This window comes from Leptidea sinapis, chromosome 7, assembly GCF_905404315.1.
Source record: "Leptidea sinapis chromosome 7, ilLepSina1.1, whole genome shotgun sequence".
NCBI lineage: Eukaryota > Metazoa > Arthropoda > Insecta > Lepidoptera > Pieridae > Leptidea > Leptidea sinapis.
In genome coordinates, this window is record NC_066271.1 from 15,379,755 (window position 1) to 15,451,843 (window position 72,089).

At 34.8% G+C, this 72,089-nt stretch overlaps 1 protein-coding gene across 1 annotated transcript; it reads right to left on the reverse strand.

Annotated features, from left to right (window-relative positions):
- Positions 1-2,501: 2,501 nt before the first annotated feature.
- On the reverse strand, positions 2,502-42,020 carry LOC126965501 (adipokinetic hormone/corazonin-related peptide receptor variant I-like). Its single transcript, XM_050809134.1, has 6 exons — positions 41,751-42,020; positions 28,604-28,725; positions 15,722-15,827; positions 6,888-7,092; positions 5,897-6,056; positions 2,502-2,700 (listed from the first exon to the last, which is right to left on the reverse strand). Exons 1-6 carry the CDS (start codon positions 42,018-42,020, stop codon positions 2,502-2,504), a joined length of 1,062 nt encoding a protein of 353 aa, XP_050665091.1.
- Between the last annotated feature and the right edge of the window lie 30,069 nt (positions 42,021-72,089).

The following is a 72,089-nucleotide window of genomic DNA, read 5'->3' on the forward strand; positions in this document are numbered from 1 at the left end:
AGGTCGGGAAGTGGATTTGCTTTTTTCTATAGCACTTATAGTTTTGCCGGAAATCAAGATAAAACGTTTTTACCCTTAAACACCCCCCTTTTCCACTTCTCGACCTCAGATCGCCCGTAATTTATTTTTCATTTCTCATACTCGGAAAGTAATGTTGTTTATTTTGTTTTTTATTGGGTGGAAAATGCTGCTTCCCTCCATAGAGAGGGAATAACTCATACAAATTACTTCCCACCTAAGGGCCGGAATGAACTTTAAAAATAGAACTGCTGTCAGCTGTGAAGAGTTTTATGTAAAAAAAACTAATTAAAAAAATGCTGCGGCCATGTGACTATCAAAATAGCCAGTGTGAACTGAGCGCAAACTTCTTTGAGCGGAATAAGCGGAGCGCAACGTTTACGCGGTGAGTTCCATATTTAAAATTTAAAAAGCCGACATAAATAGTCCTAATTTGACAAATAATTTAAAATAGGTAGTACTTATATTATTATATATTATCAATAAATAGTTAAGACAAACAACTAGTTTTATTTTCTTGATATTCGAAATGAAAAGTAGACTGTATAACACGGATAAAAGACCCAATTCCTACTCGGACTATAGACATTGAGCTTAAAAGAAATTGCATAAGCTGAAAACAAATTGTACCAACATAATTAAATATTATAAATATGTAATTTTTAAAGTTATCTGGTTTTTAATAATGATAAAAACAGTTGGATAGGAAAACTGAGTGGCGAGAAAGCAATTAAGTCATTATGAGTAATGAAGAGGTTTAAAACAAGTTTATTATGATTCGAAGTTAATCAAATATACTTTCAGTACCTTATTCTGTGCTGCGGGTGAAGTGTCTGCTTGAAGATTTTTATTTTTTGACGAACTCGACGCAGAAGCTCCTTTAAAAACAAATTAATCATTACACTATACTATCTTTACTGTGTTTTTGTTACGTGGAATGTCCAGTTAATAGTTCATTACGCCAATAGATACCGGCAGGCTACAATTAACTTCTACAAAAAACGATACTATGCAATAGTAGTAATAATAAGCTTAAATAAAATATATACAATACTTGCTATTAATGCGCATAATCAAAACAATGTGCGGTCGTTATCCGCAATAGATAATGTTCTCTGCAAAACCCACACTTCGTTCATTGCTAGCATTGCGGTGATTCGACTGTATGTCAAGCGCTCTAGTGACAATCAATAGCAAATTTGCGATTGAAATTTGTGTGATCTGTGTGCGTGATGAGCGTCCTTATTAGTCCCTGGCTTGTAGTTGAATTGAAGAATCAAGAAATATTTCCTTTCCAACCTGTTTTAACATCCTTTTTAACCTTTTCTGTGAGTGAATCAGCGAAGCTACGCGACGCACACTCAGTACTGTGTGAGTGTGTCGTGTGCCAACACATATCAAGAATGTGTGCCAACTCATACGGCGCAGTCAAAAGAGTTGGCACAATTGAGCGCATCACTGTGTTGCACATGTCCTAGTGTTCAGTTTTAGAGTTTGGACTCCGATAGTGATCTGAACACAGAACAGTTTTAACCACCTTCCAAAGAATATTAGAGAGATGCCTAAAACATTAATGCATAAAAAATTAAAATTATGGCTAATAGATAAATGCTTTTATAGTTTAAAAGAATTCTTTAGCCAAAAATAATAGTATTCAAATGTAATTTTTGAGAGGTACCTACAAACTAATGTTTATTTTATATTATATCTTTGAATTAAAGCTATGTAATGTGTATTAAGAACGTATAAGTATAAATTAAATATGATATTCCAATATTGACAATCAAATATTTGTATGCCGATATATTGGCGAATTGTGCTGTACACCAATTAATTGTTAACAACTATGTTACCACGATTCATACAAATAAATCATTTCATTTCATTTCATTACAGAGAGGATGGATCAAGGTAACGGAGAAAGCTTCTAGCAAAAAAAGCGAGGGAAATAACCCAAATAGGTTTGGAAACAAAAACCCCCATCTGGCAGTGTAGTTCACAGTTTGTTAATACATCATTCCTTGGTCTGTAGATACAAGTATTACTTAGTAAGTGCTTTCCCTTGGTAATCTTATATTATTGTATCCCTAAAAAAGCACAGAAATAATACATTATATAAATTCCTCGTATTGAGGATCTCTTTCCAATAGAGTACAATAATTATATTTTGATTTGGCTATTTCACGAGTATGGGTTGACATAAGGTATTATTAACATTATTTTTCTTAAATAATGTAACGCAGAAAAATTTCCTTAAAAACATGTGATTCCCACCATGAGAGCGCAATAATTAACAGACCTCAATGAACGTAAAATTGTAATACACACACATATATGTAGTTATATATTTTACAGGCAAAAAGAAAATGGAGATATTTGCGAGACAAGTGACTCAATATCTGTACTCTCTCTAAAGCTAGTAGTTAATTATAGTAAGATTATTTGAGTCACGGTTAAAATAATAACAGTAAATAATTTCGATGTTATGTACCATATGTTAGTGTCTCGGTGTCTGATAAACAGCACAAATTGGCCAATATCCTCTGCAGTGAACGGTTCAGGCGTAGAGTGTAGGTTCCGTAGACCAGCGGGTTCATGCAGGAGTTGGAGACTGCCATCGCGAACAGCAGCTCCTGCAGCTGAGATGGTACTCGAGATGCCGAGCTTCGGTCGAACATGTACCTGTTCATAAAGGTGAGTGAGTCTTACATCTTTCTGCCGTTTGGTGTCGAGACACTTGGGCCGTGGAGCCAAGAGGCGCGGAGAATGTTCAAAGTACTATCTTCTCGCCTCAATAGGGATATTGGCAACTAGCCTAGATATCTAACATGGAAATTAATTGCAATAATTACAATTTAATGTAATCATCGTAGTGTAAATATAACTATGGGATATTGTTTTGTTTGAATAAATAAAAAGTAAGCAAAGGTTGCTATTAAAAAAAATAACAGATACATATACAAATATATCCTTGGGATGCTAAGTACTTAGGAAAACAAATAGTGGCCAAAACACAATAACATAATCAACTAGACGTCCACAGCCAGAACGTGTCGATCTCATTTCGAGATTAAAAGGTCTAGGAACCTCTATTAATGTGATAATATGTTTATATAGAAAATATTGACACATCTGAAGAAATCTAGTGATATTTGGGTGTCAGACAAGGTCACTGAAAGGAACCCAATCAACCGTCAACTTATTTATTTAGACGTAATTAAGCCGAACCATTTCTGAAGAGAAGAACTTCAGAACCTTCAACTCGGATTTCTACTGTCAACAACTAATGAGTTTAAAGAGAGAATGCTGAGAGAAAGCAGGCGAATCACTCATAACTTTAGCCACTAAGCAAAAATCAAGATAGGTTGACTAGAAGGTGATATTGTATCCTTCGGATTTACACCTGTTTTCGTCTCTTCACAATTATTTAGGCAAAGTCAGGTTAACATCAAGAGACGACTGGCTACTTGTCGGGAATTTTTAATCACAAAACCTAAAATTTCTACGGGATCACGTCACCAACTGCAAGATGGTAAAAAGTCATGGATCAAAATGGCAGTAAGATAGGTACTGAAATTAAATGTAATTAAACTTCGAAGAGAATATCTTGACGTTTCATATAAAATGCGCAGTAACTTTTCCCCCAAATCTATCTGTCTTAATGGCCTCATTAAAATGATTTTTCTATGACAGGGCTGGCAACGTTCCTGGTGCTGCGTCAGAGCAATTGCGGTAGTTATGACTAGAAAATGAAAATGGAAGAAATTGTCATTTACGTAAACTTATAAAATCATTTGTAAATAGTCATAAAATATTACCAAAAACAAGTACGTAAAAGCGTCAATAGCTAAATTAGTGACCATTAAGTGACCCTATAGAGGTTAACATTCAACAGCGTAAGCAAGCTAAAGATCAAAATAGAAAAGTGTGTATGACGAGGCAAGAGAAAAAGAAGGGACACCTTTACCTGGCTTTGTCTTGCCGTTGCTTTTTGTATATGAATAAAGCTTTAGGCTTTTATGCTATTGCAGCTTAAAATACTTTCTTAATATTCTAAACACAGAATCTTTTTACGTATAATCTAAGAATCTCTTGATTATTCAAGAGATTCTTGATGAAGTTTTGTATAAAGTTAGTATGGAATTGAAGTTCTTTATGAAAGAAATTATAATACTGGTGTAGAGCTACGCTTAATTATAAGCGATGTATGCAGGCTGTTGATAAACAGATTTAAACTTCGCTTCGGGTCAAGAGGAACGTGCAACCTCGAACATTTCCGTAATCAGTTGAGTCTACAATTCACTCGAGATAAACAGTGCATAAGAGCGTCCATCAACAATGTATGAGATTGGAAATGTATGAGAACCTGTTGCATCTGTTATATTTTGTGATATTTTTATGACAATAAGGGATGAGACGAGTAGGATGTTCAGCTGATAGTAATTGATACGCCCTGCCCATTACAATTTATTCACAATACAGTACTACTCAGGATTTTTAAACTGCGCTCGTCACCTTGAGACATAAGACGTTAAGTCTAATTTGCCCAGTAATTTCACTAGCTACGACGCCCTTCAGACCGAAACACAGCAATGCTTACATTACTGCTTCACGGCAGAAATAGGCGCCGAATTTGTGAACGATGCGGGACTCAAAGCCGCGACCTTTCGGTTTCCATCCGAGCGCTCTTCCACTTAGCCAATCGCTTGAGTTACGTATCGTTCATAAATGTTGGTATGTCTTGTTTAACTCTCAGGTTGTGGCTTCATCAACAGCATCTACTTTATAGTTTTTTAGATTACCTGCTCAACCCCAATATTTTCATATTAGGAAATTGACTTGAGATGTCGCTCTTTCAAATATAAACAATTTGTTATTTTTACAATGATAACCCTCACTTCTTCAGATTTATTACACAAATTAAATTTGGAAACAAAATTGAAAAACTATTACTATTATCTAAATATATAAAAATGAATTGCTGTTCGTTAGTCTCGTTAGAACGGCTGGACCAATTTGTCTAATTTTGGTCTTGAATTATTTGTGGAAGTCCAGGGAAGGTTTAAAAGGTGAATAAATATGAAATTATTCGGAATTAAATAAAAACAACAATTTTTTTCTTTCTTTGATGTGTCCCCCGTCGTCCGATATTTGTTTTGTATGGACGTACTCGTATTTTCTATGAGATAAGTTATTGACGCACGGTTCTACAGTTCTGCTGTGAAAAAATTTCATTACAACAATAGGGAGCATATTTTACGAAATAATTCTTGATGTTATGATATATTATTGACAAATTAATAAAAATCATTATTTTATTTTTTATATACAGAACGTCTGTCGGGTGAACTAGTTATGAAATATTAATTGTAGCCTATAACGGATTGGTTTCGTTTTCCCAGGATACTCAGGTGTCAAACTAACATCTCCCTTGACGTAAACGCATACACCAGCCTGTGATAAAGGAGTGCCCCAATTTATACCCTGGGTAAATGTAAGATGAACCAGAAAATATCTGTGTAATATTACTGAAGTCCGAGTCAAAAGTGGGGCCACCCTCGGTTTGAGCCACTTGCCTTGTTTTATCCTGAAGTGGGCGCTAGGAGAGTAGTTAGTATTTAATAAGTGTAAGTGTTTACATTTGTGCGTGGCTATAAAATTATTGGTCGTCCGGAAATGATACAATGAAAAAAATATTAAGTGAACCATGTATATTTTTTACTTAATATTTTTTTTGATGACTTACGTCACTTCTTAGTATTGTCGATGTTCGATGGTTTCATAATTTCCCGACACGGGAGCATATTGCCCGTTTCCTCCTCTGATATAACAAAATCAAGATCACAAAGTAAAAAAAAACACATTAAATATCGCTCACCAAAGAGTCATGATGGCGTACGGCAACCAGCAGAAAGCGAACACAAAAACAATGGTGACAGTCATCCGCAGCGTGCGCTGACGAGCTCGTTCCAATACGCGTCGGTCCGAGCGACGAAGCCTCACCCCTCCGCCCGCTGACTGGCTGTGGTCGCATTTCTCTAAGAATATATTAAAATACTTCTTCTTACAATGATTTTAACCATTCATAAGAAGTCAATCGCGTAAAACAGCTACTTGTTTTTGAATTGAAATAAACATACGCTACTAGCAAGCATATACTAAGCCCACTGTTCGGTCGATGCATGATTTATACATCATAGTATGTATGTTCAGTTCTCCAGCTATGGATCTATCTACAGGATATACTTCACTTATAGTTAATACATTACTCAACCCCAATAATTGCATATTATTAGGAAATTGACTTGAGATGTCGCTCTTTCAAATCTAAACAACTTTTTATTTTTAGATGATTTCCCTAACTATTGGAATGTATTAACATCCAATACAACCATCCAATTAAAAAATCTGCGCAGGCTTAGCCATGGCTATAGCGGATAATAATAATAATAATAAACTTTATTGGCAACATAATTGCACTGCTAAACATAGCTCATAATATTAGATGTTTAGCTTATGGTAATTTATACGCCCTGCCCATTACAATTCAGTGCCAGAATCCTGAGGATTCTTGAAAAACCCAAAAATTCAGAGCGGCACTACAATTGGGCTTGATTACCTTGAGACGTACGATGTTAAGTCTTATTTGCTCAGTAATTTCACTAGCCGACCGAATCACAGTAATGTTTACACATTACTGATTCACGGCATAAAATAGGCGCCGTTGAGGTACTCATAATCTAGAGGCATCCTGTGCAAAGAAGCTGGTAAAGTTGTCACTATAATGATTACAATAGCTTCATATTCTCATAACAGATATTTTGATACATGCTCTTTCATATGGATTTACCTAGTGAGTAGATACTTGCCTGTAAGTTCATGACTGCTGCGTCGTATCTCCCAGAAGATGGAGACGTAACACACGCTGATCACCAGCAGTGGCAGAAAGTACATCGCGCAGACACAGAACACGTTGTACGCGACCTCCAGCGTCGGGCTCGCGAAGGCTTCAAACGAGACGCACTGCTCGAACCCCGCGATATATGGGTGGCGCATCAGGCGAAATACGGCACTCTGACAACAATATAAAATTTGTTGAAAAAAAAAACTGTGTGTATACGCAAGAAGTTATACTTTTTTGGCTTAACGAAGCAAAAATCATTAAAATGATTTATTCCACGAGGAATAAATTCTATTCTATTCTACGTTTTTTAAAAAAGAACGATATTGTAAATATCTTGCAAAGAGGGCTTTGACAATTAATTATTAATTTATACATAAGGCTGTATGGGCTTGAACCCTTTGCCTGTCCTAATAATGGACAATGAAAACAAAAAAATTAATAGCGAATGACTCAAACGTCAGAAAATTTTAAGAACCACTTCAACCTGTTACTTTTGTATTAAAATTTCACTCGCATAATTTTTTCATAACGCGCCTAAAGAAGTATATCTTCAAAATAACAAGAACGACCGAGAACTATTAGAATGAATGATAATGAGGGTAGTTCATGCTTAGAGTTTCTAAAAAAATTGCAAAAAAGTCCTCACTGCAAAATCGTTCTTCATCGCGACAACACACCCCACATTTGGCTTTGATAACGAATATTAAAACCTCAAATAAAGAACAGATCACGCATTCACTTTGCACATCATAAAATATTTTTATTTTCAAAAATTTACGATAGTTCTTAAGGATTTGTTATGTTTTAAAGTGATAACCCTTACTTCTGGGATTAACTACACAAATAAAACTGAGAGTAAAACAAAGCATACAAGATTGCTCAGTTGGAAACAGCGCTCGCAAGGAAAACGAAAGGTCGCGGGGTTCGAGTCCCACATCGTTCATAAAATTTTATTTTTCAGTTTTATTTGGATACCTCTTAAGGTATACGACTTAGCCCTGGAGAAGCAAGGAATGCGATTCATGAGGAAATTAAAAACGTCTGGAATTAAAAATTTAAAACTGTTTATTGCATCAAAGGTGTAAAATGGTTTAATTATAGAGTCCGTACGTTCGGCTGTTCTGCAGCATGCAACATAAAAAATATTAGTAACTAAAGAAGAAAAACCTTATATATTATAAAACAAGTACCTTATCTTAACAATTAACTTACTTTTATTTAAAATATTCATCTAAGCAGGACAATGTGTCTTGGAAAAGCCATCTCCATAATTTTACTTTAAATTGATTAATTTTGAATGTTTTATTGATTCCGGTAAATGGTTAAAAATTTTGACATAGCATAACAATTTCAATTACATATATCTTTTTTAAACATCGGTAAATTTAATTGATTCGGTTATCTTATAACACTGTTTCAAATAATTTTGGGAAGCTTTTTACAAACATTGCTATTTCATAAAATACATAAAAGGCATTTATTTTCCCAAAATTGATTCCCTTAGAATTCTTCTTGATGTCATTTCTAATAACTAGATACTACTACCGCTTCGGAAACAAATGGCGCTCTGAGAGAGAAGAAGCGGCGAAAAAAACTCTCCCAGCAACCTTTTTTGCGCTCTTTTCAATAAAAATATACAATATTGTACAGTCATTTCTATCGCTATAAAATAATCACAATCTAGTCCCCATAAATGCTACAGTTAAAGGTGCAGACAGGTACAACTGACTTATACAATAGTTTTAAATAATGCAAAAGTGAAAATTAATATTATACTATATTTTTAATAATGAAAGAACACATTTTAACCGACTTCAAAAAGGAGGCGGTTATCAATTCGATCGTTTTTTTTATGTGTGTCTCTGAGATTTATGATCCGATTTACATAATTCTTCTTGTTCGATGCGAAATAGATGCCATTTGGTCTCAAAAAATTTACATAGTTTGGTCCAGTAGTTTTCACTTTATAACATTTATATAAAAATTATAGTCTATCTGGATGAATTGTTTTCTGTGGACGGCTTTTTTTTTGGAGTATTCAGTCAGGTTGATTATATATTATTATTAACTGACACTAAAACGTAAAAAATAAAAATAAAACTACTTTTAAAAAAACCAACTTTAAAAACTGAAAAGTATCAAATAACTAAAAATGTAATTTTATACACCTCTTATGCAAACCTTTACCTTTAATATTGAAATACTATTATTTGTATGTGCTACATATTGATAGTCTTGAAGTCGGTGCCAAGCCAAATGTAATAAAGGTACACTCGCCACGCGTGACTTTGAGCGGGATAGCTTTGTCTAGAACCAAGCGGACAGACACGCGTGACCAGATAACCTTAATAATTACAGTAAGTAAGCTGTTTATAATATTAAGTTTTATTTTGTTTAGGGCACCGACTTAAAACCTTTCAATAGGTAGCACATATAAATAATAGTATTTCATTAATATTGAAGTTTAAGGTTTGCATAAGAGGATACACCTCTTTATAAAATAAATTTTTTAGTTATTTGATACTTTTCAGTTTTTAAAGTCGGTTTTTAAACGTCGTTTTTTTTTTGAAGAATAATAAATATAATACAATCGCGGGTGATGATACGACGTATAAAAATGATATGAAGTGACATTGCCAAAAATGTTTGTCGTGTATAATTTGTGAATAATAATTCCTTTAGCTTTTGTGTGTTTTCCTATTTTGCAAAACATTATTCGAACGACTGATGAAAATAATACATTTACAAACTGGTATGTCCAATTTGTTCTCCGGCTCGTCAGTATAAAGGACAACGTTTTGTTTCGGTTTCAATTTTCACATTGGTTAGGCACATAAGGTGTTCTCCCAACGCGTTAAGTCCAGTCTCCCTATCCAATCCTCAACATTACCCAACACATTCTCTACCTCAATCACTAGTACAATCATTTTGGCAAAATGCTTCAAAATTCAAGATTAATTACGCCAAGTCGTTACAGTTACATATATAGTCTCGATTTCAAACACAAGTTTGTTCCGGGTCTCGTGTACGAAGCTAACTCTGCGCTGTGGTGTGCCTAGCAATGAATACTGTTGATATGCCGCATATCTTTGACATGCAGAAGATACAGTGTAGTGTTTCTGCAAAGTAATAAGTTGTTTAATTCCTTTAAAAATAAAGTCAGCAATCTCTTCTGGAAAAGGTTAACCCTTCAATTCGTGCTCAGAAATATCATTGGTCGAGTTAGAACGTTCACTAACATTATACTCTGACGTAATTAAAACATTCTCAGGAATGTTCGAAAGATTCGAAGACAATTTGAACGTGAATATATATAACTATTTTAATTAACATCTTGTGTAAATTTATTCTGTCTTTGTTTATTTAATTACTGTTTCTCTCTCAAAGCAAGCAAATCAATAGCAAGGTGAACCTTAGTTTTATTTGCTCAAACAATAAATAGATTGAAGAGTAATGGGGCAGTAAGACTGAGTTATTCAGATTTAATGTGATTATTGTTTTTGTTTGAAAACCGTCGTTCGTAAAACTGAAAGATAGATAAGTTCATACAGGCTCTTCTACGATCAATTTATATGATCTCTTTATTTAAAACCGATCGATGTGCAACATAGCTAGAATCATCTCCATAACATCTGCTTTAAGAAAACTGCAATAAATATCTAACCATTGGTCCTGGGAATTACTATGTCATCGATAGATACACAGATACATATGTAACACTAACTTAACCTTCCTTTTTGAAAGAGTTTTTAGTATGGACGAATATATCTGTTGGTAAGAAATTTTTACTATAGCAACTAAGGGTACGGCAGACTACCGAATGCTGGGCATAAATAGAGTGAGTAATTGGGACATTAAAAAGGGTGGTAGGTATGCCTTATATGCTTATTCGGGACTCTAAATTTCATGATAAAAGATGTAACTTGTTTTTTCTACAAAGGCTTAGCATTATGTAAGGGCTTTTCAGTATTTTGATTTTTTGTATTTTCTTCTCTGACCATCAAATACATTTTCTATCAGAAAACCTATGAGAAATACATCTGTTGAATTATGTTTAACAGGTAACCAATTGATTTTCTCTATAGTAACGTGATTAACCCTATTGCTGGATGAGATTGTTAGCTATTGCTGAATGACATTGTTAAGTATTGCTGGTTGAGATTGTTAGCTATTGCTGGTTGAGATTGTCAGCTATAGCTGGTTGAGATTTTTAGCTATTGCTGGTTGAGAATGTTAGCTATTGCTGGTTGAGATTGTTAGCTATTGCTGGATGATATTGTTAGCCATTGATGGTTGAGATTGTTAGCTATTGCTGGATGACATTGTTAGCTATTGATGGTTGAGATTGTTAGCTATTGCTGGTTGAGATTGTTAGCTATTGCTGGATGATATTGTTAGCTATTGCTGGTTGAGATTGTGAGCTATTGATGGTTGAGATTGTTAGCTATTGCTGGTTGAGATGTTAGCTATTTCTGGTTGACATAGTTAGCTATTGCTGGTTGATATTGTTAGCTATTGCTGGTTGAGATGTTAGCTATTGCTGGTTGGGATTGTTAGCTATTGCTGGTTGAGATTGTTAGCTATTGCTGGATGATATTGTTAGCTATTGCTGGTTGAGATTGTTAGCTATTGATGGTTGAGATTGTTAGCTATTGCTGGTTGAGATTGTTAGCTATTGCTGGTTGAGATTGTGAGCTATTGCTGGTTGAGATGTTAGCTATTTCTGGTTGACATAGTTAGCTATTGCTGGTTGATATTGTTAGCTATTGCTGGTTGAGATGTTAGCTATTGCTGGTTGGGATTGTTAGCTATTGCTGGTTGAGATTGTTAGCTATTGCTGGTTGACATTGTTAGCTATTGCTGGTTGAGATTGTGACCTATTGCTGGTTGAGATTGTGAGCTATTGCTGGTTGAGATGTTAGCTATTTCTGGTTGACATAGTTAGCTATTGCTGGTTGATAATGTTAGCTATTGCTGGTTGAGATGTTAGCTATTGCTGGTTGGGATTGTTAGCTATTGCTGGTTGAGATTGTTAGCTATTGCTGGTTGAGATTGTTAGCTATTGCTGCGTTAGATTGTTAGCTAAAAGATGTCTTTTTTAAACTAAACATTTTATAAATAAAAAATAGATTTTGATCTAATTTAACTTAATGAAAGTATGAAATCAACTCACAACAAAAGTATAACCCACATATTGCCCAACTACCAGATAGACTCAGCTCTGCGGCATACGCCGTTAGAAAGATTGGAGAGTACACGAATGTTTATACTGCTAGATTCAGTTACTTTCACAGCATCATGACGTACGGTATTTTACTGTGGGGTCATGCTGCAGACATTGATATAGTGTTTGCTCTGCGAAACACAGCTGTTCGTGCAATATATCAGCTTGGTTATAGACATTCCCTTAAAGAAAAATTTAAAGAAATAAATATTATGACTGTTCATTGTCAGTACATTTATGAAAATTTAATATACCTACGTGCAAAAAATCGTCACCTTTTTGCTATTAATAGTGATTTTCATTGTTATAACACTAATGTAATTTACTCTAGTAGGTTTCATAAGATTTATAGCTCTATATAGTATTTATAATAAAGTCCTAGCCAGTGGCTGGCATTATCAATAAATTTTAAATATTTTACTAAAAAATTACTGTTGTAATACCTACTACTCCACAGTTGAATATCTTAGTCAGCGGATTGCCTGGGACTAGATTATCATTATTTTATAGCAATAACAATGACATGACAATATTGTATATTTAATTATAAAGGGCGCCAAAAAATAATACTGGAAGAGTTTCGTGCGCCACTTCTTTTTTCTGACGGCGGCATTTGTTTCCGAAGCAGTGGTAGTGTTTAAAGTGACATCAAAAAGAATTCTAAAAGAATCAATTTTGAGAAATGCCGTTTATGCCTTTTAATTAAATAAAATATAGCTTTAAATTTAGCAACAATAGAAGGGTCCCCAAAGATAGGAAAATCCACCACATGGTACCTTTCAAAAAAGCGCGTACACCTTTTTAAAAGTTTCCTGTTATTCTGGCAGGTCTGGTGTTTGAAGAGTATGTGGGCGGCGCGGCGGTGATAATAATAACTTAACAGGTACTCTTGCTAGAAAAGGCGTCACCATAAGCAGTGACATTAAAGTATATATATAATTTTTTCACCGTATACACTATTCATCTGGCTTTTGGGTTCCGATGTTTCGGGACTGTTACAAGATACATAATATTTGTGGGTTGATCGTCGAATTGGGTGGATGACGACTTTCTCTCTTTCTTTCTTTGTCCTTTCCTTAGTCACTTTTGTCAATTACAATATATATTACTAAAGCTATCTGTTGCACAGGACATAAAGTAAAGCAAACATTAGCTCACAGCCATAACTCATAGGATTGTTCTAGATATTGTGTACGTAGGTACACAATATCTAGAACAATCTTTTTTTTGATTTTTGACTTCGGCCTTATGATAGACACAGAGAACAAATACGCCTCCCGTAAAGTCAATACAACAATGGCGATGGAATTGTATCACACGCTGAGTTAATTCGAACATGTGATGTATGAAATATTGATCACGAGTTTCACGAGGGAGGTTTGATAGAACCTGGCACCTACGGTCCGATACACGTATTATCAAACTAATTTCCTTATGCGAATAGCGGCTGATATTGAAAGCGATAATTGCGAATTTGAACCTTCGAAGCAGACTGCTAATTATTCATTAGATTTATATCTATGTATATAGGTACAATGTGTAGGGCATGACTTATCAGTATTTAAAAGACGTAGGTATTTTTCATACATTTTTTAATTTATTTAAATTTAAAGCTAAGGTCTCCTTTTAACTTCTGTAAGTTTTGAATGGAGGATAGGTATGATATATCAGCCAGAAAGGATATCTGTGTTTAAAAAGAGCAAATCTGGCTTCGCCGTCTCCTGATAGAAGAGGACAGCATTTTCATTAGATCGAAACAGCCTGATGATACAGAAGTCCACGGAGAACATCGAGGTGGGTAGTTTTATCCCTTGCTCTGTTTGCTCCTAGTCATCACAGGTCCCTCCATAGAATGCGGGGTAGCATGCTCGTCTACCATTTATCATATCAGCCAGAAGACGTCCATTGCTGGCCAAAGATGTCTACGATCTCCATCGGCCATCTGTCGGTCGAATTATGTAACCTGCCCACTGTCACTTCAGTTTCGTAATCATTTGTCTTGTGTGTGATTTTTGTTCTTCTATTTCTTCTTATTTGATCTAGCAGGAAATCTCCGAGCGGCTCTCAATTGCCCTTGTTAACGACCACGTCAGCGTACCGTGAGTCATCACTAGCAACAAACAAAACAACAAAAACCTTCGTTCTCAGATACTATGGTATTTGGGACGAGAAGATTTTATAAAGCTTCCCGAATGCTGTCCATGCGAGTTGTATTTTACGAAATTTGACCTACTTAACTGTTTGTTTGCCCAAGGAAGACGTACTCGTCTACAATTTCGAGAGAACAGTTCCCAATAGTTACGGGAGTAGGTGCGACATAGACATTAGACAAGATCTTTATTTTGCCTATGTTAATTTTGAGACTTCTTGGGTAGCTGCCGTAACCATTAACCCACCTATCATTAGGTACAGGTTATAATTATTGTGAAAGACTGTCCTGAAGTTTTTTTTTATAAACTGGTGTTCTCATCTGTCTCTGGGGAGAAACCTGAAGGCGACAATTATTTAGTGAGGGCTATGAAGTTAGTTGTAGCCTTATTGAATTCGATATTAACTATATCCTCATTCCATTCGCTCTAGTTTATCTTCGTCACACAAGAAACTCTCAAATGCACATAAATAGCTCGAAAAGTTTCAAACAACCTTATTGTACAAAGAATGCAAACAGCGACGTCCGGGACAGTATGCTCCATCTCCATCTATATTAAAGTTTATGAGAAACTCAGTTACCTGCGACAGCAATATTACTGTTTGGTCGAGGAAAAATACATTACGTTCATTTAGTATTATTATTGAGATTGGAGAACTCTTTTAGACCGAATAATATGCAGTGAAGAACTCTATTTAAATTGAAAGTGTTACGATTTTCAAGTAACATTAAATGGAGAAAACTATAAAATAAATATTGTTGGAGAAAATAAGATACCTCGATAAATATTTTCATTATATTATATTTCTTCTTTTTTTTTTCTTTCGATTTTATCTCCTTCCTTTGAGGTATATAATAATAATAATATTGACACACTTATACACAAACTATCTTGCCCCAAATTAGGCATAGCTTGTACTATGGGTACAAGACAACGATATATTTAATACAATATACTTACTTAAACATACATAAATAAGTACATATAAACATCCATGACTCGGAAAAAAACATCCAAATTCATCATACAAATGATTGCACCTACCGGGATTCGAACCCGGGACCTCTAGCTTAGTAATCAGGGTCACTAACCATTGGGCTATATGGGTCGTCATGGGTATATATTTTCGGTTTGTCAATTTAAGAATTAGTTAGGCTATAAAATTCCCGAATGTACATGAGAATTGACTTATCATATACCTGAGGGAGACCGAGTCGTAGATGGAGCGACGATTTAAAAGATGCCGCTGGTGTGACGAGGAGCAGATCATATCTTTTATCATATATTAGACCGAGAACACTGGAACAGCCTGGGGGATGCCAATGCTGTAGCAAAACAATCTGTGCCTATGTCTACTGCAAACTAAATGTAAATCTAAAACTATGTTAAGATTGTTATTAAAGGCTTTTATTATTATTATTATACCTGAGGAAGGCTGCAAGTTAGAGCAACAGCCCAGGCGCAGTATAACATATGTTTGCTTCTAGTCCGCGCTGCAGACAAGCGGAGAGGATGCACCACAGCGAAGTACCTGATAAAATTTAATTTGAATAATATTTACAACTTCTTTGGATATATTTTTTTTCAAACAAAACAAATCTTATATCTATACTTACAATACTATGACTACATAGAATTAATACTATCTTTAAGTGGAAGCGTACCAAGAATACTGGCATCATTTCCGCGTTGGATAGCAAGGCTGATCCGTTCTTCAAATTGAATCCACCTTTATAATTAAATCCTATATTTTATGTTCTTTGGTAACTAGAAATAATATCTTCTACTTCTACGGGCCATTACTTTTGTTCAGAATTTTCGAATCTTGGACGAATTGGCCAAAACCAATAACATGAAGTATTAATGCGCCCGCGTTGGTCGCAACGAGGTAAACTTAGTCACCATTTCCATCATCAATTTCCTTCATAAACATTTTAAGTACGCCTCCTTCTATAGGATGTTCAACGAAGTGATACACGTTCTAGCTGATTGGTCCACGATCCGTCGTTGGAATTATTTACTTTATAAATGTGTTCAAATAAAAGCGGAGCGTAGTTAATGCATCTCTCATGTTCACATGACAACGGGATTCTCTGAACTGACTCAAATTCGATAAAAATATCATTCTGGTATATCATTGTTATTGGACAGTTAATGTGGATTAGTAGCGTGTTTGAATAATCTATCTATCTATATTTATAAAAATGAATTGCTGTTCGTTAGTCACGCTAAAACTCGAGAACGCTTGGACCGATTTGGCTAATTTCGGTCTTGAATTATTTGTGGAAATCCAGAGAAGGTTTAAAAGGAGAATAAATATGAAAATGCTCGGAATTAAATAAAAACAACAATAATGTTTTTCCTTTGATGTGTCCCCCGTCAAAAGAATTGTTTAAAATAAACAACTAATTATAATCTTTATAAAATCTATCTAACTTTCTCAGGAGGTAAGAAATAAACTTAATTTTAGCTTACTTAACTATACTTAGTAGATTAACTACAGTTGTTAACTATCAGATTATTTTTATGTAGATGGATAAATCTTAAGTTTTGATCTTATGTCGTCATCTATTTCTCAAATACTTACCCCAAAAATTTTAAATATGTTTTTTTTTCTTATTACTTTATATGGCAATACAGCGTTTGCTGGGTCAGCTAGTATATATATAAAAATGAATTGCTGTTCGTTAGTCTCGCTAAAACTCGAGAACGGCTGGACCGATTTGGCAAATTTAGGTCTTGAATTATTTGTGGAAGTACAGGGAAGGTTTAAAAGGTGAATAAATAGGAAAATGCTGCTAAATTATATAAAAACAACAAATTTGTTTTTCCTTTGATGTGTCCATACATAATTTCTATGAGAGAATTTATTGACGCACGGTTTGACAGTTCTGCTGTGAAACAATTTCATTACGACGGCAGGGTGCATATTTTACGAAGTAATTTTTGATGTTATGACATATTATTGACAAATTCATATAAAAACATTATTTTTTACAGAAGAACGTCTGTCGGGTCAGCTAGTTGAAAATATTAATGTGCGCATTTGAGTTTGAATTAGATCAAAGCTCAGGAATCACATCGGAGGATGTTGGACAAAAGAGGTCAAATTTTTCCTCTCTCGAGAAAAAAGGCATCAAATCAAATCAAATCAAATCAAAATATTTTATTGCAAGTCACATTTTACAGTAGGATGGTTGGTACATTAATGGGTAGACAATATGTGACGCCCTGCAAGGGCACAGCAACGTTATACATAAAATAAATAAGTCTTATACATTCTTAGACTATATTGTAACTAATTCTCACACTTGTAATTAAAAAATTCGGGTAAATTGTAGAAGCATTTTGAAACTAAAAAAACTTTAAGATGTCTTTTAAATAGAGAAGGCTTCTCTTTATTTTTAATTTCGTTTGGGATGTGATTATAAATTTTTATTGCCATGTGGTGAGGGCTCGATGACACTAATGACATACTTGTTTGGGGAATTTTTAATTTGTTTAAATTTCTATTATTTCGCTTGTTATTTGGTAGTGTTGAGTATAAGTCCGAATGTTTTTTTAACAAATTTACATGCTTCTAGGATGTAAATTGAAGTAAGAGTTAAAATTTTGTTTTTAATAAAATATGGTCTACATGAATCCATCTGCTGAATATTTTCTAAAATTCTGATACATTTTTTCTTTTGAATAAATATATCTTTTATTTCACTACAGTTTCCCCATATTAATATTCCATATGATTAACTAGAATGTGCACATGCATAATAAGCAGCAAGGGCAGATTTGAAATCTGTTACGCGTTTTAGTTGGTAAAGAGCATAAGTAAAAGATGACATTTTGCTTTTTAATTTCTGTAGATATGGCTTCCATGTCAAGTGTGAGTCTAAATCAATTCCCAGTAGTGTAGCTGTGTCAACTGTTTCAAGTTTTGAATTTTTGTAAGAATATGTTATGTTTAAGGGGGATTTTTGATAAGGTTTAAAAGGTATAATTTTAGTTTTATTAATATTAAGTTCAAGATTATTATTATTTAGCCAATAAAAGATTTTGTCCATTGTAATATTTAATTTTTCTTCTAGTTGTTTTAAATTAGAGCATGGGATCAAAATAGAAATGTCATCAGCAAAAAGAGTACAATCATCGTCTATTAAGTTAGGAAGATCATTTATATATATGAGAAACAATATATAACCCAACACACTGCCCTGTGGAATCCATCCTGATAAGTGAGCTTTATTAGATCTTATGTGGTCTATCTTTCCAGTCTCGAAGTTAGTATTTTCTATTTCCACATATTGAAAACGATTATTAAGGTAAGATTTGAACCATTTGTGGGCAATTCCTCGAATTCCTGAGAGAAATAATTTTTCTAATCAGATATCATAAGAGACTCTATCGTATGCTTTGCTCATGTCAAGCAGTAGGCCGACTGAATATTTTTTATTATTAATTGAATCAAATATTTTTTGTATGTATTTGTATATCGCTAAAGTTGTGGAATGGTTTTTCCTGAAACGATGTTGGCTTTCATTTAGGATATTATATTTTTCCAGAAAACTACTTAGGCGTATAGCCATTGCAGTTTCAAATATCTTCGCTGATGTAGTTAGAAGGGCAATAGGTCGGTTATTGTTTACATCAGATGTGTTTCCTTTCTTATATACCGGTTTTATTATGGATATCTTTAGATCGTCTGGAAATAATCCTTCACAGAATGATTGATTAATAAGTTTAGTGTACGGGTAGGTTAAAATATCAGCACATTTTTTTAATAAAAAAAGGGGGGATTTCATCTATTCCGAAAGAGTTTTTATACTTAAGATTTTTTATTATGTAAAAGATGTCTTTGGGTTCAAACGAATTTAGAAATAAGGAATTAATTATTTTATTAGAATTTATAGCTATATTGTCGTTTTTTACTTTAGGGCTTGATGAGATGGATAAATAGAAACTATTAAATGTATTAGCAAAAATTTTCGGATCTACTATAATATTATTCTCTGAAGATTTAAGACTTATGTTTTGCTTTATTCTTATAGTACTTTTATTTGTTTCATTTTGTATTATTTTCCACATGCATCGTGTTTTATTATCAGCTGAGCTGAATTTACGGATATTTATATTTTTCTTAGATTTATTTATACAACTTTTTAAAACTTTGCAATATCTCTTATAAAAATTTGTTAGTACTTTATTTTTGGTTTGTGTTACAAGGAGTTTTAATAATCTTTTATTTTGACATTTTTTTTTAATTCCTAGTGTTAAATAAGGTTTATTTTGGTTTAGAGTAAATTTTGTTAGTAATTTAGGTATGCATTTATTCAGGGCAGTAACAATTATATTTAGGAATATCTTATAGTTTTCGTTAACGTTATTGTTAGGCTTAAGTTGATCATCCCAGTCGCTATTCGCGAGTTGTTTTTTAAATTTATTTATATTAAAGTCATTAAATTTACGTTTTAATTTAATGAAAGAATGTGAAAATGATGCCCTTGTGATCTGATAATCCAAAATCATATACTTCAATTTTTGAGCTTTCTAGATAGAAATTTGTAAAAATTAGGTCTATGCACCTTTTAGTTGTAGGAGTTATTCTAGTAGGCTTTGAGACTTTTTGATGGAAGTTATAACACAACAAGAGGTTATTGAGTCTGCTTTTTTCCTTTGCATCTAGAAAATCAACATTCATATCTCCCATAATAATAATGATTTTATTCATTTCTTTTTTATTAATGATTAACATTTAGGAGATTTTCTAATAAGTTCTAAAACAATTCTACTTCTCTACTACTATTAGGCCAGTACAGATTAATCAGTAGTAGATTATTTTTAGGTAGCTCTATTGCACATACTTCAAATATCATTTCGTTAGAGATAACTGACATATCAATACGTTCTAAATATTCTAAATTATTTTTAACAAATATGCAAACACCGCCGCCATAATGATGTACACGACAGAAGGAAGCTGCTATAATATAATTATTTATGTGTAATGTTTTTTGTTTTTCTATAGATAACCAGGTTTCCGAGACACACATAACTTGTAGATTAGGTAATTCATCAGTTAAAAGGTCAAGTAGATGTATTTTATTGCAGATGCTTTGCATATTTTGATAAAAGATATTTAACTGTTGTGACGATCTGTTTGTAATATTTTGTGTATTCATGGTACTTATATCTTTTAGTTATATCTTTTTACCATTTTACGCTCATTTCTTAATTCACGATCAGTTCGGCGTTGTACATTACTTATATTTTCACCTATATTTGTAGCGGGACGACGTTGAGTTGAATGCTCGCCCGGCGATTTATTGAAGGTAGATTTAGATTTCACGCCACCGGTAATATTGCATTTCTTATTGTTTATATTAATATGCTGTACGTTCTCTAGCGATGAAGTGCTGTGTTCTAAGTCTGAAGAAGTGTTGATAATAGGTTGTGGTGTATTTGTTGAATTGTGTAATTTAGATTGAGGTGTCGGGGCTGCTTCAGTGTCCGCGAGATTCGAACGGTTTCCTTTCTGTTGATTATATGCTTCAGGCGTTAAAAACTCACTAAGACGTATTCTGTTATTATAGTGGTAACGAATATTTTGAGATGTTTGGAGAAGGTGCTTTACCATCCTTTTGCTGAAAAGTTCTACAAGTAATGGATTATAACAACAAGGAGCAAACGTTACGAAATACGTGTGAACATGAGTCTTGGGTGACCGTTCGTCTCCTACTTACTTAAATCATTTCTTTGTAAAATAGTGATTTACTTTCGATAAAAAGTGTTTATTTAGATTGTTTACTAGTTAATGTCCATCTGTGAGTGTTAGCAGTGTCTAAATTGTTCTCGGGAGTGATATATAAACTATTGTCAGAACAGCTGATCTGTGTTTAATAACAACTACCGTCTACCTATATCGAAAATCAATAAGTGCTAATCTTTGTCCCGTGCCGTAAGTTACTTCGCCAGTATATTGCTATAAATATAGACATACAAATTCCTTATTCCATTGAAGTCAAAATCAAATAAACTATAATAATATATTATTTAGAAGTTTAAAGGCCGGCAATAAAAAAACGTGTATCGCCATCTATCGAAAGGTTGAAATACTAAAAATTGTATTATCGATTACGCAGAAGAGCCCCAATATGCCGCCAAACAAATGTCCCTTGTGTGCGAAATTCTTTGCGATTGCAACAGATGGCGCTAGGTGCATAAGGTGTGATGCCCCAATTCACAAGCAATGTCCCAAAGCACTAAGCCCCGAGTCCAAATCACTATGCAAAACATGTCATCTGTCACGCCCTGCGAAAAATAAAAATTATTCAGCTTTCTGCAGCGCGGCCTCTGCCGGTGTGCCCTCCACCACTGACGTCGCGGCTCCCTCGCCTGCACTCCTTCCTAACATTCCGGATAGTCACGCAGGCCAGAGCTCCTCCTCGTCATCGTCTGAAAAATACGTTGATCTAACACAGGAAATAAAATCTTTACGCACGGTTATATTAGAACTTAAACACGAATTATCCTCACAACTTGCAATAGCCATTTCCGAAGTCACTAAAAGGTTGGATAGCGTGGAGAGCAGGGTATCCAGGCTGGAAGAGAATGCAGCCCAACAGCAGCTAGACAGTCATACGAGCGGCGAATTTAATGACGAATTTGTAAAGCTACAAAGGCGTGTTAACGACTCTGAGCAAGAATGTCTCTCAAATGATATTGAGATCTCTGGCGTTCCTGAAAACAGCGGTGAAAATCCCACTCATGTCGCTATCACATTAGCACAGAAATTAGGAATGCCGCTGGAGGAACACGATATTGTCTGCGCCTACCGAGTTGGTGTGCCCCGGAGACAAGAAAATAACGCGAACGATCCTGCTCGCCCCCGTCATATTGTGGTGCGCCTGACTCGCCGACACTTGCGTGATCGCTTGCTGCGTGAGGCACGCGTGCGCCGAGGCGCCGACACATCTGGGACCAATATAGTTGGTAATGTGCGCCGTTTTTATGTTAATGAACGTCTTTCAGCTTATAATCGTCAAATATTTTATACAGCACGCCAGTATGCACAGGCACAAAAATGGCGATATGTCTGGACAAAAGGCGGCCGCATATACGTGAGACGTGACTCGTCATCGGCATCTCATCGAATTCAATGTGAAACTGATTTACAACAGGTTTTTGCAATCACTTTAGGTTAGTTTTAGTTATTTTAATGTTATATGTAAGTATTAATGTCATAATATATAGTATACTCGTATTTATAAGAATCCTAAAAAATAAACTTTATATTTTTATGTCAATTAGTGTAATTTCCAATTGGCACTATTTAATATGTAATGTAGGTAATGTAATTCATCATGTTTCGTCTGCAATTTTTGTAACCAGCTATGTTAAGCTAATGCGTATGTATCTTTTAATGTGTGGTGCTTATTTACTATTACATTTATGTATATTTAAAAAATGTCATATTGTTATTTATAATATTTAATATTTCCATAAGAATGTACAACATCATTAAATCATATTTACAAGCGACATACTGCATTATATTACATAATGACTCACTTAAGTTCGTACCCGAGACCCCACGTAAATTTGTTAAGCCCTGCCTCACTCACAACTATGTTTCCTTTACTAATTATAATTATATTAATTATGTCTAGTAAGAAACAGAAATTAAAGGTTGGTTTCTTAAATCCAGGGTCTCGATGGAACGCCACAAAGTAGACATACTTGCAGTAAACGAAACATGGCTGAGAGAAGGCGAAGACGGCCGCGCCCCGTACGTGCCCGGCTACCGGCTCAGACACATTCCGCGTCCTCCCTCTATCCGTTCGCGCGGTGGAGGCGTGGGATTTTACATCAGTAGAGCCTTGTCCGTACGTATCATATCCCACCCCATTGCCAACCAAGTCGAACAGATGTGGATAAAAACTGTCATTCAAGGAAAAGTCATTGTGATTGGCACAGGATATAGACCTCCGTGGATGAATGCCCAACCTTTTCTTGATGCATTGTCTGAGTCAATCAGTAGCATCGGCTGGTCGGACAATATTATCCCTCTGGGTGACATTAATATTGATCTACTAAACAGCTCAACACCAAACTTCCATAAATTTAACAATTTCTTACAGATTACTAACGCAACTTATATCACAACCAACACATTTCACAGATAACAGCGAAACTCTCCTTGATGTGATATGTAGTAATGCTCCTGTATCAAATGTTTCAATAGACCACATAAATGACCTAAGTAAACACGCGTTTATTACTTGTACATTTAATATTATCAAGGATAAATATAAACCCAAATGGATCTCTTTTAGACCTTTAAATGATATTAAATTAGATAAATTCAGTGACTCTCTTTTGGCTACTCCTTTCGATACAATATACCATTTAGAGGACGTAAACCAGATGGTAGTTATTTTCACGTCGTATATTACAACCTTGTTTGACTTTTATGCACCACGTAAGCATGTTCTTGCTAGACAACATCACTATCCGTGGGTAACATACAACTTGAAGTTAATGATGAAATGTCGTGACGAAGCACACGCTAGAGCTAAGAAAAGTAAACATGATTCCAATTTTTCCTACTACAAAGATCTTAAGAGGCAAGTTAATATCGCACTTTATAACGAGAAACGTGCATACTTCGATAAATAATAACTGCATCAGTAAGTCTAGGATTCTTTGGAACCATATTAAAGAACACGTAAATATTAAACCCCATAGGGACTCTTTCTTACCACCACACCTCAAAGACCCAAATTTTTTAAATGCACATATTTTGGATACACCAGGGGATGGTACAGTTCCCTCTTCTACGTGTAGCTTTTTTGAATTAAACACATATGATAGTTCCAATAATTTCGAATTTAGTCTTGTAAGTGATAGTGAAGTCTTAAAGGCATTGCAATCCTTAAAATCTCAAGCCTACGGCATTGACGACATCTCTTTGGACATGATCAAGTTAACTTCTTCCGTTACTTTACCAACAATCACCCATATAATAAATTTCTCTCTTAGCACTGCCACCTTTCCAGATATTTGGAAAACCGCTCTAGTCAGACCTTTGTCAAAAGTAGAGAATCCACTAGTACCAAAGGATCTTCGACCTATCAGTATATTGCCATGTCTTTCCAAGATCCTGGAGAAGATAGTTTATAATCAGGTCATAGAATACCTGGAGGGGCATGGAATATTACCAGATCTACAGTCTGGTTTTAGGAAGAAAAGAGGTACGACAACGGCTCTTGCTGATGTTGTGGACAACATACTGAGTGCTCAAGATTCCGGAAAAAGTACAATATTGGTTTTGCTAGATTACTCCCGAGCGTTCGATTGTCTCAATATCCAGCTTCTTCTAGCCAAATTAACCTATTATGGTTTCATACCACAAACTGTGAAATGGTTTGCTAGCTATTTGAGTAACCGTACACAGACCGTTGCTGTGACACATGAAAATGGTTCAACCGAACTTTCTAGCTGGCGTGCTGTCTCACGGGGAGTGCCTCAGGGCTCGATCCTAGGCCCTTTATTATTTATTTTGTACACATCCGACGTTATCACGACCATTGAGCACTGTAAGTTCCACATGTATGCAGACGATATACAGCTCTATATCTCCTTTGATCCTTCAAGTACTCAAGATGCTATTTCAAAGCTTAATTCAGACCTTTCTAGAGTATTAAAGTGGTCCTCATATAACTCTCTGGTGCTCAATGCTACTAAAACTAAATACATGGTCTTAGGGACAACAAATCTTATCAATAAAGTCCTTAATTACAATTTGGACACCATAATAAATAATGTGGTGATTGAACGGGTTCCTGTAGCTCGAAACCTGGGTATTCACTTTGATGAGAATCTCAGGTTCGAAAAACATATCAATGCCATAATGTCCAATTGTTTTTATAGAATTAAGGTTTTATACCGGATTAGACCATATATTAATGAAACATTGCGTCTTAAACTTTGTGAGACTCTAATACTCTCCAAATTAAACTATGGAGACAATGTTTACGGACCAAGACTTCTGGCCCGTTCGAGGGATGCTGTACAGCGGGTCCAAAATGCTTGCGCGAGGTACATTTGGGACATTCCTCCGCGAAGTCACATTACTCCATATTTGATAAAATATAAAGTTTTAAATATGGAGAATAGAAGACGCCTGCATTTCGCAGCTCTACTTTTTAATGTGGTCGCATCTAAGGCTCCCGCATATTTATATAACAAATTGAACTGGTTGAGCAACACGATTACCTTGTACCACACCAGAGCGGCGCTACACGGTCTTCTGTCTTTTAGTCGGCATCACACTGCTGCCTTAAAAGGTAGTTTTAGTTATAACGCAACTAAGTGCTGGAACAATATACCGCCACCTTTCAAAGCCTCATTATCTGTTTATTCCCTCAAATTAAAAATGAAAAAGTTTCTATTACATGAATATCAAAATCAGTATTCCAGCATTAGTTGCGTTCAAAGAGACTAGGAGCTTTTTGTTATGTTTAGTCGGCATCACACTGCTGCCTTCAAAGGTAGTTTTAGTTATAACGCAACTAAGTGCTGGAACAATATACCACCACCTTTCAAAGCCTCATTATCTGTTTATTCCCTCAAATTAAAAATGAAAAAGTTTCTATTACATGAATATCAAAATCAGTATTCCAGCATTAGTTGCGTTCAAAGAGACTAGGAGCTTTTTGTTATGTTTGATCTTATTATTTGTCATTGTTAGGAATTTTTTATTATAATTACTTTTTATGCTTGTTCTTGTTTTTAAGTTTAGTTTAGTAGTTAATTGTTTTTAAGTTTAGTTAAGTAATTAATTGTTATAAGTAAAAAGTTAATTATTATTATTATTAGTTATACTTTAATTCAGGCGAGGTGTCGCCCTTGAAGTTCATGTGTCACGCGGGGTCACAGAAAATCAGCGTTGCAGCACACTTGTGTTGAAACACAAGCTGAGTGGCTCCTTTTTAAACACCACACCTTTTTATATTTGTATATATTTTTAAGTTTCTTCTTTTTGTGATTTGTGTGAGTGTTAAAATAAATGTTTTTTCTTTCTTCTTTCTTTAATGGACGGGTATGTGTGTATTTTCCTATTCTATACATATCTTCTACGTAGCCATGTATGTCCAACCCATATGTCTCGTAAATGTAGTATCCAATGTCATCAAACAGACTTTGTTTATCATACCGATGGTTTATGTGTTCGGGGAATCCATAAACGACGAGTTTCTTGCTATTTATGTCCCGATTAATAATAAATTTTAACTTCTCCACTTCCGACTTCAATACAATATTTTTGTTTTATATATTTGAGAGTTTTTTGCCACCTATAAATTCTTCGAAATTTTTTTCAAGCTTTTCTAGCTTGTTCAACATAATTTCAATTTTGTCATTCATATTTAATAAAATTTAAACACTTGAAATCACTTTTAAACACTTATATTATAGGATAACTTTGATTATTATTTTTTTAAATCGTTAAATTAGTAACCACACGCGTTCCTTCGACTACGTATCGTAACGTGCTACTACTTTTTTTTTTTCTTAACTTTTTAACTTTCTCACAACGCACGACGGCAGTTTTAAAATATTTTATTGAGACGCAAACTGATCTGTGTCAGACGATGACAATTCTCATAATACTACATATGCAAATAATGCATATGTAGTTTTTCTAAAATGAGTAATTATATAAAATTGTAGATAAAATCGATATCAATATAAAATGATAATTGATAGAAGGTATGATGAAAAAGTAATCTTTAATTTTAAGTATACAACGAGTTTGTCTTTTTATATTACCGAATCCTGGAGGTGGGAGTTCTCACTTGATGTTATGCGATTAAGTTATATGGTTAACTCACCAAACACTATTTATACACCACGATTTACTTGACTCAAATTCAAACACCGAGTGGGTGGAATGTTCCATCCGTACAAAACCGAGACAATCACGTTTCTCGCAAAGGCAAAACAATCGCGCTAATAGACGCCAACTGCTCGCGACGACAATACAATAACATAGAAGTGACAGTGGCGCCTATATCTAGCGATAGTTGAATTAGATTGTGCCACTGACCTGTATAAAAAACTGGACAGGCTGTTCCATATGTTTGACAGCAATTTTTTTGTGCCTATTTGAAGCGCCACTCGCGAGCGTCTAGAGAACTAATTTTGACGTATAATACAAATGGCTGCGAAGGAACGTCTAATACTCTGAAGTATTTTTACATTTTGAATTAATTTCGTTCGTTTTCCGTGTTATTTATACTTTAAGAATCAACGTTATAAAGTACACATTTTTTTTGTAAATAGTTTCCCACCATCTATTCGTGCTTGCCGAGGTTGTCATCACTAGTTTAAGTACCGCAGACTCTCGCTACATGACCAACAGCGCCAAAATGGCGAGTATCAAGCAGGCACAAAAGCACTTTAACAGCCGCTAGTCCAGTGAGTATATAGTAGAGGTCAGTGGATTGTGCACATTTGTTGATTGTTACTCAAAGAGAGGCTGAGAATTCGGATCACGTTTGAATTTCGACTGCCGCTTAATAGCGATCGAAAAGCAATATCATACAGCGGTTAGCTTTTAGTTGTGTTGTGATTGATTGTAGATTGTTTCTTAAATTTTATTTCTTACTTATTGTTATTCAAGTAGAAACTTGTACCAGTCGAAGGCATGTACCAAGGCCTTTGTACATGATGCCGGCTAGATTATGGGTACCACAATTTCTTTCGTGAAGCAGTAATGTGTAAGCATTACTGTGTTTCGGTCTGAAGGGCGCCGTAGCTAGTGAAGTTAGGGCAAATGAGACTTGACATCTCATGTCTAAAGGTGACGAGCGCAATTGTAGTGCCGCTCTGAATTTTTGGGCCTTTCAAGAATCCTGAGTGGCACTGCATTGTAATGGGCAGGGTGTATCAATTAGCATCAGCTGCAAGTTCGACTCGTCTCGTCATAATTGATTTTATTCAATTCTGATTGTGTAGTAAAACATAAAACTGAACTCTAGTAGCATTCTACACGTTTTTATTTTAGAAATGTGAAATATCGTATATATTCATTTTATCACTTAAGTTATAATTTTGAAGCTGGCCGTATGAGGTATATGTAGTCAATCATCTCTCTTAAAAAAATAGGCGTTAAAAAGTTAGCGAACGATGCCATACGTAGTGCAAAAGATTTATAACGCACAGAAATCGATCGAATCTTCTACGCTCCACGATTGCAAATAATAAATGACCAGACCGTCGCTTATAGAAATATTGTTTATTGTAGTATGTTACCTGTCCAGTGAAATACAGACGAGAACGTTAGAGGACAAATAGAGGCCAAACGCTCTCATCACCAGCAGCATCTTACACATGAGGTTTCCTGCCAACCACGCGTTCGTAACCTTCCAGCAAATCTGCAACAAAATAAAATAGATTTCCAAGTTACGTTCGGCCGATCATAAATCATCATCAGCCGGAAGACGTCCACAGCTGGCCAAAGGCCTCCCCCAAAGATATCCACGACGATCTTGACCAGATCATCGGTCCATCTTGTGGGGGAGACCAACACTGCATCTTCCGGTACGTGGTTGCCATTCCAGGTCTTTACTGCCCCAACGGCCATCCGTTGAATTATATGTCCTGCCCACTGCCACTTCAGTTTCGCAATCGTTCGACGCAACGATCATAAAAGTAAGACCTTTTATGATTTAAATATAATATTTATTACATAAATCATTAAACACAATAATATTAAAACACGTGTTATTTAAAACAAGGCAGGAGCGAAAGTTCACTATAAAAATATTAAATTAAAATCAATCGAAGTTCAGCGTCCATTCAGTTGTTTAATCTGCAACTCAGCTCTTTCACAGCGATGGGGCGCTAGTAGCACCCAACTTAATATATTTTTTTTTGTATACACTTAAAATTTAGAACAACAAAAACCAAAACAAAACGCAGTTGTGTAAAAATATAGTTATGTTTGTGTTTTATCGAGTAAGTAACAATTCTAAAAGAATGAAGAATCAAAGATCCATGTGCAAAATTGCTGCTACCAACAAAAGTTAATCAAAATCAGTCGCCAATATATATATAAGTCATACTAGCCGTTCCCGCTCGCTTCGCTAGGCGAATTTTAAAAGGAAATAAATTAAATTTTATTCAATTTATTACAAGTACAATATAATAATAAGTAGCCATAAACCATCCAGGATAAATTTTACATCGAATGGTGGTAGCTTCATGTTGATACGATCAGTGGTTTAGGCGTGATTGAGCCTCAAACAAAGACAATTTTCATTTTATATATACAGGTTGTCCCAAAGTTATGGGACATGAAGGGAAAGTACCTTAAATATCGAAGATAGGCTATTTTACTGAAAGATGACTTTATGTTATTTTTAAGTTAGTAATTCTGCATTCAAAGATTTTTTACAAATAACTTGCCTCGTCTGGGAATCGAACCGACTTAAATGGAAAAAAAACACCTCTACTTTTATGATGCCAATCGAAAGAATGGCCAAAAAATAATACCTCTTTTTGATTAACATAGTATTTTAAAAGAAAGTAGTCAATTAAGTGGATATTTTTTTGTAAATTAATTAATTAAATGCTCAAAATGTGATCTCTCTTGTCTTACGCAAATCGCCAATCTTTTAAAGAGTCCGCTGCCTGTTGATTTTCTTATCAATTTATGGTTAATCCTCGATATGATATAGCACAATTCTGTTTGTAGCTCGCCCACGTTCTCGTATCGCTTTTTGTATAGCATTTCTTTCACATATCCCCAAAAGAAGAAATCTAATGGTGTAAGGTCCGGGGATCTGGCCGGCCATCTAATTGGTCCATTCGTACCAATCCAAGTAGGAAAACATTCATTTTACGTTGTTGCTTTCTTTTAAAATACTATGTTACTTAAGAAGAGTTATTAGCCATTCTTTCGATTGGCATCATAAAAATAGGGGTGTTTTTTTTACATATAAGTCGATTCAATTCCCAGACGAGGCAAGTAATTTTTAAAAAATCTTTGAATGCAGAATTACCAACTTTTAAAAATAACATAAAGTCTTCTTTCAGTAAAATAGCCTATCTTCGATATTTAAGGTACTTTCCCTTCATGCCCCATAACTTTGGGACATCCAGTATATAGAAGATTGAAGAATCAAGTCCAGTTCCATGTGCAAAATGGCTGCTACCAACAAAAGTTAAGCAAAATCAGTTGCCTACTGAGAGTCGGGTGGGTTTTGAATTGTTGGAGAAAGAGGTAAGTTCAGCACCAACTCACCGCCTAACATCATTTATTCTAGGTTATTGTCCAAACGACAAGCCAGTTAATTGAGCGATATGAGTATACTTAATGCGACACTAAATGCCAGAGACCTTGAGCGATATGAGTTCACTGCTTCCGGCCCGCCATCTATGTAACAAAGCCAATATTTTCAAAATTCTTGTGTGGAAAACCGTTTATATGCTTACAATCCTCGTTATTCATTACTAATCTGAATAAATAAACCTACACAAAAAAGTAAAGCTATAAAAATTACTTTTCTGAGAGTTGTACTAAAAAAAAGGGTCATGCTATGCCAAAAAACTTGTTTAACAGCAAGGAAAAGTGGTAGTTCAAAAGGGCTCTGGAGTGAAAACTATAACCAGCAGCAAGCATTACAAACCTACAAATAAGACTTAAGTATATGTGTAACAGGATTAAGTAGTGTTCATAACTCGAAATGCTATATTTTCACCAAAAAACTTGTCTAAAAACACCTTGTTTGCATGTTTTCTGCTTACTCTTCGCCGGTTGCAATCCGGTTCCGATTTTGGCCGTGATGTTGGGTTTTTCTGTTAATTTTTCGAACATTTCTCAAGTAATGGAATTCTTTAATTAATTATACTATGTAATTAATTATTATATTCACATATTGCCGAACAGCAGATAGACTCAGCTCTGCGGCATACGCTGTTAGCATAGCAATAGCATTGACAATACAATATTGTATATTTGATTAAAAAGAGTGCAAAAAAAAATGCTGGGAGAGTTTCTTGCACCGCATCTTCTCTCCGAGAGCGCCATTTGTTTCCGAAGGAGTAGTAGTGTCTGGTATATTAGAAATAACATCAAAAATAATTCTAAAACAACCAATTTTAATTTTCTTCGCTTACAATAACTTTTATTTATTTAAATTTAAAAAAAAAATCTCATTTGGCTTACTATCGCTAATGTTTGTTTTCTACCTTTAACGAGTTTAATTTGTGTAACAAGAAAATCATACGATCACTCACATGATCCATTTGCAACATTACTTGCACAAAATAAATTGAAGGTGGTGAAAATTGAAATGTTTTTATTATAAATTCAAATATATCGTTAGGTCTGATCCACATACAAGAACAGCATCAGCATCTTTCAATCGCCCTTGATCTGTAGACTACACACTTTATTAAAAAACGATTTTTTTTTTCAAAACTGAATCATCCAAAATATTGGAGAACCTTGCGCGACAGTGAGAACGAACTGCAAGCATCAATTGATGCTTAAATAATTAAATATATCTTAATAACACAACTGATAGAGACGATTATCTATGGTTATGGATTATATCTATGTTTGGAGATAGCCCTAGATGGAGATTCAAATTCAAATTTTCAAATTCAAATATTTTTATTCAAAATTGGATGTGAAATCACTTATTGAAAGTCAAAAAACTACCACCCATTCCAAAATGAATGCCTCAGGCCTGAGAAGAATGGGCGCAACAAACTCAGCGGGCTTATTTTTTATCAAAAATATGTTTTACAATTAAAGTAACACTAACAAATTATTAAAGTAACATTATACAATTAAACTTATTATTTAATAGCCTGAGGGCGGTCGCTCCATTCCCAATCTGTAGTATCATTAAGAAAGTCATTTATGTTATAGTAACCTTTACCACACAAACCTTTTTTAACAATTCTTTTGAATAACGTAATACATTTGCTTTGAACATTTTCTGGGATCCTGTTGTAAAAGCATATACATCGCCTGACAAAAGACTTGCTAACTCGACTAAGTCGAGTAGTAGGCATTATAAGCTTATGTCTGTTCCTGGTGTTAACATTATGATTATGACAGTTTCTGGCAAATTCACGTATGCGCCTATGAACATATATTACATTATCAAGAATATATTGAGAAGCAACAGTCAAGATGTTAATTTCTTTGAATTTTGTTCTCAATGATTCCTTAGGGCCTAGGTTATAAATAGCGCGAATAGCCCTCTTCTGATGATTAAGTAATTGATGATGATGATGGTATAACAGTTCGCTATATATACCTAGCATTATTCAATGACCGCAGTCCATATAAGATTCATAGCGTGTAGCATTACCAGATTTCAAACTTAAAGTAAACTCAGTCAGTAGGACATCATCTAGCGTAACTGCTTACTTCCACGAGCTGATCCACATACGATTTGCTTGCCTACTATCTAATTATTGTCGTATTAACTTGTCTATTTCTCATTACTTAGTCTCCTGATAATTCTTGTTTTTTGATCTCTCATTTTTAGAGTTTATATAACTAACCTAAGTCTTAGTTCTAGGACTCCGCTGACCGTCCATATGTCTGTCAGACGGCAGTAACTCATAAATCTAATTAATTAATTTGTAAAACGATGAAAATGCAAAACTTGATTTAAAAGAGTGGCAATGAGTTTCTTGGTACTTCTTCTCATAGCTCAACCCTTTACATAGCAGTAGTAAATTAAATAAAAACAATTTTTTTTTTGAAATTCTTAAGTTACATTTCCGTGACCTACTTGAATAAAGTGATTTTGATTTGATTTGAATCGCAAGAGTTAACATTTGCAATTTTCATTGATTGTGTGTGAAATAAAAAATTCTTTTAAAAATGTTTTTTTTTTAATGTAGCTAGTGCTATTGATACTTTATAAGTTGTCACGGAACACTTTATTTGTAAATCCAAATCGCTCATCACCTGTTTTGACCGACTATTGTTAAAAATTGTATGAGAGCCGAAACAAGATTATAATGAAATTTCTCGATGCAAACTTTAAGCTCAATTTATTTACCGCTGTACTTTTGAACAATGCAATTGTTGACGTTAAAGTTTAATATGGAGCACCATGAGTACAAATAAAAATCTAAATATTTTGAGTTTTCTTTAGTGTTATTTCAGCTAATATTGACGACAACATTGAATTTAATTTAATTCGGAGTCGTGCCAGAGTTTTGCCAGTCAATATCTCCTGAGGATGCCTTGTATAGAGGCGGTACACGTGTTGAATTGTTTAAAGACAAATATTGGCGGAATAAACACTAAAAAAACTCAAAACATTAAGATAATTATGGATTTCCGCAAAGTAACGCCTACTTCAATAAATTTTCTTTAAAATAAAAACTAAAATAATCTGACAAAGCTAGATTATCACAAAAAAAAAGTTAAATGACGTATATTTAGATTACTGCTTGAATCTTTTGCGCATTTGCTATCGCTTAAGTCTAAAGCCACGCTTGTACCGCTTCAGTTTATTAATCTATCAAGCAAGCCTAACAAGATTATAATATAATTAGTTTTATGTATTCAATACAGGAGGCGAGTGAAACGCACAAGCTATGAACGTACTGAATTATCCTCTGTTTAATAACTTGCGTGGCGCAGAACGCACACATAGAAACGTCAGCACACACATGCTTAAAAATTACTTATTTTATTTTAACTGACTCTGTTGTGTATTACAACTAGCGCTGTTATAAATCGCTCAAACGGACCGCTACGCTCCACTATAGACCACAGGCGAATTTAAACTTTAAGATTCAATCAACATGGAATTGCAATTACAATTGTTTTTTGACAAAATAAAGACAGAAATGAACAACCAAACTAAAGAAATTTTATCACAAATAGACGAAAAATTAAAACCTCTAGTACTCGAAATTGAAGAACTAAAAAGAGATAACAGTAATCTAAAAAACAAATTGGAAATATACGAGCGCAAAGAAAGGAAGAAAAACTTAATAATCTTCGGCACTAAAGAAATGGAACAATCACAGAAACAATTATTAGAATGGACATTCGAAAAATTTAAAAATGAAATGCTAATAAATGTTACCAACAGGGATATTGACAACATTTTTCGAATTGGAAAAGGGGAGAAAGGTTAGCCCAGACCAATATTAATATCCTTTACAAATTATTGTTTGAGAAATGATCTACTAAAAAATCAAAGAAAATTGAAAGATGCTTACATCACAGAAGATTTCCCCAAGGAAGTACTAGCAATAAGAAAACAACTACAAGAAAAAATGATGGAAGAAAGAAAGAAAGGAAACTTCGCGGTAATAAGTTATGACAAACTAATAATCAAGGAAGGCAATCACAGAAACCAGAAAAACCGCAAAAGAAAAGAACTGACATCACCAGAGGTAGCACAAAATCCGCGAAAGCAATAAGCTTCATATAACAAAAAAACTACAATGAATACAAGTCTCATGAACGCTTTCGATTTAATGCGCTGCAGATCAGATTCATTTCCATCCTCATCAAAACAACAAAACACAGGAGAGCACAGTAGTTAGCAAATAGCAATCGGCCACCAAAACAACCCGCACACAAAAGAACAAGTAAGTAACCACAACATTAGAAAAACATTTCCCAATCCGAGTGGTCTTCGTGGGAAATTAGACCAATACCATCCATCTAAAATGTACATACAAAATTGTAAGACTAACCCAAGAAACAATCTACTAAGGATATGTACATACAATGTAAGATCCTTATCATCTTACGAAAGGTACCTAGAGTTATCACACGCTCTTGAAAACATCAATAGCGACGTAATGGGACTCTCTGAAGTAAGAAGGAACAACTGCAACATCGAAAAGTACACTGACCATATACTATGTTACATAGGAGAGACTAAAGGCTTATACGGAGTCAGATTCCTTATAAATAAAACTCATAAAAACAATATAGTAAACTACAAAGGAATCTCGGTAAGAGTAGCCCTCCTACAGTTGCAAAGCTATATCTTTCTATCATACAAGTATATGCCCCAACTGAGAAAGCACCGGAAAATGAAATTGAAATGTTCTATGATAATATCAGAATGGCTCTCGACCTATCGCACGGTACTATACTCATTATAGGAGATTTTAACGCAAAGATAGGAATGCCGAAAGAACATGAATACCCTATTATGGGGAGGTACGGTTATGGTAAACGAAATGAAAGAGGTGAGCAACTTATCTCATTTGCAAATGAATTCAAAATGTCAATAATGAATACATACTTCAAAAAAAAAGAGAGTGGACGTGGATCTCTCTAAACCAATTAACAAAAAATGAAATCGACTTTATATTATGTAGCAAACCAAAACTTATTACAAATATAGAAGTTATTACAAATATTAACTTTGCTTCAGACCATAGACCCCTACGCGCTACATGAAACATTGGAACTCAAAAGAAGAAAAGAACAAACTTTAAAACAACTTTAAAACACCCGACCACACTAGAAGAAATAGAACTATATATCACACAACTAAAGAAATGTTTATCAGAATTCGAGCAAGAAAAACAAAACAGAAATAATGTACAAACATATTACGACACATTGGAAAAAGCTATTACGAGGGGATTAAATTTAAAACTAAATACAAAAAAGTCAAAAAATATCTTAAATGACACAACAAAAAGCCTATTGAAAAAAAGATCAGAACTTATAAAAACAAAACCTAAAGGTAGAAAAACTAGAAATTAACGTAGTAAAATATTCAAGGAAACAAAAAAATCAATTAAACAAGACTACGAAATGTATAGAAAAAGAATAATAGAAACCAATCTGGCTAAGTATAGAAGTACAAAACGGGCAAAGAAAGAATTAATATCACATAAAAAATGGATACAAAAACTGAGTAGAGGATTAATAGAATCGAATTCAAGAACAGGCTACTGACTACTACAGGAAGCTCTATAAATGTACGGATGGACACACAGAAAATGAAATTTTCGAGTACTCAAATGTTACCGACACTGATGTTATGGAAATCAAAGAGACGGAAGTTATGAAACACATAAAACAAATTAAATTGAATAAAAGTCCTGGTCCGGATGGAATCACGACCGAAGCTATAAGAATAGGAATACCCGCCATAATAACTCATCTCACTCGACTTTTCAACTTAATATTAACCACAGAAACCATACCCTTGCAGAAATAGTACTGTTATACAAAAAAGGAGACCCTCATAATATAACAAACTATTTTTTTTTTTTTATGGAATAGGAGGACAAACGAGCGTACGGGTCACCTGTTGTTAAGTGATCACCGCCGCCCACAATCTCTTGCAACACCAGAGGAATCACAGGAGCGTTGCCGGCCTTTAAGGAAGGTGTACGCGCTTTTTTTGAAGGTACCCATGTCGTATCGTCCCGGAAACACCGCACAAGGAAGCTCATTCCACAGCTTTGTAGTACGTGGAAGAAAGCTCCTTGAAAACCGCACTGTGGAGGACCGCCACACATCCAGATGGTGAGGATGATATCCTAACTTGTGGCGTGTCGTGCGAAGGTGGAATTCGGCGGCAGGAATTAGGTTAAACAGCTCTTCGGAACACTCCCCGTGATAAATGCGGTAGAAGACACACAATGTTTGCAAAGTTAAATTAGAAACTAAAGGAAAAGACATCAGGATTGAAAGAGGAGTCAGACAAGGAGACCCACTCTCTCCTTAGTTATTCATAGCAGTACTAGAAGAAGTTTTTAACAACATAAACTGGGTGAATAGAGGTATTATGATAAACAAAAATTTCTCAAGTCATCTTCGATTTGCCGACGATATAGTCATCTTTAATGAGAACCCAAAGCAACTGGAAACTATGGTTAATCAGTTACATGAAGCAAGTGCCATAGTAGGCTTGGAAATGAATTTCGAGAAAACAAAAATTGTGACAAATGGTCTATCAGTACCAATAAGCGCCGGATCACAAACACTTGACTTTGCGAATGAATATATATACCTAGGATCTAAATCTAGCCTGGAAAAAATATTGGAGCCAGAAGGAAATTTTAAAACGAAACTACAGCTTAGAATTCAAGAAAACGGTAATGGAAACCTGTGTTCATCCAACTTTGTTATATGGCTGCCAAACATGGGTGTTTACGAAGAAAATACAGCACTTAATTAGGACATGTCAGCGCGGAATGGAAAGAAGCATGCTTAAAATTAAGGAAAATTAATAAGATGCATAGCCATAAGATAAGGAAGAAAACAAAACTGACTGATGCCTTAAGTCAGGCATTAAAATTAAAGTGGCAATGGGCCGGACACATTTCCAGACTAACAGACGCTAGATGGACCATTCAGACCACAACATGGAAGGGACCTGCAGGAAAGAGAAAGGTGGGCAGACCACATAAAAGGTGGACCGATGAGATTAGAGATATTGGCGGAATTAACTGGCTCGAAAAAGGAAAAAATAGAAAGGAGTGGAAAAGAATGGAGGAGGCCTTTACCCAACTGGGATCCATTTGAAGAAAACTAACAAAGTGCATGCATTATAACTTACTAACATAAAAGTTAATAATAAAATAATCATGTTTGTCGACTAACCGTACTAACATACTAACACTAAAATGTAGAAAATCAAATGGAAAATCATTAATAAAGGCTTTATTATTATATATATATTATTATTATATTATTAGTTAAGGATAGATGTCAATCCAAGTGGAGTAACATTATAATAACTATATTATTATGTTCCCTAAACGAAAGAAAAAAAAATCTTTAATCAGCATTATTATGAGCACTCTCAATAAACCCCCCCGCGTGGTAGAGACGCGGTCCATGTAGTTTCTATCAACTTAGATCGACAGTTTCTATCAACTTTCGTTCAAAGTGCACAATAATTAGACCTTTACTGTGGTCGTTCCTTTATGAAAATTGATTCGAGACTCAAGAGCTACCAGGAAACCGCTCAGCGCAAACTCATCATACACGTAGACATTAGATTGTCTCGTTTACTTCAGTTATTTTCACAGTATAATGTCATGATTGCGTTGTGCGACAAAAATTTTGTTAACTTTTCAAGAGTGAGGGAAATCAATCTATATATATATATATATATATAAAAGAGAATGTATGTTTGTATGTTCCCTAATAACTCCTAAACTATTCGACCTATCTCAATTAAATCTTTTGTAATAGATTCGTTGAAGCTCAAGGAAGGTTTACATTTATAATTTATATGGCAAAACAACGTTTGTCAGGTCAGCTAGTTATAAATAAGAAATTTTTTAGAGCCGCGTCACCGATGTGTTAATGTAAATGAAATTAATTAATTCTTTTTTTTAAATATTTTTTTATATTTTTAAAGTGGTAACCCTCACTTCTGGGATTAATAAAATAAACAAAGGGACAAATAAAATTTGAAAACAAATTTATGAACGATGCGGGACTCGAACCCACGACCTCTCGCGTTTCGTGGCCTGAGAGTTGAACTAAGCATACAAGATTTTATGGCGATACGTCACTAAGTTAAAAAAATATGAAAAAAAAAATATTTATATCTATTATGATTTATTATTTATAATTAATTTCATTAAATTCTCTCCAACCCTATACCGGGTGAAATAGAGTCACATTTTGCGATGATAAATATATTTATTCAAATAGTAAAGTCCCGAGAGGGAACCTGTTGCTCGCAACGCAGATATTAATAATATTTCACGCTCATATCGAGTCTCTTTATTAGTTATTTACTCAAATAATGATATTTATAACATTTTAATTTAAAAAGTGGGCTTAAGCTATTCATAGTAAAGTTAGTCAGTAATTTACAAAAACAAATGATGACAAAAAGTTTTGGAGTATCGTGCGAAAGTGAAAGTGAGCGGCAGAAATCAGCTCAAATAGCTCTTCTGAGTATTCCTCGTAAAAGAAAGATAAAAAAATTTAAAGAAAAACAATGAAGCAACGTCTCCACACAACGCCTACTGATCCTTTGAATGATACCTTTAGGCCTTGGACTCCCACATTCGGGGAAGCAAGGGCATAATGTGAGGGCAAGGACAGGAAATAAAACAAAGACAAATAAATAATAATAATCAGATCTCAAAATCTTATTGAACTTCTCTGTCATTATCTCATAATCATAATTTACCATTGAGAGGCTCCTTTGCAAAGGATGCCGGCTAGAGTATGGATAACACAATGGCGCCTATTTGTGCCGTGAAGCAGTAATGTGTTGTGTTTCGGACTGAAGAGCGCCGTAGCTAGTGAGATTACTGGGCAAGTGAGGCTTAACATCTTATGTCTCAAGGTGACAAGCGCAATCGTAGTGCTGCTCAGAATTTTTGAGTTTTGCAAAAATCCCAAACAACACTGCATTGTTATTGGCAGGGTGTACTAATTACCATCATCTGAACATCCTGCTCGTGTCGTCCCTTATTGTCATAAAAAAATCTCCTGAAGATACTTCGTGATGAGGAGACACTAAAAAATTATATCACTCATGTATAAGCCACATTCATGCTCTTTCAGTTCTAAAGAGCAATTAATACATTAAGAATCACAGTGTTGCAACACATCCATGTCTAACACCGCTGTGAATGCCAGGTCCTTCAAGCAAGCACTGCAATTCCCTTAAAAGTGCCTGCAGAGCTTGAATCAGTACGATATTCACTCTATGCATACTAAATGTCTCCACAATTCATTTCCCTCCACTTCTCAAACTCTAAGTCAAATAAACTTTATTCAAATAGGCTTAATCTAAGCGCTTTTCAATCGTCACTACAAACATTTCTTTTAAATTACTGAATTCACCATAATATGTTCGTAAAAAGTTGACCTCGTGAGAAAATAGTTATTTATGCAACTGTTGTGTAATAAGGGTTATTAAAACTGTTTCAGAATTTTTAATAGAGGATTTAAAGCATAGGTGTAGATAAACATACCAAAAACTCAACGGCCACTCTTTTTTCCCGGAATAAAATTTGAAAACAAAATTTTATGAACGATGCGGCACTCGAACCCACGACCTCTCGCGTTCCGTGCGAGTTCTCTTCCAACTGAGCTAACCGTAATCTCACTAGCTACGGCGCCCTTCAGTCCGAAACACAACACATTACTGCTTCACGGCACAAATAGGCGCCATTGTGTTATCCATACTCTAGCCGGCATCCTTTGCAAAGGAGCCTCTCAATGGTAAATTATGATTATGAGATAATGACAGAGAAGTTCAATAAGATTTTGAGATCTGATTATTATTATTTATTTGTCTTTGTTTTATTTCCTGTCCTTGCCCTCACATTATGCCCTTGCTTCCCCGAATGTATAAAATAGGCCTAAAGGTATCATTCAAAGGATCAGTAGGCGTTGTGTAGAGACGTTGCTTCATTGTTTTTCTTTAAATTTTTTTATCTTTCTTTTACGAGGAATACTCAGAAGAGCTATTTGAGCTGACTTTCACTTTCGCACGATACTCCAAAACTTTTTGTCATCATTTGTTTTTGTAAATTACTGACTAACTTTACTATGAATAGCTTAAGCCCACTTTTTAAATTAAAATGTTATAAATATCATTATTTGAGTAAATAACTAATAAAGAGACTCGATATGAGCGTGAAATATTATTAATATCTGCGTTGCGAGCAACAGGTTCCCTCTCGGGACTTTACTATTTGAATAAATATATTTATCATCGCAAAATGTGACTCTATTTCACCCGGTATAGGGTTGGAGAGAATTTAATGAAATTAATTATAAATAATAAATCATAATAGATATAAATAATTTTTTTTTTCATATTTTTTTCTGGTAGGCTTTTCACTACAAGAATCCGAACAACCCTCGGTTGAATGGTAGGGGCTCGTTGCTCAAATTCCCATTAATATTATAACAAAAATGTGTGTTTTTAATTTATATTAATTGAATTTCTGACGATATAATGAACTAGCGTGATTAAATAAAAAGTTCTGAAGTTCTAATTAAGTTTCCAGCCTATTTGTTTATTGTGAATACTAAAATATTCTCGATCAGAGGTCAAAAACGGATATTGGTCGTTCCCTGCCTTAAATGGAACGTCAAATACTCTGTCGAAGACGAATAAAGAAATATTGCTGTGAAAAACCTCAATAACAGATGTCTTACGGCCGACTTATCTACAGTTGTCAATAATCTGAAGCTGTTCCAATATACCCGATAAGTCATTCTTATCGCCTTATATTGGGACGTGTGAATTGAAATTTCCATACAAACTTCTATCGCTAGTAAGCTATACGTCGTCCCATTGACAGACAGCGTGTACGGATAAGGTGAGTTACCTTCGATAAGTTTATTGAGACAGAAAAGTCAACGATAGTTACGATTTATATCTCAAGTAAGAAATAGACTGAATATTGGGAACGGCCGTTAGAAATATAAAATAACTTAACTCACCTCAAGTGGAATGACAATAAATATGACGCAAACATCAGCAACAGCTAAATGCGTCATCAACAAATCAACCCTGGACTTCCTCCGTCGCGTCCTGGTCAGTGTCACCAGCACCATAAGGTTCCCCAGTCCACCCACCATCATAAGTGCCGCATACGTTGTGATTACAACAACCTGTTCTTGGCCCACGTCTTCTACAGTGATATTTCCTCCGTCAAAATAGTCTACAAACTGTCGGTTTGACAAAGTCGATAACTCCGAAGTTAAATTCATTTTGTTTCATTAATTTACATATACCATACGTTATATAGCAATAAGCACATCACGAATTTATAGCCTGTAAGTTCATACCTTTGCAGTATTTAACTTTCAAAATTGATTAAATATTCATTAATTTTTTTAAATTATAATTTTGTTTATTTATATTATTACACCACCACTGTAATTAATGTGTTAAATATGTTTACAACGTATTTACATAGTAACCAACTTTTGTAAGGTTTTTTTTAAAAAAATCTTGCATCTATTTTGCTTAACATTATGCACTCAATACATTTCCAAAGAGTGTTAAACGCATTATTTCTATTATAAAGTTAATAGTTTTGTCTTTTATGTTTTATTAATTAATTATTATGTACACACTTTTTGCACACACTTCACTATATAAACAACAATTTCAACAATTTATCTTTGTAATGTTCACAATAAATTGCATTCCAAGCAAATAAAACATTCATTCCGCCGTAGCTCGTTGTAAAGTTCGTAGCGAGAGAAGCACGTAGAGCTCTCTTCGCTTCGTAACGAGTACTGCGTAGCTATTTCGTAGCATGGGGATGATGGCGTTATGCTAGAAAAAATTATGCTACACAACACAATATTATTTCCCGCAGGTGTTTTTATAAATCAAATCAAATCAATATCACTTAATTCATTTCGTTCAAAGAAATGGGACGAATGATTGTCAAAAGTTTTGCTTTTTACGAGTACTATTAACCAGCAATATTTTTTGGAACGCCATAACTTTCGCAATTGTTCATCAAATTAAATGATTCATACACCATTTAAAAGCTTATGTTTGCTAGAGATTAGATAGAATAGAGATTTCCGCGTATATAGTCACTCGTCACGATATCTCTGTAACTATAAGGCGTAGAGACTTGAAATTTGGTAGGAATATTCCTTTCATCGAGGAGAGGTCAGCTACGAACGGATTTCATGAAATTCCACCCGCAAAAGTTTTTTTTAATCATGAACAAAACAACGTCTGTTGGGTCAGCTAGTTGTTTACAAATGCTTTGTAAACAGTGCAATGTATTGACAGCTTAATATTTATCTCAAGTCTGTTTAATATTATAAACTAACTTAACTTATTACGTGCAAAGACGATTTTAGGGTGCGCTATAATAATGTTGAAAAATTTATTTTAATTATTTTAAACTATAATAAAGTGTTCAAATTCTCGTAAGACTAATTTCGTTACTATTTTATTAAATTGTTAAATTAATAATTATTTATATTTATTTATTTCTACATTATTGTATTACGAACCTCATCACTGTCGATGCGAAGTATTCGTACGGCTCAACTAGTAATATTTATTCGTTTTGCAAAAAAATACTTTCATTACTGTATGTTTGTTACATATTATTATATACTCATAACGTGTATATATATCTCTTAAAAATATTTTTACTTCTTATTTTGATTTTGTTCTTAAATAAAAAACAAATTTTTAATAGGAAATACATCACTTATAACATTTATAAAATTATATTTTTTTTAATAAAATGTAACGCCGTGCTTGAACCTAAACTTGAAATTATCTAAAATATTATCGGAACTTAAAACAATAGTAAGTTACGACACGATAGCTGTAGAAAGAGTTACAAGTAAGAAGGTTTTATTTGTATGGATAGCACTAACAGAAGTTAATTGGGTTCGGAGCTAAGGGTTTAATGGAAATACGCGGTTTTCTATCGATTTGTAAAACAATACAAAATATCACGATTTTTTGCCATACATTGAAAGCTTAGAAAACATTATTTCGGTCGGTAGTTACCATTATCATCATCATTTCAGCCGTAAGACATCCTTTGCTGGACAAAGGTTTCCCACAAAGATCGCCATAACGATAGTTCCTGCGCTTATTTCATCCAATGTATTCCTTTATCTTGACCAGATCGTGGTCCATCTTGTTGGGGGGCCTACCAACACTACGTCTTCCGGTACCTGGGCGCCATGCGAGAACTTTACTGCCGCAACGGCGATCTGTCCGTTGAGCTATGTGCCCTGCACACTGCCACTTCAGTTTCGTAACCATCTGAGCTATGGCGGCGACAATTGACAGGACTTTATTGTGATGATGCAAATATAGTTTAATAATTTCAGTCGTGAGTTATATTTGTTGATGATTTGGAGTTAATACTATAATTATTATACAGTTTTTCAGTATTTTAATAAATTCATTTTCATTGTTTATGCTTCGAATTTTTTTTGGCAGATTATTATATATTTTTATAGACATTACATAAGCACTCGATGTATGTACCACTAAATTTGATTGTGGGAGGTTTAATTTATTTTTATATCTTTCGCAAAATTGACGGGGCTTATTTTCTTCTATCTATTGTTACTTAAAAGATTTTGATTGTCAATTCGTAAACAGTTAGACAGGTAGACACAATTGGCTTCTTATATTATATTCGCTCTTTTATTATAAGTTTCTGTTCGGCATTCTTGAATTTTATTGCAACGTATCGTTTATTATTCGGACACATTTTATAAACTCTGTGAAGTTCATGCCTTTTCTACCAAATACAGGACTGTACTATTTTTACATCAGATAGTATGTCCGTTAGATAGTTGACAAATCAAGACGGAATGATATAATGCCTATAAAATCCAGAAGCCTGATCTAGACAGGATTTGGATGACATACAAGATATTTAAATAATTATTATGTTTAGAAGCAAAGCATGTTTACAATTATTATGTATACATTAAAAGGTCCTTATTAGCGCTTCCTTCGTTCGCGTTTTCACTACTCGCGGATTAAAAAATCGTGACCCAAGTCCTATATTCGCGGCTAAAGATTTCTTTATTGGCGGATGTAATCGGTACATAGTACATGCATATTAATAAAAATAATTCCAACATAGCCGAAATTGCGAATGGAATAGGACGAGATGGGTACGAACAGATAGAATCAAGTGACATTCAGGAGTTGCTTGAATCGCAAGATGAAGATTTGACTGAAATCGACTTGGAGGCAACGTTAAATTCACAGCCCATTGAAGAAGACGCTTCAAAAAGCACTGAAAATGTGACATTTGATTCTGAAAAATCTTAGTGAAGGCTTAAAAATGGCAAATGACCTTCGTGATTTTTTTATGAAAATTGATCCGTGTATGGAACGAAGTCTTATTTTAAAGAGGCAAATTGCTAATGACAGTGCTGAGTATCAGTTTGAACTAAAGGACCTTTTAAAAACTATCAAGCAAGAAAAAATTACAAAATTCTTTAAACCGTTGCCTAAGCCTGAAGATAATAATTAATAAGTATGGTCAAACGATTCAATTAAATTGTTTTTTATATGTTTGTTTTTTATTTTGTCACATAGAAACGTATCCCCTATAATTTCATATAAATTACCATTCCGTATTCACGGTTTCTGTATTCGCGGCATATTTACGGAACATATACCCCGCGAATAAAGAGCTTTTACTGTATTATAGTCATGATAGCTGGATTGCTCTGATTTTTCTGATGTATTGCAAATTGTCTAAAGTCAAATGGAATAGCGCAAATGTAGTTTTCTTTTATTTGAAAGACGTATCACACGTCTTGCACCTTGATAATGAATCTGAGTGGCATCGCTATTGCGCTTAAGTGTCAAACTTTGACACAAGATGAGAAGTCTCATTAAGCCAATAAGCGACCTTCGAAATCTTCAAACTGAAACTTTGTGCTTGATACTACTGCTTGGCAGCAGAAAAAGGTCTCCAGTTATGGTTTCCATCAAGTTATTCCTGTAGTAAGGGAAATTATGTAACAAATTATATTTAAGTCTAAATTGTTAAAGGCTGAAACTGGGGTGCGCTTCATCGGTGATTTTGCAGTAACTTGAAGAAACTCGTACCAATTATAGCACGACATTACTTCAAGCTTCAAGCAGTTTTATAGATCAGGCTTGAAATATTTAATAGAAATAGTAATGTATTTATTTACCATAGGAAGTGACAATAACAACAATACGTATTGCAACAACACAACGTCATGAAGAAGTTGGCCGCTCTTCAGTCAAATGATAGCCATAATATGGCTGGAGCAACTGACGTCCAAACGAGCAACCCGTTATATAATAATACAAAAATATCAATAAACTGTTTTTTTAATATTTAGTTTATCCACAACGCGTTTAATTATAACTGTGATTAGATTTTTGGGTAAAAGTAACATTTTCATTTTAGTTAAACCGACGTTGAAGACTGTACAGCAAAAATTACACGCGTTTTAATCCTTTAAAAGTGTTTTATTTAAATGTGTAACACTCGCGTTAATCAAAGAAAATACTTCATCCACAAGATTTATCTTTTATTACATAATTATTTCTTCCGTTATACTATTACCATCGCAAGTTTTATGAAAACTCTCATGTTTTGGTTTGAGTCTATTTTGTTTGAAAACAATTAACGGTATCTGAATCAGTCTAACAGTGCTCCTATATAAAAGTGGCTGCTTTGTTTTTGTTATACAAATAACACTGATGAAAAAAGATGCTAACTTTTAAAATGAACAAATAAAAATGTATCATAGAAGTTTTAAAATAGTCTGTTGCACTAATAATGCAGTTGAAGAAGTGAAGTGTGTTTTATATTGTATTGTACTGAATCATTTTTAAGCATGCATAGGAAAACATATGATATTAAAAATGCAAATAAGTTATATATATATATATAACTTATTTGCATATATATATATATATATACCTGAGTTTCCGAGGAGAGATGTTCAGCAGCTGGGGGCTCCCGCTTATCCTCTGGGAACTCTTTGTGCTACCGTGGGTGTTACTGTCCTCTCGGCGTTTGTAGAAATGAATTTTGAGTTGCGTTACATAGAGAACTTGATACGATGCGATTAGGTCACTGACCAGAGATGAAGTATTAAAATATAATATGCGTATTGCGTGCAAACTGTGCAGGTGCTCGGTGACAATTTTGGTTAATAGTCACTCAGATGCCAATGCGTCTGTATCTTTGGGTATCTCTCTCTATTTCTACAGGAACTGGCGCATCCAATGCCACAAGTGAACTTTGTATATTTTTATACTAAAAGTTTTATATGGTCGTGTATGTACTTCGATAAATGAAGATTTATTTCTTTAAAGCGGTCTTGTTGTTCCTTTCATGCTGACACTCTCAGGAAAATAGAAGCAGTGGTTTCCCGTTGCCTTTTGCTCCAGATATTTTAAGGAGTTACATAAACTCCAAGGTCGTTGTTGTCTCTTCTATCGGTTTTCCGGCCGTTGGCATGGTTAAACCGCCCTTGTTCGGTCGCTTGTCTGTGTTGTCGTTGTTTGTTGGTCGTCTTGTCTAGCATGAGGCACCACGTCGGCCAGGGAGGTCAACACCGTCGGCTATTCATACGAACCACCACAGCGTGCAGGTGAGATTGACGATTGGGGTCGGTGAGGACTTAAAAGCCGTTCTTCCTCTTACCCCCCTACGTTTACCTACGGTTGTAAGAGACCCCCTGGAATGAATCCGGTGGAGGCAGATCATTTACTCCACAACAACTCTAATGGCATCACCACGATACTCAGACATAAGGGACCGACCCCAGAGAGTGAGACACTCTTGTGGTTCCTCTGGTGTTGCAAGAGGGCCTTAGTAATATTCACGTGACTCAGATTCTCATAGAAAGAGCGCAAAAAAGAATGCTAGGAGAGTTTCTTGTGCCGCTTCTTCTCTCTCAGATCGCCATTTGTTTCGGAAGCAGTAGTAGTATCTATTATATTAAAAATAACATCAAAAAGAATTCCAAAATTTTGAGAAAATAAATGCCTTTGCAGCCTCTTTATTTATCCTTTTACATAGGCTGCACTAAAAGTACAGGGAATGGAATATTTCCACTGTTACTGTCATATTCAAATCTTTTTTAATTGGAAACTCCTACCTTGGTTTTAAAAATCGAATACCATTTATTTATTTAAAAAAAGATTCTTGGTCTTGTCACAAGGTCTTGTCAAACTTGTTTAGTCTTTAAGAAAATGGAATTGACTCGAGAAAATTCTAGAGCGATGATTTATTATGACTTTCGAAGTGGTTTAACACAAAAACAGTGTGTTGACCGGATGATTTCTGCATTTGGTGATGAAGCCCCATCCGAAACCACAATTTATCGCTGGTTTACTGTATTTCAACGTGAACGTGTCAACGCTCAGTGATGATCCCCGTCAAGGTCGTCCAAAAACTGCAGTCACCAAAGAAAACGTTGATGCTGTGCGTAAGCTGATTGAGAAAGATCGACATGTGAAATACCGCGAAATTCAGGCAACTTTAGACATTGGCATGAGTCAAATACAAATAATCTTGCATGAACAATTAGGTGTAAAAAAGTTGTTTTCCCTATGGATACCGTATTTGCTCTGTGAAGAGCAAAAAGCGGCTCGCGTTACTTGGTGCGTCAGGACTCTCGAAAGATTCCACGCAGGATCCTCAAATACTGTATACAACATCGTAGCATGTGACGAATCCTGGATACACGCGTACAAACCCGAAACAAAAAACCAGTCACGAGTTTGGGTGTTCGAAAATGAGAACCCAATAAAATTGTTCGTTCACGGAGTGTTGCAAAAAAAATGGTGGGTACGTTTGTCTCCAAAACCGGCTTGTTGCAACTATTCCTCTTGAGGGACAAAGAACGGTTAATGCAGAATGGTACGCTAGCATTTGTTTGCCACAGGTCGTTTCTGATCATCCTCCATCACGACAATGCGAGTTCTCACACCGCGCACAGAACAAAAGAGTGTTTAGAGCAAGAAAACATAGAATTATTAGACCATCCGCCGTACAGCCCCGACCCAAGCCCTTATGATTTCTATACTTTCCCTAAAATAAAGAATAAATTGCGTGGTCAGAGATTTTCATCACCTGAAGAAGCTGTGGACGCCTACAAAACGGCCATTTTGGAGACCCCAACTTCCAAATGGAATGCTGATTGCTGTTGATTGGTTCCATCGTATGGGCAAATGTATCAAATTTTGCGGAAAATACTTCGAAAAGCAATACATACATTTTTAAATAGCAATGTTGTGTCACTTCCTTGATTCCCGAAATTTTCAGTGCCGTATAACAATTAATCAGGTATAACAAATTTGAGAAATTCGATATTTCACAATGCGGCTTACTTGACTATTTTCCCAGAATTACTTTTTTTCTCTCTAAATATAGCTCACCTTACTCCAGCAAATCAAACCATTATTCTGTGTTATAAATTTGTATCAGAAATAATCCAGTACACAGCAAATTTTCTGCTTATTAGAAAAAAAATATTACAAAGCCCGATTCAGTAAGAGTTTGCTAACTGAAGGATATTTTCCAGATATTCTTCGAACTTTCTAACAAGTGCGATTTGCTTCTCCAAAGCTGAACTGTTATTGACGCAACATATTATCTCTCTCGGAGCCCCGGGTTCGATCCCCGTCATTTTTTTTTCTCTTGTACAATAAAGTTAAGTTTAACGAAGTAGGGCTGAGTGACTCACACATACACAATACACCTGAATTCCGAGTTTTAATTATTTATGTAACGGTGAGTTGTAGAAACTTTGTCAGTCTCGCCAGTGCCCAAAGTTAGACTAAGCTTTGTCAGTAGAGAGTTAATATCGGTTCGTTTGTTTTGTTGTGTTTTGGGTGGAAGGGAGTGAGTTTCGATGTAATTAAAGGGACTTGAGAGACAAAATCTTATGTCGGAGGGTGAAGGGCAAAGTGGGATGTGATTTGAACCGAATGTCGGTACGTTGAAGTCGTTGTGGTATTTTATAACTCATAATATCGCTACTGCTATAACGAATGATATAAGGCCGTTTAGGCCTAGAGGTTCTGTCTGTAACTTCATATGCGGAAGAAGTCAAACCTTCAGATAACTAAACTGCTAGACAGTGTGAATTTCTTTTTTAAGATAAAACATGTCCTGTCAAATACAAAAATAAAATAAAAATAATGAAGATATTATAGAAGCTAAACTTACTTCATAAAAAACTGTTTGAGCTAAAGCTCGTACATTCCCTCAAATAACACATCATTGACATATGTACATTACGGTGATTCATTTTTATTTATGTAGATTAAAATGCAGGAATAAATTGATCCATTTAAAATTTTAAAGTATATTAACACTTCAATATTTCGTATAAATTGAAAAGTTAAAATACCACTTTTTGATGTTTATGTTAAATTTAAGTCCGTTGCAAAATTTAAACAAGCCAAGCCACAACAATAATAACTCTCAGGGCAGTCGTACGGAACGCGAGAGATCGTGGGTTTAAGTCCCGCATCGTTGATAAAATTTTGTTTTCAAATTTTATTTGTGTATTAATCCTAGAAGTGAGGGTTATCATTTTAAAAACATAATAAAATTATTCAATCAACGTTAAAAAAATATGTTCGTGTTTTCATATTTACATTCTTTTATGTTCGGATTAAAAATAATATGTGGCGAGAAACAGAATTGTTTTACAGTGCATAACGCACTGATAAAAGAATTATTAGCCCAAATTTTAGATTGTGCTTATTTTGGGTATGTGAACAAACGGACATCTATCAAGTTGGACTCAACTGCACTCCATAAAGTAATCCCCATTAAATTCCGTTCATTAGTTTAGGAGATCACTGGAAACAAACATCCGGACACTGAATTGATGTATATACAGGTTGAATGACTTTTACCACGTCATAGTGACTCTGGAAAATTCATTATTCATGCAAGGGGTGCGTTACGTTGAATAACTATATAATAAAACTCGAGTCTACCTTTGTACTATACAAAAATGCCTTTTTGGAAGCGCCTTTCATTAGCCAAACAACACTGCTACCTTATTCAGTACATACTATATCATGGAGTCTACTTAATAATTGAGCATTTCCATTAACAAAAGACTGATACAGCTCTAACAGCACGCTGGATAGGATTGAACATTATTAATACCGAACAATGCATTTATTTGTTGCCATAGCATTTCTGTAATTCTTATAATATCCGATATTAAATTACAGATTTACGTTTTACGTCTTGAACAAACCTTCCAGTTAGGCAGGTCCAATTTCTTGAAAGAGGTCACTCGTCGAATCCAACTCGGATAGACAGCGTTACGGAAGCTCCGTAAAAATATTCTCGTCCCAAATACTACAGTCAAGACCAAGGTTTTCAACCAGTGTGTGTTGCCAGTAATGACTTACGGTACGCAGACGTGGTCGCTAGCTATGGGCCTGATGGTAAAGGTCATAGTCGCACTGAGGGCAATGGAGAGGGCTATGCGGAGTTTCCCTACGAGCTCGAATCAGAAATGAGGAGATCCGTAGGAGAACCAAACACACCGACAAAGCTCAAATGATTGCTAAACTGAAGTGGCAGAGGGCAGTACACATAGTTTGATGGACAGATGGATGGTGGGGCAAAAAAGTCCTCGAACTGCGACCACGTACCGGAAGACGCAGCGTTGGTAGGCCCCCCACAAGATGGACTGACGATCTGGTCAAGATCACCAGAATACGGATGAGGGCAGCCCACGGACGATCATCGTGGAAATTTTTGGGGGAGGCCTTTGTCCAGCAGTGGACGTCTTCCGGCTAATGATTATGATGGTGATGACTAATACTCAAAAGACCATATAATTAAATAACAAAAATCCTTCGCTTTTGACTTAATTGCACGTGTGGATACAACAAATATTTACTCGCATTTCGAAAATTAATGTTCCTTAATATAATTATAATGTCGCTGCATGTCGTGGTTAGCACTCTGCTGAATTTGATGTACTAATGACAGGTTCATATATCTCGTGTAACCTTTCGAACTGTGATCATGATTTGTAATGAATAAATACTGTGTGTAAATTATTCGAGAGCGTTAGTAACTGAACGTGTGAGCTCAGTCTTATTCAATACTCACATCCTAAACTGCTCCTTTTTATAACCATTTATTTAAATGAAATATTCAGTTATTGTATATTTATTTCAAATAAACGAAGTTTTGAATGCAAGTATAATTAGGTATCAAAAAAGCGTATTAATAATGACAATATAGATAAGATTTATTTTTGTTACTTGGAAACTGGACGAGACGTCTCATATCATACTCAAATGAGGCAATATTGTGTCTTGGCAGGTAATTTGCAGTGTTCTTCATGTTAATTACTCCGTGGTTTCAGCCGGAGATTACCGCAGTAACTTAATGATCATAACAGTATTATAATAGCAATAAGTTACGGTTCTGTGTAACTGATGTTGGCATTATATTGTCAGCGACTTAGTTGCAATTCAGTGATAACTTTGAAAATACATAGGTACTCTTTTTGTGTTAAGAAAATTGTAATCTACATCATTAATAATTCGGTTTATATGTCATCTATGTTGCTGTTCTAGTGAGTCCCTGGTATGTAACTTTATATTTTAAGTAGTATAATATATTAAGCTATGTGGCGGCCCTCCACAGTACGCTTCTCAAGGAGCTACAAAACTTGAACAAAAATAAAACTTATAGGACATCTGGATTCGAACTGGAGTCTTCTGCTTTCCGGATCACCCAATATCCTATCTGAGCTATTACAGTCTTGTATATAGAGGTGAAATTTACCTTTGTTTTCTTATGTTATTGCAGCTGTTTCTCATTAAAACACGGAAAAACTACACTTTTTTAAATTGAAGCTAGCCTAGCTAGATCGATTTACCGCCCCCGAAATCCCCTGTATACTAAATTTTATGAAAATCGTTGGAGCCCTTTTCGGATATTCAGATTATATGATATATAAGATTTGCTCGTTTCAAGATATAAGATAAAGAGTAACATATGAAAATGAAATAAAATTATGAATTTTAACTGTCCACTGTACCCACACTGATCTAAGAAGGTTAATGGCAGCGGGGTTTTATATAACCTATCTATCCTTAGTTTAGCTTACTAGAGGTAGACAAATCTATCCTTTTACGCTTACATCACTAACGCTTACGCTTACATTACAAACCTAAATCATTGGACTATAACTATATTGGATATAACTAAGGATAGATAAGATCTTGTCATTAACGGCCGTTTCCAATATTCAGTCTATCTCTTACTTGAGATATAAATCGTAACTATCGTTGACTTTTCTGTCCCAATAAAATTATCGACGGTAACTCATCTTATCCGTGAACGCTGTCTGTCAGTGAGACGACGTATAGCTTACCAGCGATACAAGTTTGTATGGAAATTGCTTTTAACGCGTCCCAATATCGCCTTATATTATATTAGATTTACTTATATAAGAATGACTTATCGGGTATATTGAGACAGCTTCAGATTATTAACAGTTAATTACTGACAGTAGAAGTTAGAAATTTACCTCTATCTGTAGATAGTATATTGGGATCGGCAGCACGGTATCCGTACGAGTAACTAGAGATACGTTATTGAAAACGGCCGTAAATCACGCATGCCCACTCATCTAATATCATTGATTAATTTACTAATTTAAAACAATATTAACATGTCAAAAATCCTGCGGTTCATATAAGTCACAATATTTAATATTAACAACAACACTGAAAATACCTCATAATTAAATTGAAATTTAAACCAAGGAAAAACATGAATTAAAATGAAGTTTTAATTTGTATAACATAATATACCTACCATTCAATATTATGACCGCGACGTAAAACTCTTTAAATAAAATAGAGATTGCATATAATTGTATACAATTTTATTCAAATATAAATTAATATTAAATTCAAAATGTATGATGTTCAGCAAAGCTCAACGATCTTGTTTAAGGGACAGCCTCCACCGACGCGGAGAGGATATGTTCAGGTCGATACTCACGCGCGTAAAAGCGCCTGCCTAAAAAGTCAGCATAAGTCCTATGATTCCTGGGGTGACATAAGACAGCGTAGCCGGCATACCATCAGAAAACACTTTTACAGCTCGGCTTGAGGCTGGGTCGCCTACACGGCCGTGTTTCTTACGTAAATACGATATTAAGGCGCGGTCATAATAAAATATAATATATATAAAATAAATATATATATAAAATATAATATATATAATATCAATAAAAATTGGTTTCTTAGAGAGTCGATTACAACATAACGCAATGAAAATATTACGACGCAAAAAATACAGTGCACAAAGAAGGATTTAAGAATAATTTTTAACCGGATAGAATATTTATATATAATTTGAAATATCCAATAAAAAATTTGGAAGTTGCTTCCCAAAAATAAACTTTGGAGTCAAGAATCTCCGAATTTTATGCGATAACAATATTCTTTTTTTAAGAATTGAATAGAATTAGTACTTTTCTAAAACTTAAACCGAACAATTTTTTAATTTAATATGTAAATTTTGAATAAACAAAAGAAAACCAGTAAAATAAATGCCCATTTGCAGCTTAGCCACATGATCAACACAAATATTGTAGGGTTGGTTGTAGCGTTTACAATCCTAGTCAGTCCGCGCCTTAAATCGGTGTTCAAGAGAACACCGTTTATTATTTTTATGTAAAACATAAACATGTCTGAGACAAAAAAAAAATTAAAACATTATTTTATGAACTAAGTGGGACTCGAGCCCACGACCTCTGGCGTCACGTGCCAGTGGTCTGCCAACTGAGCTAACCGTTCGAGTAACGTATCGTCATAAAATCTTGTATGCTTTGTTCAATTCTCAGGTTGTGGCAAATTTTATTTGTGTATTAATTCTAGAAGTGAGTGCTATCACTTTAAAAACATAACAAAATATATAAGATAATATTTTATTTTATTTTGAATCCTCGGACTATTTTATTGTCAATTTTTCTTCTCAATTCCTTAGTTACAAAATGTGTAAGACAATATTTTAATTTGAATCCTCGGACAAATTGTCCAATTTTTTCGAATTTCGTGTTATTTTTTATTGATCTTGGTCTGACCTAAAAATATGAGGGAAACTAAAATAGATACAGGATACACTCAGACAGGATTACTTAGCAGTGGTAAGTGTATTATTTTCGGTGTATTCAAATAGTGGCCACACTGTCTCCAACAGCAGTAGGTGCCTTCTCGTAGGAACTAAACATAATTAATACAACTACCTCTGTGGGGGTACAGCTTTATCTTTCTATTCGAGAGTACAGCTATCAAGGAAGCCTTACTACTAAGCAGTAAGGTAAGGTAGTAAGCACTAGCCTACTAAGAAGTTAAGTGCATACTCTCCTGCAACACCAGAGGAATCACAAGAGCGTTGCCGGCCTTTAAGGAAGGTGTACGCGCTTTTCTTGAAAGTACCCATGTCGTATCGTCCCGGAAACACCGCACAAGGAAGCTCATTCCACAGCTTCGTGGTACGAGGAAGAAAGCTCCTTGAAAACCGCACTGTGGAGGACCGCCACACATCCAGATGGTGGGGATGATATCGTAACTTGTGGCGTGTCGTGCGAAGGTGAAATTCGGCGGCAGGAATCAGGTTGAACAGCTCTTCGGAACACTCCCCGTGATAAATGCGGTAGAAGACACACAATGAAGCGACGTCTCTACGCAACGCCAAGTGATCCAGCCGTTCACAGAGTACTGGGTCCCCGACAATTCGAGCTGCTCTGCGTTGCACGTGGTCAAATGGATCGAGCTGATACTGGGGTGCGCCAGACCAGAGATGACAGCAATACTCCATGTGAGGCCGGACCTGCGCTTTGTAGAGCGCTAGAATGTAGGCCGGCTTGAAGTATTGCCGTGCTCTATTTATGACGCCCAGTTTCTTTGAAGCCAGTTTGGCTTTGCCCTCCAGATGGCCACGGAATTGGCAATTGCTCGAGATTTCGAGACCCAGTATTCCGATACTAGGCGAGGCTTTAAGGGAAGTGTTCTCGAAGAGCGGTGATACGGCAAATGGGGTTTTTTTAGTGGTAAACGCGCAAACTTGAGTCTTCTGGGGGTTAAATTGGACAAGGTTCAACTTACCCCATTCCGCGACCTTCTCGAGAGAGGACTCGATAGAAGACACAAGTTTCTCCCGGCACTGGTCGACGTTTTCCCGAGAGAGACCTGCATGGCCCGTGTATACGGCATCACCAGTGCTGTCGTCTGCATAGCAATGCATGTTGGCGGTGTTTAACATATCATTGATATGCAGAAGAAACAGCGTGGGAGATAGCACACAGCCTTGGGGCACTCCAGCGTTCACGGGCTTGGGATTCGAGCAATAACCGTCGATAACGACCTGTATGCTGCGCCCAGTGAGGAAGCTGGAGGTCCACTTGCATAAGCTATCGGGAAGCCCAAATGATGGAAGTTTTGCGAGGAGCGCCTTGTGCCATACACGATCAAAGGCCTTCGCTATATCCAGACCAACTGCCAGGCCTTCCCCCTTGCTTTCAATAGCCGCCGCCCATCTATGTGTTAGGTATACCAGAAGATCGCCAGTCGACCGACCATGGCGAAAGCCGTACTGCCGGTCGTTGATCAACTGGTGACCCTCAAGGTATACCAAGAGATGGCGGTTAATTATGCTCTCCATGATTTTGGAGAGTAGGGAGGTAATATCAATAGGCCTGTAGTTTGCCGGATCCGAACTGTCTCCTTTTTTTGGGATCGGATGGACAAGGGCTGACTTCCATGAATCAGGGACTACGCCTTTTGAATAAGAGTGCCGGAATAAACGCGTTAGCACCGGCGTCAACTCAGGGGCACACATTCTATGCTTAGAATCGGAGAAATGCCATCCGGCCCGCTCGACTTCCTGACGTCCAACGAAAACAGAGCTCGCCTAACAGTTTTCTGTCGGAACTGTACTTCAGGCATGGAGCTCTGACACCGCGGGATGGTCGACGGTGTTTTTCCGTTGTCGTCAAGAGTCGAGTTGGAGGCAAAAAGAGTGCACAGGAGATCGGCTTTCTCTTTTGCCGTATGGGCCAGGGTGTCATTCCTCATGTGCAACGGCGGCATGGACGGCTGGTTGAAGTTACCAAGAGCAGCTTTCGACAACGACCAGAACTTCCATGTTCCGGTCGGGTAACTGGAAAGCTGCTCGCCAATTTTGACGACGTGCTTCGATTTCGCACGGGCGATTTGCAGCTTAAAAAATCTGGAGGCACGGTTATATTTCCTCTTCAGAACTTTGCAGTTCGGATCCTTTGAGCCCAGCGCCGCAACCCAAGTTCGATACGCCTGTTTTTTGCAGTCAAATGCTGCTTTAACTGACGCATCGAACCAGGGCTGTGATCTGCCACCGATCGGTACTACAGAGCTTGGTATAAAAATATCCATGCCCTGCAGTATCACATCGGCTACTGCAACGGCGCAGGCACTAGGATCATCCGAAGGGAAACAAACCCCGCCCCAAGGGTAGGATGCAAAAAAGGAACGCATCCTATCCCAATCTGCTGACTTGTAGTGCCAAACGCGGCGGGTCGCTGGTGGTCTGCGACGTTGGCGTCGGATAGGCACTACACTCCTGACCAGGCAATGGTCGGACGTTCCGAGAGGGGCGTCGACAGAGACCTGGTAACCATCGGGATGTGTAGTCAGCAGAAGATCTAATAAGGACGGAATGTGGCTATCCACATCCGGGAGCCGCGTCGGTGACTCAACCAATTGGGACAGACCATACGCCAATGCAAAATTATGCACAGATCGCCCTGCGTAGTCTGTGGTACGTGATCCAAGCCATTCGGCATTGTGCCCGTTGAAATCACCCAAGACAACGATTTCAGCGGAGGGGATCTGAGCAAGCACGTCATCAAATGCCGCTTGAACGCAGCCCATGAGGTGATCCGTTTCTGCGTTACCACTATGGGACCTGTAGACACACGCATAGATGCGGACACGGTCCTCTAAATCTACGCGGAGCCAGAGAGAAGACAGGCCCCTACCCTCAAAATTGGCGAGACGGCGACAGCAGATATCCTCCCTAACGCACACACATACCCCGGCATGAGGCATGAAATTATGCTCAATTTTGTACCCGGGGTACGTTAAATATGACATATCGCTAGGTCGAGATATCTGCGTCTCCGTAAGGAAACACAAGGCCGGCTGCGCCGTCTCAAGGTGGTGGTGGACGGCGTTTAAGTTGGAGTGAATTCCCCGGATGTTACAAAAGTCCACATTAAGCGTGGAGCGGGGTGCCGTGGTGTTGCTGCCCTGTTTGTCCTGTGACATACGCGGTACTGTGCCCTCCCCAGAATACGAGGGGCAGCCCGCGCGCGAATGCTCGGGGAGGGATTCTCCGGCTCTACAAGAGCCGGTACCCTCCTGGGGTAATTTCTTTTTTAGGACCGCTCTCATATTTTGTTGGGGGGGGGGAATAGCCTCCGGTCCTCGACACTAACCTATGCGAAACATAGCGGCACTAGGACGCTACTTCACGCCGGTATTCTGTGCGAGTGTGGTAAGTAACCCGGATGAGTCTGGGCCGATTGTGCTGACGTCATAAGACAGCAGCGTGACTCTCCCACTTTCAAACAGCCCGTAGTCGCCTCTTACGACACCCTTGGACCTGGGACTACCCTATTCTTTTTACGCCCCGGGGCAGCACAGGGCAAAAGAGCAGGGCAAGAGCTATAAATACAACGCAGACTACCCAAATGATTTGAGTTTTCTTTAGTGTTAGTCGCAGTCTCGACTCAACATGTAGGTATGAGGATGCCTCGTGTAGAGGCGAAACACGTGTCGAATTGCTTAAAGACAAATATTGGCGGAATTAACACTAAAGAAAACTCAAATCATGTGAATAATTATGGATTTCCGCAAAGTAACTCCTACCTCAATAAAAAAAATAAAAAAAAATGCAGACCACACCTTCACCTGAAAGGCCTTTAATAGAAGGGTGACCCTACAATGGTTCAAGAGACACAACAATGATGCAGCAATTGAACTGGCAATGGCACTGATTTAGATGGTTTTTACTAACGACCTTCATAATGCTCGGTGGTCGAACCATAAAAAACTATTCAAAATTACAAATCACACTCACTCAGTTACGCGGCAGCTCGCGTCTGGATCGGATGCGCTCTAGTCAATTGCGTGATTTTTGATTATATTTATAGTGTTAGTTAACTAACTATAGTGTGTGTACTCGAATGAAGAGTATTTTATTATGTCTAGGGCGCAATAATTGCAACAACGCCGCAGCTCGTACGGATTACGATTTACGAAGAAAGTTAATTACGTACTTGACACTTCCGCTCGGCTTGGAGTTGCTATCTCGGAATGCTTTCCAGCGTCTGCACATGCGACAGTACAGTACGGGCACCGTCAACGCATAATTTTTCGGGCGCCTTTTGAGAATATCTCCAAGAAGAGTACGACACTCGAGGGATCCGGCGAGTTGGCGTAACCTGGTCACTGCGGTCTTCTAAACTCACGCCGCTCAATTTTTACCCTTGGGCACAAGTGTATCGAAAAATTTGTGACACTGAGGAGGAAATGAGAGCTCAGATCGTTAGTGATCGTGATACGACTGTGTTACGACAATGTCGTGAAACGTTGCACAAAATGTATCAGAGCCAGTGGCGGTCACGTCGAGCAGAACCTACGGTTGAGAGACGCTGAGCGAGTGGATATAATAATGAATTAAGTATTTATAATAATACAAAATTTTCGTTGTTTGTCGCCGTCCGCCCGCCGACCGCGTGCCCATCGCAGGTAGCGTGTATGAATTGGGTGTGTGGGCGGGGAAAAATTAAAATGGCTGCAGGCAGAGATGTCCAAATTTTTATAATAGGGTACGTTATTACTCTTTTTTTTTACTTTTTTAAATGTGATAATTTCCTGTAAATCGGTAAAGTAAGCGTCAATGACCTCATTACAAAATTAAATCGTACTTTAATAAGATGAAGTACAGAACAATCTTAGTAGAATAGATAGGTCTTTCCTAAATTAACTAAAGGACTTTAGCGTACTTTATAGTTCATGAAGAATTTTGAGTTAGACAGTGATTTTTACAAAGTAAGGTATGTTTATAGGTCGTGGGGCCGCACCCCACTCATGAGAATGTCATATAAATGAAATAAAACTGGTTATTTAAATAAGATCCATCTCTTGCTGGAGTCGCGACCTAAAACTCTATGTGCATTAAGCAGAGAACACAAGCATTTGATATATTCATGATGAAATAATATTCCACGTGGTACAATAAATTTATTTTAAAATTGAGATATTTTATGTTTTGAATTTTTTTATTTCAATCGTCTCACAGCTCAAGATAAAATTTACCCGTCTGTCTACGATATGCGAACAACGAATTCTTTCGTATATTGGCCAAATAATGCGAAGGGTTAATGAGAGCCTAGAGAAATTGATCTTAGTTGGGAACACAAATGGCAAGCGAGCCCGAGGCCGATCTCCTACCAGATGGACCGACCAAATAAAAAACTCCAGTTCCCCGAGGTTTAGCTCCGTCGTCAGGGCCGCAATGGACAGAAGCCGATGGAAACAAATAGTTCACTACAAGTGTGACCTACTTGCTGATGACCACGATCCTCAGTCATGAGGGAACGAGAGAGATTTTTTTTTAAATATGTGTGAAATATAATCTGATTTTCAAGTTTATCAATTGTTGGTGTTTATGACCATTGAGAATGCCTCTTGTATAAGGTAATAAAGTAATAATAAGGTAATAAAAGAAGTGTTACGTTTTGTATGGTCCCGGGTAACCGGTAATTTATAACATCAGTAGGGTGATTTGAAGAGGATCGCATAAAAAATTGAGGTGGAATAGTTTTCGCTACTCATGCGCCGATTCCTCCTGGACTTAAAGTTTATTTAGAGATACTTTAATAACATTAATAATCATTTGAGATATAATTTGAGATAAAATATTAATTAATAAGGAAATAACTTATTATTGATGCAATTGTAACTTGAAGAGGTTTGCCTCGCGTGCGGTTTCTTTGATGTACATTTATTATTTTATGTTCAACTGGCAATAGTTCTTCCCTCAGTTTCAAAGGCGGGAATGCTGAAGTTTACTTGACATTATTATGACTGTGCTATGCTATTTGAAGAGACATTTAATGAAGTACCTACTGGATATTTTTCTCATAAGGCATATCAAGCAGCAATTATATCCATTGTTCAAAATTAAGGTCTATAAAAAGTTTATAAAATGTTTAAGAATAAAGGTATTTAAGGCTTTTTGATAGCAATTTTTACGTTCTTTTCAACGTACGTCGAAAAAAACAGACTTAGGAACTAAACCTCTATGTCTATTTTGAGCAATTCATGCACACTAACACAAAGTGTCATACAAATCGCGAGTATAAATATATATTCCTAGCTTGTTTTTATCGGTTGTCTAACAGCAAGAGACTCTATCTAGACTATCTAAGACTATATAAATATAAATTATCTACGACCTGCACCTACTTAATATTTTTACAAATATCCGATACAATACTTACAAACATATAATATATTTAAAAAAGGTTACGTGAGACTATTTCAGGTTCTCTATGGTCAAACTGAATTTCCAAAACAATGGATATATATATATATATGCACTAAAAAGTATGAAAATAATTGCGTATTTTTATACAATCTCATTAATTATAGTGTTTTTGAAGTCGGTTGTCAGTAGTAGGGATTCGCCGGTTCTGGCTCACAGTAGTAGTGGGGATGAGCCGGTTCTGCCTCCCCGGTTCTGGCTCACTTGTTCGTGATGCCTACTAAAAAAAAAAAAAAAAGAAGTTTGGTGTCAAACTGGGGGTTTTGATGTATTTCCGAGCGATTGCGCTGATCCGTTTTTCGATATCTCTTATAGTTTCAAAGTTAGCTTTTTAAGTTAAACAGATCCATACTCATTACTAATCAGTGGTAATTAACCTAATGATTGGTGAGCGCCTCAATGTGAATTCTATGAATGTGATAGATGTAATTAGTAAATTACCTCTCACATTCGTTACTAAGATTAAAACGACAGTTTTGTGCTGTGTGTCTTATTTATGTTAAAAGATTATAAAAATAAAGTATATAATAAAACATCGTTGCAGATTGTATCATTTTCAAAATATTTGATGAAATCATTCAAAATCTTCTTATTAAACTCAAAGTATAGATACATTAAACAGTACTCGCTAAATATACTGCGTCAAATAAATTCTTTACTCTTGTAGTATTGTAGTTATACATTCTGCAATTGCCTTGTAAAAACCTCGGCTGGAATCCCTAAGCTGGACGATCATATGAATCGAAGTATTGTCCCATATCATGTTCATCAATGTGTATTGTAACAACCCAGTGAGAGCCTGGCTTATTTTCACTATCTATATCAAGTCAAGTGAAAAAAATCTTTATTCACTGTAAAACATTATAAGTTATTTAGTGCAAGTCAGGTTGAAGTACAAAAGTTACAATGGCATACAACAATATTCATTAACAAAATTTAGAAAATTAATTCCAACTATCTTTATCATTCAAATAATCTTTCACATTATAATAGGCCTTGGATGTTAATTTATTTTTTACGATACATTTAATTTTTTTAATAGGTAAGATTTTACTATCATTTGGGAGTTCATTATAAAATATAACACAATCCACATTAAAATATTAAGATATTTAATTTTACGGAGCCTAGTAGATGGAATTGCGAGTTTATGTGGAATTGCGAGTTTATGTTTGTCTCGAGTATTGACATTATGTACATCACTCTCTTTTTAAATTGGCTAATATGTTCATGAGCGTATAGGAGGTTCTCGTATATGTACTGGCAGTGTAATGTCATAATATTAATTTAACTAAACTTTTCTCTCAATGAACCCCTTGAACGCATTTTATATATTGCTGACAATATGACAGGGCGTAACAACGTATATCGACTATCGGTTTGCTGCGTAAATATTATTTTGAATACTGAGATCAATTTTCTTCAAATAATTCTGTATCTCGATTGTATTCAAATTAGTTTAGAATAAGCTCTTGTCAGTTGAGGGATTGAATATTTATGCGGTTCATGTATTTTATTCATGTATTTAAAAGTAATTGTGTTACAACTTACAATAAAACAAAACATCATTTTATGTACTTATATTAATTCAAAATTATAAGGCAATATAGTAGTAAGTTTAACCAAAAATAATACACAGCCTTACAAACGATCAAACATAAACATAACTGCGGTAATCTATGGAAATATTGTGATTTTTATCAATTTTATTGTATAAGAGCTTATTCAAAACGAACTTTGGTTTTTGAAATATGTAACTCGAGTTAAATGATATAGCTCTTTGTCATTATCTTGATGTAACAAATTTTGAGATAAATAAAATAAACTTTGGTTTCTGTGATTACTTCCTTTCGTGAATATATCAACAATCCGACAATCAGACTTCCTCATCAGGTCATCAATTATTATTAGGATTAGTTTAAGATTTCCGTCAAACATATTATAGAGATCAGGCAGTTATATCTTGAAAGTAATTAACATGGTTGAGATTTTATAAAGGTTGCTATATATCATCAAAGCATCAAGTGATTTAGATAAAATTTGTGTCACTGACATCATTCAAAAATTTTATAAAATTATTTGCGAAAACTGATTATCCACATCCACACACAATGCAACTTCTACTACAAAAAAGGTTTCAAATAATATAATGAGACGATTTATTGTTAAACAACCATTTATTGATTATATTTCAATATAATAATTTATAAGTAAACCAAAATACAGTACCTACATCGTAACTTACTCCACAAGTTATGTATCTAATCCTATTCTTTTAAAAAAAATTAATTCAACCTTAAAACTTATATAATATTTTTTTATTTTATGATGACTCCAAGCTAATGTATCAATATAATTTGCTTAGATATACCGTTTGGTATGACAAACTAGATTTATTTATTCGTTGAGTGAAAATATTATGCTTAATGACTTAAATCTATGCATTGAACAATATTCATTCTTATTTTCAAATAGGCATATCTTTTAATTTTCCATTTTCATATACTTACTTAGTTACACTTTTATTAAATTTGAATGTGAATTGTCCAACAACATCTAATGCATGCGTTTACATCTAAGTACTAGGAATTCATTAAATATGTTAACTTTGTTTTCATCTTTATAATTATGGTACCGCACTCTATTAATTGACTTTTGGATAGCAAACAATTTTTTCTGTAATCAGAGGTTTAGAAACGCAAATGTAAATCAAGTTTTATATCCGTGTAAAATTTTTATATATCAGTGTACAATAATTTTAATTTATTTCGAAACTTATTTAACTAGTGAAAGTCATTGCATTAGAGTTTTAGAAATATTCAATATATAAAATCCCAAATTAATAGGTTTATTGAAGAACAATTTAGTTTTTCGTAATTGAACTGCAACCAAATTCTCATTTTAAAATAGATAAACTATGGAATTCTATCTTGGCAATTAAATCTTGTACAATTTTACATTTACTCTTTTTTCAATCTTTTCCATTGTTCTTTATACACTGATTTATTCATTAATTTATAAAAATATTTTCGAAATCAGCTGTAGGTAGCTTGTTTATGCATGTTCCTATTTAAATCTATGTAATATTGTAACTATGAGCTTTGTTTGAATTTTAAATTTCTATCAATATTTTGTAATTTCTGTGTGTGCGCGTATGAAGGGCCCATATTGGCACACCTAAAGTTCTTTACCCGAAATTGTTCTTCCTAACTATTTGTAATCCGAATGATCATTCTTCCTAAAAATTTTCATCCTAAAGTTTTCATTCATACTATTTGTAGTGCTACCGGCGATGCTCATATCACTGATGTTTCCGAAAATTGTAATTAATAACATCATTAATGTAAATATATTTAAACTCCTACTGTTTTTTATCATAACGCTTTTATCCCTAAACATACTCACCATAATATTTTCACTCATACTCAGAATGAAACATTTACCAAGTGTAATAAAAAATATATGTGGGTAGAAGATTATATTTATAGTTTCAATGATTATTATTTTAGCTTGGTATACCTATAATCTTTTATCTTATTTAGATTTTGTTTTCTGAAATATTACTATAAATAATGGGTGTTGCCCGGCTCATATGTATTTATGTTCTAACTTAACCTAACCTACCTTTAGTTTCTAGAAAAGGATATGGTTATAAGATCTAGATTCTGTTTTCTGAAATATAACTATTAATACTAGAGTGAAAAGAAAATACATCGACAAAAATGATAGAATTAAAAATATATTGATTATTTGAAAGCTATAGCCGCTAATATTAAACTTATTTAATTGAAATGTATATATGAAAACATGTATTTAACTACTTGTACCATGGTACTATTATTCTTATATGTTATACCTACATGTTATGTGAAAACAAAGTTAGGCAAAATTTGTGTATATAATATTGATTATTATGAATAAAAAGAAAGCTAAAAAATCATTATTATTTGGAAAATTTAGTCTTAAAGTTTGAAATTGTTCTTCCTTCAAATATTTGACAAGTTTGTCTAAACTGAATGAAAAAAATTTAATCGAATCAACATATTGTCAGTTGAATTTTACGATTATTTAATTTTATAGTTTTTGTGAATGACTTGTATTTTTCTTATGTTTGTGGAATAATATCAATTACTTTTTCAATAGAATTTAATGCATGAACAACGGAAAAGATATTATTCAAATCATCTTACAAGTAACATCTGTAAAAATAACGTAATGCAATTATATAGTACTTTAAAAAACGTCACAGTTAATGAATCAGCTTTTTGTAGTAGAATAATTTCATATTAAATTAAGAGTAAGTAAATCTTACCAATTACAAACATTAGAATCACCAGAAATGTTTTTGAACTCTATCAAAAATGATTTGATATCTTTATTATTATTATATCCGTTTGTTACATAGGTACGCTTTTGAAGTTTTCCTCCATCCAATTCGGTCATGATTTAACCATTCATCAAAACCATGCTTACACACAATTTTTTTAATTTCCATAAAAATACTAGTGTCGTTATACGTAAACTTTGACTCCAATGATACTGAAAAGATTTTGCAAACTTAGTTTTTTAATTTTTAATCAAAAGTAATTTTAAAAAAGAAAAAAAAATCCTCACCGTACATTATAGTGCAACTACATTTTTGAAATTAAGATTCATTAGGAATATTTTTATTTCTTGAAAAAAATCAGTGTGCAGAATAAAATTAACATAAAAATTTGTGAGCAATCGAAGAGATTCCTCAAATTGATATGATACCATTTTTGATAGAGATATTTCAGAACCAAATCCTTTTCTAGAAACTAAAGCTAACCTAGGTTAGGTTAATTTAGATTCTGTTTTCTGAAAAAGATTTACTTACTCTTAATTTAATATGAAATTATTCTATTACAAAAAGCTGGTTCTGAGTTCTAATCTTACACTATCTTAAAGTTTGAAATTGTTCTTCCTTCAGATATTTGACAAGTTTGTCTAAACTGAATGAAAAAAATTTAATCGAATCAACATTTTAACCTTTTCTAGAAACTAAAGGTAGGTTAGGTTAAGTTAGAACATAAATACATATGAGCCGGGCAACACCCATTATTTATAGTAATATTTCAGAAAACAAAATCTAAATAAGATAAAAGATTATAGGTATACCAAGCTAAAATAATAATCATTGAAACTATAAATATAATCTTCTACCCACATATATTTTTTATTACACTTGGTAAATGTTTCATTCTGAGTATGAGTGAAAATATTATGGTGAGTATGTTTAGGGATAAAAGCGTTATGATAAAAAACAGTAGGAGTTTAAATATATTTACATTAATGATGTTATTAATTACAATTTTCGGAAACATCAGTGATATGAGCATCGCCGGTAGCACTACAAATAGTATGAATGAAAACTTTAGGATGAAAATTTTTAGGAAGAATGATCATTCGGATTACAAATAGTTAGGAAGAACAATTTCGGGTAAAGAACTTTAGGTGTGCCAATATGGGCCCTTCATACGCGCACACACAGAAATTACAAAATATTGATAGAAATTTAAAATTCAAACAAAGCTCATAGTTACAATATTACATAGATTTAAATAGGAACATGCATAAACAAGCTACCTACAGCTGATTTCGAAAATATTTTTATAAATTAATGAATAAATCAGTGTATAAAGAACAATGGAAAAGATTGAAAAAAGAGTAAATGTAAAATTGTACAAGATTTAATTGCCAAGATAGAATTCCATAGTTTATCTATTTTAAAATGAGAATTTGGTTGCAGTTCAATTACGAAAAACTAAATTGTTCTTCAATAAACCTATTAATTTGGGATTTTATATATTGAATATTTCTAAAACTCTAATGCAATGACTTTCACTAGTTAAATAAGTTTCGAAATAAATTAAAATTATTGTACACTGATATATAAAAATTTTACACGGATATAAAACTTGATTTACATTTGCGTTTCTAAACCTCTGATTACAGAAAAAATTGTTTGCTATCCAAAAGTCAATTAATAGAGTGCGGTACCATAATTATAAAGATGAAAACAAAGTTAACATATTTAATGAATTCCTAGTACTTAGATGTAAACGCATGCATTAGATGTTGTTGGACAATTCACATTCAAATTTAATAAAAGTGTAACTAAGTAAGTATATGAAAATGGAAAATTAAAAGATATGCCTATTTGAAAATAAGAATGAATATTGTTCAATGCATAGATTTAAGTCATTAAGCATAATATTTTCACTCAACGAATAAATAAATCTAGTTTGTCATACCAAACGGTATATCTAAGCAAATTATATTGATACATTAGCTTGGAGTCATCATAAAATAAAAAAATATTATATAAGTTTTAAGGTTGAATTAATTTTTTTTAAAAGAATAGGATTAGATACATAACTTGTGGAGTAAGTTACGATGTAGGTACTGTATTTTGGTTTACTTATAAATTATTATATTGAAATATAATCAATAAATGGTTGTTTAACAATAAATCGTCTCATTATATTATTTGAAACCTTTTTTGTAGTAGAAGTTGCATTGTGTGTGGATGTGGATAATCAGTTTTCGCAAATAATTTTATAAAATTTTTGAATGATGTCAGTGACACAAATTTTATCTAAATCACTTGATGCTTTGATGATATATAGCAACCTTTATAAAATCTCAACCATGTTAATTACTTTCAAGATATAACTGCCTGATCTCTATAATATGTTTGACGGAAATCTTAAACTAATCCTAATAATAATTGATGACCTGATGAGGAAGTCTGATTGTCGGATTGTTGATATATTCACGAAAGGAAGTAATCACAGAAACCAAAGTTTATTTTATTTATCTCAAAATTTGTTACATCAAGATAATGACAAAGAGCTATATCATTTAACTCGAGTTACATATTTCAAAAACCAAAGTTCGTTTTGAATAAGCTCTTATACAATAAAATTGATAAAAATCACAATATTTCCATAGATTACCGCAGTTATGTTTATGTTTGATCGTTTGTAAGGCTGTGTATTATTTTTGGTTAAACTTACTACTATATTGCCTTATAATTTTGAATTAATATAAGTACATAAAATGATGTTTTGTTTTATTGTAAGTTGTAACACAATTACTTTTAAATACATGAATAAAATACATGAACCGCATAAATATTCAATCCCTCAACTGACAAGAGCTTATTCTAAACTAATTTGAATACAATCGAGATACAGAATTATTTGAAGAAAATTGATCTCAGTATTCAAAATAATATTTACGCAGCAAACCGATAGTCGATATACGTTGTTACGCCCTGTCATATTGTCAGCAATATATAAAATGCGTTCAAGGGGTTCATTGAGAGAAAAGTTTAGTTAAATTAATATTATGACATTACACTGCCAGTACATATACGAGAACCTCCTATACGCTCATGAACATATTAGCCAATTTAAAAAGAGAGTGATGTACATAATGTCAATACTCGAGACAAACATAAACTCGCAATTCCACATAAACTCGCAATTCCATCTACTAGGCTCCGTAAAATTAAATATCTTAATATTTTAATGTGGATTGTGTTATATTTTATAATGAACTCCCAAATGATAGTAAAATCTTACCTATTAAAAAAATTAAATGTATCGTAAAAAATAAATTAACATCCAAGGCCTATTATAATGTGAAAGATTATTTGAATGATAAAGATAGTTGGAATTAATTTTCTAAATTTTGTTAATGAATATTGTTGTATGCCATTGTAACTTTTGTACTTCAACCTGACTTGCACTAAATAACTTATAATGTTTTACAGTGAATAAAGATTTTTTTCACTTGACTTGATATAGATAGTGAAAATAAGCCAGGCTCTCACTGGGTTGTTACAATACACATTGATGAACATGATATGGGACAATACTTCGATTCATATGATCGTCCAGCTTAGGGATTCCAGCCGAGGTTTTTACAAGGCAATTGCAGAATGTATAACTACAATACTACAAGAGTAAAGAATTTATTTGACGCAGTATATTTAGCGAGTACTGTTTAATGTATCTATACTTTGAGTTTAATAAGAAGATTTTGAATGATTTCATCAAATATTTTGAAAATGATACAATCTGCAACGATGTTTTATTATATACTTTATTTTTATAATCTTTTAACATAAATAAGACACACAGCACAAAACTGTCGTTTTAATCTTAGTAACGAATGTGAGAGGTAATTTACTAATTACATCTATCACATTCATAGAATTCACATTGAGGCGCTCACCAATCATTAGGTTAATTACCACTGATTAGTAATGAGTATGGATCTGTTTAACTTAAAAAGCTAACTTTGAAACTATAAGAGATATCGAAAAACGGATCAGCGCAATCGCTCGGAAATACATCAAAACCCCCAGTTTGACACCAAACTTCTTTTTTTTTTTTTTTTAGTAGGCATCACGAACAAGTGAGCCAGAACCGGGGAGGCAGAACCGGCTCATCCCCACTACTACTGTGAGCCAGAACCGGCGAATCCCTACTACTGTTGTCTTTTTGTTAAAATATTATTTTTAAATTTTGCAATGCAGCAATGAACGTAAGTACCTACGGATGACAGAAATTCTGCCACAGATCGCACCTTTACTGTAAGTCATTAAGGAGTTCCATTGACAATCATATTTGTGTACGACATTATACTATGATATTACTTGACATTAATGATGTTACGGTAGGTGACCCAAATATCCGGATAGTATAAAAAAGATTTGGCCTAGTATGTTAATTTGCTCCTAGGAATTGAAGAGTTCCGTTACTTTGTCATAGATCCTATAATCAGAACCTAACCAAACTCTCACCAAACTTCCTTTAAAGTATATCCTTTCCAATGAAAACATAATTATCAAAATCGGTTCACCCAGTCCAAAGTTTTGAGGTAAGGCATAAAAACATACCGACGAATTGAGAACCTCCTCCTTTTTTGAAGACGGTTAAAAGCAAAGGATATTTGATTTTTATTTCAACCCCATGCCATTGTTTTGTGTTTTTTTTAGGTCGAGTTAAGATATGTACCTTCTAATTATAATTCCCCCGTATATGCTAAAACTATTACAGTGAGTGTTATTTACTATGAATAAACTACGTAGTACGAAGTTTTGTACCTACTTACTTTATTATGCGATTAGTTACCTATTTAAAGGTATACGTGGCTTTTACATCATTCATTAAATCATGATTGGTTAATAATTCAGAATAACTCAACGTAGGCAGGTACCAACCATAGGCAGTAAAGTTCATGCAAACGAGCGATACCTTCTAAACAAACTAACCTAATCTTACATTCTCGCTGGAATTCTAACCAGAAAAATATTTTTGTGAGTGAAAATAGGGTTATCAAACTTTATTTTAAGCTGACATTTATCAAGTGAAATATTTGTACGTGGCCCAAGCTTCATACAAAGCTGGTCATTCTCCTTTCGGACATCATTCAATATTTCTAATTCAATATGAACTTATGATATTATCAGTACGATCTCCATCTAAACACTAGAGAGCAATTAGTGCTATTACACAATAGACCCAATCAATAACGATAATCTAAGTAACATTGAACAGAAATGCACGTTTCGAACTAATCACGAAGACGCGCCTGCTATTACAGAATTTGCATAATACAACACAAAAATAGAGATAACTTTCATTGTTTTGCGACAAAAAATATTAAGCAACGTGAGGAAAGATACCTCTCTAAGCCATACGAATGTATTTTGTTTAGAAAAACATTATAACAGCTTGTATCTAAAAATCTTTAGAAAACCAATCCTCTTTCTAGATACATAGGTAACAATGAGATTGTTTAGAAAATGAAAAACGGTTTAATGTAGAAAGTTGCCAATACTTTTATTGTTTTTCAAGTAATCTCCGTTCCTCTACTCATCGACGCATTCGATGAAATCACTGAGAAAAGCAGTGGGCCCATTCTTTCTTAGGGGTCTCTTCTATGGCATTTTCGTACGCTTTCACCGCTTCAGGGCTCGTAAAGCGAATACCTCGAATTTTATCTTTAATGCTTGAGACAAAATAAAAGTAGCAGGGCGCCAGGTCAGGACTGTAGGGCAGATGACTCATTACCTCGACACCTGCCGTAGTCAAATATTGAACAGTTGAACACGCATCATCTTGTCTGACTCGAAATACTCTGTGAGTGAAATACTACATTTCTAGACAAGAGAAGGCCTATTTTTATAGTTTGTGTATAAGTCCTTCGAGCTACAAATTATCTAGTAAAAGCCAAGCCGACTCAATAAGCGGGAACAAATTGTCTCTTTTCTACATTAAGTTTCAATAGCTTTCAATACATTTTTGATGATAACGAAATTTGTCTGAAAAGCATCACACTAGTATTATTATGATAGGTTTGAATTCATTGGCCACTTCCCTTCCTTTGCTTTCCTTGGTGTTCATGTGTATGTACTGTGTTTATCTAATAGGTAAAAGGGTGTTTTCAATTACCCCCTTATTCATAATGGTCCACTAACTTTAAGCAGCCGCTTAGGAGTATTTTTTCTCATTCTGACTTAGGTCAATAGAAGAGGACAGAGTGAGAATTAGCAATGCTTTAAGTTAGCAGACTAATATTAATTAGGGGGGTTAGTCTTAAATTAGCGCTGTTAAATCATCACAACAAA

Coding starts and splice junctions, on each gene's coding strand:
- LOC126965501 (XM_050809134.1), bottom strand. CDS start 42,020: ATGAATTTAACTTCGGAGTTATCGACTTTGTCAAACCGACAGTTTGTA. Junction 28,726..41,750: donor TTATTGTCATTCCACTTGAG/GTGAGTTAAGTT, acceptor ATTTTGTTGCAG/ATTTGCTGGAAGGTTACGAA. Junction 7,093..15,721: donor TAACTTGCAGCCTTCCTCAG/GTATAATAATAA, acceptor TATTGTTGTCAG/AGTGCCGTATTTCGCCTGAT.